Source organism: Theropithecus gelada, chromosome 5, assembly GCF_003255815.1.
Source record: "Theropithecus gelada isolate Dixy chromosome 5, Tgel_1.0, whole genome shotgun sequence".
Lineage (NCBI taxonomy): Eukaryota > Metazoa > Chordata > Mammalia > Primates > Cercopithecidae > Theropithecus > Theropithecus gelada.
Window position 1 is genome coordinate 74,083,256 of NC_037672.1, and position 60,948 is coordinate 74,144,203.

The window sequence follows — 60,948 nt, forward strand, 5'->3', positions numbered from 1 at the left end:
TTGGACCACCCACAATTCTCTGAAAATAAGTATTTTCTAAATTGGCAAATTTTCTGAGTAGTTTATCTTTTAAATAAAGTATAAAAGTTCTTTTTTAAATTATTGATAGGGTTTGGCTCTGTGTCCCCACTCAAATATCATGTTGAATTGTAATCTCCAGTGTTTGGGGAGGGACCTGGTAGGAGGCCATCGGATCATGGGGGTGGTTTCCCCTTGCTGTTCTCATGATAGTGAGTGAGTTCTCACAAGATCTGATGGTTTAAAAGTGTGTGGACATTCCCCTTTGTTCTCTCTGTCTCCTCTCACCTTGGGAAGAAGGTACTTGCTTCCTCTTCACCTTTTGCCATGATCGTAAGTTCCCTCAGGCCTCCCAGTCATGCTCCCTGTTAAGCCTGCAGAACTGTGAATCAACAAAACCTCTTTTCTTCATACATTACCCAGTCTCACGTAGTTCTTTATAGCAGTGTGAGAACAGACTAATGTAATTATATTTTTACAAAATCTTTCTCAAATTTACCACTGACTTTTCTGACATCACTAAGGGTATATAGTGGATATTGTGGTGACCTTCAGGCATTTTGGAAAATGTACAGTTATTGCCACCTTCACCAAGTGACCCCAATATTGGGTTTTTGAGTTCTCATATTTATTCTTTATATTTTATTTATTTGTCATTCCTCAATATCAATCAGTTCAGTGTTCCTTTCTATGGTCTTTCTTCTATCTTCTTCTAGTTCATGTTAAGTATTTTGCAGTAATTTATATATCTATATTAGAAAAACTGGCTGGGTGCAGTGGCTCACGCCTGCAATCCCAATATTTTGAAAGGCTAAAGTTGGAGGGTCACTTGAAGCTAGGAGTTTAAAACCAGCCTAGGCAACAAAGTGAGACCCAATCTCTACAAAAAATAAAAATAAAAATTAGTCAGGTAGAGTGGCACGCACCTGTAGTCTTAACTACTCAGGAGGCTGAGGGAGGAGGATTGCTGGAGCCCAGGAGTTGAGGACTTCAGTGAGGTATAATCACGACATTGCACTCCAGCCTGAGCAACAGAGTGAGACACTGTCTCGTAAAATTAAAAAATTAAAAAATACATTGGAAAAATAAATAGCCTTTGAATGAGAGTATGTTGGGCCTTCTTAGTTAATTATGTAAGTTTCAGTGTATTGATTATATATATATATCTTTTATATATATCTTTTGGCTCCACAGACACCCTTGTTTCCTGATTCTTGGCTTTATTCTCAGAGAAAGAATATTCATAGAGAAAGTGTTGCCAAGTCTCCTGAAAGATGTGGAGAACTGTACCTATTGGTATTTCAAAATGTTTTTCTATAAAACCAGGAATATACTAAAAGAATTTTTTAAAGCATTTTTCAAATTCAGTCTTGTGCTTAAAGTTTGCAACTTTTATTATTAAATAATACAACTATATATTAGACACTGTCTGGATACTTTATGAGAGTTTAATTATTGGTAAATTAAAGAAATCCACTACCAGTAAGGCACATGAGATAAACTTCCACAAAAATATCCATGGACTAATTGTTCTTTTTTTCTTTCTTTTTTTTTTTTTTTGAGACAGAGACAGAATCTTACTCTGTAACCCAGGTTAGAGTGCAGTGGTGCAATCTTGGCTCACTGCAACCTCTACCTCCCAAGCTCAACCGATTCTCCTGCCTCAGCCTCCTGAGTAGCTGGGATTACAGGTGTGTGCCACCATGCCTGGCTAATTTTTTGTATTTTTAATAGAGATGGGGTTTCACCATGTTGGCTATGCTGGCTTTGAACTCTTGACCTCAAGTAATCTGCCTGCCTCGGCCTCCCAGCGTGCTGGGATTACAGGCATGAGCCACCTGCCCAGCCTAATTGTTCTTATGTTCTAATCTCTGTCAGAGGAAAAATCATTATAATTTTTGAATAGTTATTTTTTATAGTTGGGCACTAATTTTAAATGATTAATGCTAAAACATTCCATCTTGTTGGCCAATGCAGTTAATAGCCTGGACTACTTGGGGAGTCCATCAGGATTGATTCAGTTCTAGACACAGAAAATCTTTTTGAAACTTCAGATCAAAGTAGGCAGGCTATTAGTACACTAGACCCAAATAGACTTTATTTATTGTAGTTCTAAATTCATGTTGCCAATTTAGATCAAATATACCCAGGATGAGTCCTGAACTTCAGCCGTGTGCTCTCTGCATCACATCCTTTCTTTGACACTACTTGAATGAATTCCCAATCAGCTTCTCCACTTTAGATAGCTTTGTACAACTATTTCTACTTTAGCTAATTTGTAGTTTTGCATTCTCATCCTCTGCTAAAATGGAAGCTCTTCATAGAAACAGCCCTTTTGACTGGGCTACCAATAACTAAACTAGTTCTTGACACCTCCTCCATTAAATGGTTGGGGTCTTTAGCCCATGGGATTGAGCAGCTGGAATCAATCACTACTGTGTTGATTGATGACCAGTTCTGAGGTTGGTATACACCTGTGTGATGGTTAATTTCATGCATCAACTTGCCTGCCCATGGAACGAATGCCCAGATATCTTGTTAAACATAATTTCTGGGTATATGTGTAAAGCTGCTTCAAAAGAGATTAACATTTGAACTGGTGGACTCGGTAAAGCTGATTGTCCTTCCCAACATAGTTATGTGTCATCCAATCTATTGAGGACCTGAGTAGAACAAAAGAGCCAAAGAAGGTTAAATTATCTCTCTGCCTGACTGTTTGGGTTCGGACATTGCTTTTCTTCTGCCCCCAGGCTGGGACTTACACCATCACCTCTCCTGTTCTCAAGTCTTTGCACTCAGGCTGGAACTACACTAGGTCTCCAGATTGCAGGTGGCAGATCAGCAAATCACAGGACTTCTCAGCCTCCATAATCCTGTGAGCAAATTCCTTATAATAAATATATATTTTACACTTTGGGAGACCGGGACAGGTGGATTACTTGAGGCCAGGAGTTTGAGATCAGCAGGGACAACATGAAAAAACCCTGTCTTCACCTTTAAAAAATGCAAAAATTAGCCAGGTGTGGTGGTGGGTGCCTACAGTCCCAGCTACTCAGAAGGCTGAGGCACAAGAATCACTTGAACCGCGGGAGGTAGAGGTTGCAGTGAGCAAAGATTGTGCCACTGTACTTCCGCCTGGTGCCAGAGCGAGACTCTGTCTCAAAATAAATACATATGTATGTATAAATATATATATATTTCACATATATTTATACATATGCACATACACTATTGACTTTGTTTCTTTTTTCTTTTTTTTTTTTTTTCTTGAGACGGCGTCTTGCTCTGTTGCCCAAACTGAGTGCAGTGGTGCAATCATGGTTCACTGAAGCCTCAATCTACCTCCCAGGCTCCAGTGATCCTCCTGTCTCAGCCTCCTGAGTAGCTAGGACTACATGTGCCAGCACACCTGGCTTATTTTTTATTTTTTGTAGAGATGGGGTCTCACTGTGTTGCCCAGGCTGGTCTGGAACTCCTGGATGCAAATAACCCTCCCACCTCAGCCTCCCAAAGTGCTGGAATCACAGGCATGAGACACTACGCCCTGGCTGGTTCTATTTCTCTAGGGAACACTAATTAATACAAACTGCTGAAGTGGACTGCCAGTAACCACCAAGCCCAAATTTGCTATGGCCTTTCAGAAACTCCATTTGCCTCACATATTCCTAGGAGGCCAATTGCACATACAACTAGACCAATTCTATCTCCTTTCAAATGTGTCTCAGCTTCCTTTCATTTCCCAGGACCCTGAGGCCCTGAAGCCACAGTATTACTCATTCCGGGCTTGAGTGAGTTATAATCAAAATTAAGAGTGAAAAGCTTTGGGTTAAACAGTTTGTACTTTGGTAGTATAAAGGGTCTATATGAGAGACATATAATCATAGTTTTGTTTTCTAAAATTTATCTGATAATACTGTGTAAAATGCACCAGACGGAGGAGAGTCTTCAGGTAGAGGAATCAGTTAGGAAACAATTACAATGGTCCAAGTGTGAGGAACAGAAAACCTGCACTGTCATAAAGAAAATAACACTAGAAAGAGTGGACATATGTCAGAGATTATATTTATAGAATTGACAGAACTTATCTACTTGGATGTGAATCACAACTGTGAGAGGAATCAAATACAACATCCAACGCTGAGTAACTAGAGGTATGATAACCTCGTAAAGAAAAGGAGACAATGCAGAAGGTGTATAAGACAGGAGATGATTGTTTAGCAAGCACTGAGAAATAAAGAATTGGTCATCTGGAGAAAGCTCACATCTAAAACCCCAAATACAGCCTTCCCAAAGGCTGATAATGAAATCCTGAAAAAGGATAGGATTACAAAGAATACATGAAAATCAGAAGAGAGAGGGTCGAAGGTAGAATGTCAGGGAATATTTCACTTATTAAAAAGAAAAAGGAGTCAGAATGTCAGATGATAAAACAAAAAAAAGATAAATAAAAATAGTTTGATAAACATTCAGTAAGGAAGCATGATTTCTCATTCCAGGAAAATGGGATAAATGTGTTTAAGCTTATTCCTCCCACTAAATACAACTAAGAACTCTAGCCATTAATTACAAAACAAACAGAAGCAGCCAGACCGGCTAGTGACTTCAGAGTTTAATAACATAATAGTGAGTTCCATGAGTTTTCTTTTTGCTTCATATATCCCAAAATCGGAGCTAAAGAAGCCAGCACCCCCAAAACTCCCAAGGGTACAGGAAGAAAAAAGAAGCCCCAGAAAAAGCCCGCTCTTTCTGGCCAAAAGACCAGAAAAAGGATCAGCCTAGCAAGATAAAATTCTTTTTTGTTTTTTTTTTTTTTTTGAGACAGAGTCTGGCTCTGTCGCCCAGGCTGGAGTGCAGTGGTGCCACCTTGGCTCGCTGCAAGCTCCGCCTCCTGGGTTCACGCCTTTCTCCTGCCTCAGCCTAACAAGTAGCTGGGACTACAGGCGCCCGCCACGCCCTAATTTTTTTGTATTTTTAGTAGAGACGGAGTTTCACCGTGTTAGCCAGGATGGTCTCGATCTCCTGACCTCGTGATCCGCCCGCCTCGGCCTCCCAAAGTGCTGGGATTACAGGCGTGAGCCACCGCGCCCGGCGATAAAATTCTTTTAGACAATACTGGCTCTACTCCAGCCAAAACACCATAGAAAAACTATTGCCTCACCGGCACCCATGCTGGCAAAGGCTGAATTGGAACCCTTTATTTTCACACTTTCTAGCCTCTAACAAATTATGTACAGGATGTGTATGCTGAAAACTGCGCAACACTTATACTTCAACAAAATTTAAAACTTCTGCTCTGTGAAATACCCTGTAAAGAAGATGAAAAGACAAGCCACAGACTAGGGAAAAATATTTGCACATCACATAACAAAGCACTAGGGTCTAGATTATGTAAAGAACTCTTAAAACAGTGGCGCAATCTTGGGTCACTGCAACCTCCGCCTCCTGAGTTCAAGCGATTTTCCTGCCTCAGCCTACCTAGTAGCTGGGATTACAGGCGCCCGCCACCAGGCCGTGCTAAAATTTGTATTTTTAGTGGAGACAGGGTTTCACCATGTTGGCCAGGCTTGTCTCAAACTCTTGACCTTAACTGATCCACCCGCCTTGGCCTTCCAAAGTGCTGAGATTACAAGCGTGAGCCACTGCACCCAGCCTATGAGATTTTATTGTAGCTCATAATGTGGCAAAAAATTAATAAGGAACAGGAAGAGGCATTCAAAATATTAATAACTCTTAAAAAAAAAAAAAAGAGAGATAGTTACCAAGTGTGTCAGTCTCATTTCTATTTAAAATTTAAGCTTAAGGATTTAAAAAAAAATGTTTCAAATCAATTTTTTTTTTCATTTTTGTACTTTCAACATACTTGTCTCTTATGCAGAATTTCTGAAGAAATGGAAGAATGCTACATGTTTTGAGTAAGAAAATAATAGTTACAGTTTGTGTTTAATGACAGCTTAATTATGCAAATTCAAAAACCATGTAATTGCCATATATAAGTGCCATATAAGTGTTGCAGCAAGCAAGTCTATAAATTCTGTCATAAATTCTGTTATTGGGTCTATTAACTACCACCTAAATATTTATTTTTCTATATTTTCCCATCATACACAGTTTCCAGAAGAAATGCTTTTTTAACTATAGGAAAGACATATTTATTGTAAAAAGAAACTTGAAATAAATTCCAGAAGAAAAAAGTGAATTCATTAAGAATGAATGAGTTAATATTATTAGGTTATGGGTAACTTGTATCAGAAACTACTATGTGCAAACTGGCAAGGAAATATGAAGCTAAGTGATAATCTGAAAAGAGGGAGATAAGAAGGAGAGCTTACTGGAAAAGATGCCTCTTAAGATAGGTCTAAAAAAAAGCAGTGGGCATCAACTTGAAGGAACCCACACTCTTCTCTGCTGAATGAAACATCGGAGCTATGCCATCAAAGTGCAGACCCTTAGAAGGTATCTAGGTGCCTGGAAGAACCAAGCTGGAAACTTTCCAAACTGAAAGTGCTAATCCTAAATATTAAATCCCTGTTAGTGTGTGTTTTCAAAAGAGCCCCTTAGAAACACATGGATGGCACATCAAAAACATAAGACTTGTTATAACATACATTATCCATTCCTCACTCTATCAACATGATTGCCTAAATATACGATTTGCTACACATCTTCTTCTGTCTTCATCACAACAGCCTTTTGTACTGTTTCCAAAGCTTAAAATAAAAAAAAGTCTTGTGTTATAGGAGAAGCATATGTAACATCCAAATAAAAAGATAGTCCTGATTTTTCATATTTCTTGAAATCTGTATGAAGGTTTAAAGGAATTGAAGTACAGTTTTACCTTAAAAACTACTACCTGTGTATACAACTCATTATAAATTAACTTTAATTAATTTATAAAGATTTACTTTTATTTAATAAAATCTTTAGCATTATATCTTCAGAGTCAAAATGGTAAACACGAAGATACGTACTGTGAAAAACTAACCTACATGACTTTAAGACATAACATATGATATGTAATATCTAACCACAGAGATAAATTTCAGTCTACTTAGTAACATAAAGAAAAGCATTTTTTTTTTTTTTAGCTCAAATATGCAGCCAGGGACTAATCAAAACCTGCAGTGAGGCCAGGTATGGTGACTCATGCCTGTAATCCCAGCACTGTGGGAGGCCGAGACAGCAAGATCTCTTGAAACCAGGAGTTCAAGACCAGCCAGGGCATCATAGCGAAACCCCATCTCTACAAAAACAAACAAAGAAACAAACAACTTGCAGTAGCAAAGAATTCAAATTTTGTTCAACCACAATCCAGGTATATGCTCTGCTCCTTTATTTTTAATGTAAACTAGTCTTATTAGAGCTTTTTTGGAAAAAGTATTATAAATAAACTTCCATGGTGTCATAAAACAATTTACAGTTGTTACCTTGTTCAGTAAGTCCATGTATGTAAGTTTCAACATTTTCAGAAATCTACCACATGAACATTTTTAATATCTCATAAAGCACATTCCATAAGAGAATACAGCTCAATTCTTCTAAATTTGTGTTGGTAGGCTCAAAGCAAATTTGTGTTGGTAGGCTCAAAGCAAAATGATCTAAATTCATCCACTAATTTAGCATTTGGACCCATGTAAAGTAATGAATTCACCTAAGTAGAGTTAAAGCCTGTGGTCTACGTAGAATTTATAGTGTAAGTTAATCTATAGCTACTGGAAAATCATTCCTTATACTTTAATATTACAGAGTTTAGATTTGATTATCCTTATCTGTTTCTGATTTCTTCTTTTAAGGAAGAAATATTCACTGGAAATCAGACTTTATGAGGAGTCATCCTTCTTAAAAGCACATCCAAAGTTGCATTTTTCACTTCCTAACCTTGGCAAATATGAACAGTGGTCATGAACTTGCTACACTAAAGATCCAAAAGGCCCATTTAGAAAGTATCTAAGATTTTTTTCCAATCTAATGTTCAACAGCCAGTGAATTTTGTCTATTTTACCCCTGAAATAAATCTTGACTCCCTTCCGCCCTTCCGGAAGAATTTTTCTTGTCAGCTGTGCCCATTCCCCTTGTCACTCCTCTATGCTAAGTGACTTTTCTTGGTGTTTTCGATTGTCTGTGCACACTTCTTCCATATTATTGTGAGCCCAAAGTATCTGAAACGGGTCTCAATCAATTCAGAAAGTTAATTTTGCCAAGGTTAAAGACACGCCCGTGACACAGCCTCAGGAGGTCCTGATAACATGTGTTCAAGGTGGTCAGAGTAGTTTGCTTTTATACATTTTAGGAAGACATAATACATCGATCAGTACGTGTAAGAGTTACAATAGTTTGATCTGGAAGGGCAGGACAACTTGAAGCAGGGCTTCCAAGTCACAGGTAGATTTAAAATGTTTCCAATTGGCAATTGGTTTAAAGAGTTATTATCAGTAGAAAGGAATACCTGGGTTACGATAAGGGGAAACCAAGGTGTTATCATGCAGTTGAAGCCTCCAAACAATAAGATTGTTTCTTATTAGACTTAAGGTCTGTGTTGATCCTAATGCTGGCTGGCTTTTCTGGAATTCCAAAAGGGAGGAGGGTACAATGAGACATCTGACCCCCACTTCCAATCATGGCCTTGAACTAGATTTTCAGGTTAATTTTTGAATGATCTCGCCTGAGAGGAGGCGTCCATTCAGATGGCTGGGGGGACTTAGAATTTTATTTTTAGTTTACAGCACTTTCACATTGATTTTAACTTATATGCCTTTTTGTGTTTTTTTTTGTTTGTTTTTTTTTGTGTGTTTTTTTTTTTAATCTCTTCCACTAGACTCCAAGTTTACTAAGGGCTGGGTCCACCAATGGTCCATGAAGAATATCTATTATTTGATTTCTGCCTGACAGGAGAAGACCAATGCACATTTGCTGAGCTATTTTTCAAAACTGCTTTGCCTTATTATCCTTTGATGGAATTTCCTCTTGGCAGGCATGTGCCATTGTTTTTTGTCATTTCCTTTATATGGGACATTGCAAACAGAGTGTCTTAGGCTACAATGTTGACTCCTTAACTCAGAGGCAAATCTGCAGGAATATCCAGATTCTCAGGGTGTGCCAAGGGGCTTAAAAGGAAGGAAACAAAAACAGCCACAGCAGTGACTTAGCCAAAAGGGGTGATGGCTTAAGTCACTTCCCTGCTCATTTTAACCTGTCTTTCACCCAACCAAGGGATAGTTATTCTATTAAGTTCTGGGATAATACAACTATTAAAAGTAAATTATGGCCGGGTGTGGTGGCTCACGCCTATAATCCCAGCACTTTGGGAGGCCAAGGTGGGTGGATCACGAGGTCAGGAGTTCAAGACCAGCCTGGCAAACCCTATCTCTACTAAAAATGCAAAAAGTAGGCAAACGTGGTGACACGCACCTGTAATCCCAGCTCCTCAGGAGACTGAGGCGGGAGAATCGCTTGAACCCAGGAGGCAGAGGTTGCAGTGAGCAGAGATTGCACCATTACACTCCAGCCTGGGTGACAGAGCGAGACTCCATCTCAAAAAAAAAAAAAAGAAAAAGTAAATTATAAGTCAAAAACATTTCTTCTCTTTAGCAAGACACACATCAATAAAGAAAATCTCAAAGTAAGAAGAAATTTCCATGAACATTATAAGGTTTCTAAATAATTAGTTCCGAAGCTATTGGAATTAACATTTTTTCCAGTCCAGATAAAAGTTTAATTATTCCTAACTGATCTTAATATGGTTTGATATATTTACCAAGCCACAAAACTAAAAACTGAGCCCTAGAAGTATCATGTCAAATAAAAAACAGCCTTTGGAAGGCACCTGTGAAAGATTACATGAAAAGATGCCAGCTTTCAATTTAAGTAGGCGTGGCTCATATCAACTCACAACCCTGATGACTATTTAGCCCTCACTGCTAAATTACTTTGGCTTTTTTGTTCAGACAAGTCGACTTTCTGGTAAATGGTTCTTTTGTCTCCCTGATTTGAAGTGCAACCTAATAATAAGAGTGTGTTATTGTAACTGGCATGTAGAACAGAATATTCTTTTCTTTCTTGAATTTATAGAAATCCAGGAACCTAATAAAAATGAACCTACAGTGACATAATATTTAATTCATGCAATAGCTGGTGATTTATTTTTGAAGAGAAACTCTTTAAGTAGATACGGTAAGTAGGTTTATGGTCCTCTGGATTTGAAATTTGAAGCATCACTCATTTGTTCACCCTCTCCTCACACATTTATCACATGAAATGGACAGGTTTGCAATTCTGCAGATTCTACTAATCCCTGATATGGGGTCAGAACAGGTTTGAAATTCTACAGAGATATGGATCTAATAATTTGTCTATCAGGGATCCACTAATTTAAATTTAATTCAGTAATGAAGCAAACTTTAACATTGTCTACTAATCCCTGGATAGACAAATTATTTAAGGAGTATTACAGAATGGAATTATTTACTGGAGTAACTATTTCCTGAAATAATTTGTCTATCCAGGGATTAGTAGACAATGTTAAAGTTTCCTTCATTACTGAATATTACTGAATTAAATTTCTTTTGACCCAAAATGAATGGAAAATGGGATGACATGCTTAACCAAATGTTTTGAGTAACTGAAACTTAACACACAAAGAGTATAAATTTTGAAAGAGTTAAAATATTGTAAAATGCACTTGACACAATAAAATACATTAAATACAACAATATATGTACTCTCTCCTCGTTATTAATGTTATTTGTTAAGATACATAATTATTTGAGTGTCTTAGCTTGGTTTCTCAAAAAGCAGATCTTGAAACAAAAGCTTGCATGCAGTAGTTGACTTGAGAGTGAGTTGGCCATCACTAGGGGCAACTCCAGCTCCATCCTCTGGGACCTAATTAGTTGTATTTCAGAACTGTACCCCCGGTGACTAAAGAGGGAAGCTTTTGTCCATCAGCTCCCACTTTACATTCGTCAGTGGCTATCCTGGCATTAACTCCTGCGTTTCCAAATTGTCCATCTGGGAGTGTCCAGCAGGTTTCTTCTGGCTGAAAGTCAGAAGTCTGGTCAGGCCCGGTGGCTCATGCCTGTAATCCCATCACTTTGGAAGGCCGAGGCGGGTGAATCACGAGGTCAGGAGATCGAGACTATCCTGGCTAACATGGTGAAACCCCGTTTCTACTAAAAATACAAAAAAAAAAAAAATTAGCCAGACGTGGTGGCGGGCCCCTGTAGTCCCAGCTACTCAGGACACTGAGGCAGGAGAATGGCGTGAACCTGGGAGGCGGAGCTTGCAGTGAGTGGAGACGGTGCCACTGCACTCCAGCCTCGGTGACAGAGCGAGACTCCGTCTCAAAAAAAAAAAAAAAAAAGAAAGAAAGAAAGTGAGAAGTCTTCGGTGCTGACTTTAGCAGGGCACCTATCAAGTTACCCTTGAGCAAAGCAGATCCAAATCTATGTGGTCACCACAACTGCAGTTGAAATAAGAGATAAGAGCTGGACGCAGTGGCTCACGCCTGTAATCCCAACACTTTGGGAGGCCGAAGTAGGCGGATCACCTGAGGTCGGGGGTTCGAGACCAGCCTGGCCAACAGGGCAAAAACCCCGTTTCTACCAAAAATACAAAATTAGCCAGGCTTGGTGGTGCATGCCTGTAATCTCAGCTACTTGGGAGGCTGAGGCAAGAGAATCGCTTGAACCTAGGAGGCAGAGGTTGAGGTGAGCCAATATCACACCATTGCACTCCAGCTTGGGCAACAAAAGCGCAACTCCTTCTCAAAAAATAAGAAAAAAATAAATAAAAATTAAAAATAAAGGAATCAGAGATAAGTCAAAAGAATTTAAAGTGGTCCATAAAAGGTGTCAAATACATTCAGTTTTCTGGTGTTGTCGATTCAGAATATGATAGAAGATCATAATTTTTCATATATTTTAGTACTTTCCAGGATACAGAACTCTTTTTCAGATAACTTATAATGAAGAACTTGAGAGTCTCTTTAGAAAGTGAAGAATGAATGCAAAGATGTTATTACTTGCTATACTAACTTATGAACATAGAAATTATATAGTCAAGATTGAATAAGATGATTATGCCTACAGAATAATGTGTTTCCAAAAAGAAAACAATTAACATTAATATGAAAATAAAATGTGTTCATAAGTGTAAATATTTTCATTTTCTTTTCCCTTGACTTTTAGACATTGCAATGCTGGCAGCAGAAAATCTTCTCAAGTTAGTTCATCAATAATAAGTTGCTTTCAAGGGAAAATTAATTCTTTGGATGCCAAAAGAGACCTCTCCTTGAGAGTCATCGTGATATCTATAAATGTGTAATAATAGAAAAGTTGCTTTCAGAAACTTGCATAAAGGTTACCGAGTTGGCCTTAAATTGACTGATATCATTGAATAAAATGAGGAATACATTATCACGTACCATATGGCAGAGGGGATATAGGGATATAGGGGATATAGGGACAAGCAATGATAATTAAGAACTTAGAATCAGCTACATATGAATTTTGAGTCCCAGTTCTGTCACTTACTAACTAGATGAATTTTTACAGTTATTTAACTTATCAATGCCCCAGTTCCAAATTATTTTGAAGATAAAAAAGGTAACACAAGTAAAGTACTTATCAGAGTACATGGCTCATATTATGAACTCAGTACATTTCATCTATTAGTACTTTCTATTTTGCTTATGAAAACTCCAGGCCTAGAAACCCACTGGGGAATTCTGATCCTAGAACCCAAATTTAGTGTGCAAAGAGTAAGCTGCCTTACATACAAGCAGCTTCTTCCTGGCTGGCCAAGGCATTCTGCTTCCATTCTTCCACTACCTGCCTAGGAAATATGATCTTCTGGGTTGCTGGAACCTAGAGCAGGCTGTCAGTTGAGGCACTGCTGTTATCTGGGGCCTGAGACTGACTGAGACAGCTGGATTAGAGGACTTACCCTCTGGAACCAGGTGACACTGACCCTGACTGCTCTTACTATCCCTCAGTCACAGCATAGCTATTTCTGAGAAACCTGGGCAAAACTTAAATGGAAACCTGTACTGGATTATTTTTCTCTCTTATAGTTTGAGCAAACAATCCTCAAGAAACTAAATAAGATATCTTACAGTCAATTATTCTAATGAAAAACTTCAGTGCCAATATGATCAAAATCCACAACTGAGATTTGTCAGGTTCACAGAAGAGAGATAGTCAAGACAGGAATAAAAGCAGTGGTAAGAAAGAGATCTGCCCATTGTCTATCCAGCTGGAATACTAAACAACCATCCATAACAGTATTCTGAATTTGACTTGGCCTCTTTAGCTTCTTTATACTTTAGAAAGGAGGGGTAGGAAAAAAAAATCAAACAGCATTAAAAAATAGAGCCTTGATATGCAACATAGAGTGTATTAAAATGCAGTAATAGACAATGGAGTAGAAGTTACCAGAGTTGGAAGGCTGTACGAACTCAGCAGATTTGCCTATGTTTCTGAAAGTATCAGTCAGCAATTTTCATTATAGTCCTTAAATCCTTGAAATTTTTCATATGATCTCTTTTGACATAACAAAGCTATAAGATGACATGTAAGACTCAGCAGAGGTAATAAGATAATAACTGCAGAGGTGGCAGCTGAAAGCCTAACAGATGTAGTTATATGATTAAATGAGAATTTAGAATGAGAGTTAATGCATGAATACAAATGGGATTAGAGTTCTGAGTAAGAGGAGAAACATGGAAGCAGAGTCACAGAGGGCAGGTTCTCCTCACCCACAGAGAAGCATCTTTGTTTTTATATTTATCTGAAGGAAGCTGAGTAAAAGCCAACTTCCTGTAGGAGTTGTCCAGACAGAAGAAAGGATAGGAAGAAACCATTATACCTCTGGTCGTCCATGATAAGGGACAACCATTATATCATGGTTGTCTATGATAAGGGAGTGGAAAGAAAAGGAAAAGGGAGTTACATTCAGTAAGTTAGTGTGAATGCTGGCTCATTCAGAAAAAGCAACCACAAAGGCCACAGTTTAGCCAAGTGAGTTTTATGAAAAGGATGCCTTCACAACATGAAGCTTGGTTTGCAACAAGAGATAACCTAGAATTAGAAGCAATATACAAACTCAAGGACTTCAGAGGACCAGTTGCCTTTTTTAAAGTTTACATGAAAAAAGTTTTAATAAAAAAATTATAAAAATATACATGATTCTCCTTTATCTTCTAATGCCCTTTCACCCTCAGGAAAGAGTACCTCAGTGTACATCTAGTCACATATAATTAACATCTCTATGAAGCAATTGACCATCTAACCTTTCCAATTTATTTAAATATTCTCATTCTCAGTAATAAGTACTTTTACCTAACCCACCGTTTCTCAACATTAACACTGTTGACATGTGGGGCCAGATAATTGTTTCAGAGCCTGTCCTGTGTATTACAAAATACTTAACAGTATCCCTGGTCTTTACCCACTAGATACCAGTAGGCTCTTCACTCCACAATTGTGACAGTCAAAAATGTCTCCAAGTGTTACTAGTGACCAATCTGTATGGGTCGGCAGCAACCTCAGTTCTTGCCTCCTCAGAAAAAAGAATTCAGCCGAAGGGGCATAAGGCAGAATGAGGGACCGAAGCAAGTTTTAGAGCTGAAGTGAAAGTTTATTAAAAAATTTTAGAGCAGGAACAGAAGGAAGTAAAGTACACTTGGAAGGGGGCTAAGCAAGTGACTTGAGAGATCAAGTGCACAGTTTGACATTTGACTTGGGATTTTACATGTTGATATGCTTCTGGGCTCTGCTTTACTTATCCCCTGATTCTTCCCTTGGGGTGAGCTGTCCCCTGATTCTTCCCTTGAGGTGAGCTGTCCACAGGCACAGTGGCCTGCCAGCACTTGGGACGGGCTGCATGCACAGTGTGTTTACAAAAGTTGTATGCGTGCTCATTTGAGGCGTTTTTCTTTTACCAATTGAGATTTCCTAAAGGAAGGTCATATACCAGTTAAATTCCACCATTTTCCCTCTTAGTGCTCACGCTTGAGTCCACTTGCCCAACTCCTAAGATCTCATTGGGAAGCTGCTGATCACCCACTTTAGGTGTCTTCTACCCATTGGGTGACTGCCTTTCCCTGGCACTGGCTGTGACCAATTATTACTTTAGAGAGACTGTTTAACAACCACCTCACCATCACCTGATGGTCACCTGACGTTCCTGGTTGCGGGAATGCTCTCCTGCTCTGTTCATGTCTACCTAACTACTTGCTCTAACACAGGAATAGCCAAATACATCTCTCCTGGAGAGGTGGTGTACAATATTGTCCTGATTGAAAGTCACTGCATTAATCTATGCCCATGCATTGATTATGGCAAGTATTTTCATTATACAAATGCTTTGGAATATGCCCATTACAGAAAAGGGCTTTGTAATCAAGTATCATTTTTATTTCAAAATATCCTCCTGAGACAGGTCCCTTCTTAAAGAAATACACAAACAAAAGCTATCTCATGGATAATACAATATGGACTTCATTTCATTTTTCTTTTTCTTTTTCTCTTTCTTTCTTTCTTTTTTTTTTTTTTTTTGAGACGGAGTCTTGCTCTGTCACCAGGCTGGAGTGCAGTGGTGCAATCTCAGATCACCGCAACTTCCGACTCCCTGGTTCAAGTGATTCTCTTGCCTCAGTCTCCCGAGTAGCTGGGATTACAGGCATACGCCACCAAGCCAAGCTAATTTTTGTATTTTTAGTAGAGACTGGGTTTCACCATGTTGACCAGGATGGTCTCAATCTCCTGACCTTGTGATCCACCCGCCTTGGCCTCCCAAAATGCTGGGATTACACAGGCATGAGCCACCGTGCCTGGCCCAGTATGGACTTCGTTTCTACAAATATTTCTTGAGTTCCTTTTATGGGATAGATTCTCTGTGATAGGTTCTACTATACCAATATACACGCATAAGCAGAACTGTATTTTGAGCAGATTGTGGACAATGCACAACAACTCCCTCTGGCAACAAAATAGCAGAGGGTCCGGATGCTGAGAAAGGAGAATGGCCCTGGCAAGTTAGCCTTCCACAGAACAATGTCTACCGACGTGGAGTCCTGTGGCTTCGTAAAGCTAGTTTATCACTACTGCTCACTGCTTCATAAAGTAAGGCCTCAAAGCCACTCAAGTCCTTAAAAGCCTACTGTCTTTCAATAATACACCCACACAACTACACGTCCAACTGTCTAATACTGTTACGTATAGTCTCAGAATTACTCAGTTAATTATCAATGTAATGACAGACATAGGCTGAAGCAGGATTTGTCAAAAATGGCACTATAGACAGTTTGGATTGTATAAGTAATTCTTTGTTATGGAAAGTTGTCCTGTGCACTGGAAGGTATTTAGTGGCATACCTGACTCCTAACCATTAGTAGCACCCCTCAGTATTGACAACCAAAATGTCTCCAGACATTGCTAAATGTGGGGGATGAAATTGTCCCCTGTCGAGAACCACTACACTACAGTCACTGTACTTCATCTTTATAAAGAAACTATAAATCCCCAATTGAACTTGGATCTTATTTCTTTCTCATCATTATTGCATTTGGTTTAAAGTATTTAGTCATAGGTTTTGAATTCATTCTACATCTTTCCATATTTGTACAGCCCTATCTGAAATGATGATATATTTAAAGGGTATATTATTGTACTAATAGTTTGCCCTTTTTAACTAAGACATATTTACCCTTTTGTTTGATGATACTTTTAATTAACTTACATTGGTATTTTATAGCACTCATTGCGTCTTTTTTAAGCAAAAAAATCTCTCCCAAACCTGCTCAGCTCTCTTCAAAATCATGCTTGCTTCTTACGTTGCTTTAGTAGAGAGTTTGAAAATGTGAAAATGTTTCAGCAGCACTATTTTTCAGCACTTAATATACAAATCCTGGATTAACGAATAATAAGTCAGAAATACATTTCTATTTGTAGACTTTATATAGATTTTAATGGTCAAAAAGAGGATTTAGACTATTTCCATAATTTCCCTTAGTTCACTTTCCCATACCCTTGCCCATTTTTAATTTAATCTTATTATCCTATATTGTCATTATTTATTTTTCTAAATCCCCTTCAGTCTTTTCTGTACAGAATAAGAAATAAAATGTAGTTTTCATGGGTTATCTTCTAAAAATAATATTGCATTATTCAAAATCTGCTCATGTTATCATTATTTTTATTTTTCTCTTATACACAACTTTATTTTTGTATGCTTATAAGCATTATGGGAATTCAAAACAGACCTAATTGTTTTTAAAATTGTAAGACATTAATTCCTACAAGTCCAATATATAGGATTTTTAATTAATAAATCTGTTTTTTTAGGGTCCATGATCCCAAAGAATGGAATGTTAGTTTTTGTCTTATTTTAAGTCATCCACAAACACAGTGAAATATCAAGAATGTTATAATTCAAGAAAACTGCTATTACCCTGCACACGATAATGACATTGCTGTTGTGTATCTATCTTTACCAGTGTTATATACAAGCAACCTCCAAAAAGCATGTCTTCTAGATGTTAATTATATATTCCTATACAATTCAGAAGCAGTGGTCACTGGACGGGAAACATTTAAAGTCTGATGGTGAGTTCCTCATCTGACTCCATTATATGGTTTGAATTTTAGGAGGTTAAAAAGAAAAATACTCAGAATTACACCTAAACCGAAAAATACTTTCTCTGGATCATTGTTAATAGTGCAACGTGGAATGGGTTGAAAATTATCCTCAACAACATTCATGCAGAAACTATAACTTCATAGAGCTATTTACTATAATTCCTCTTAAGATGGCAGTTTTTCAAGAAATATATTATTTGAATAAGTAATTCATTTCCTTCATTCATTTAATAATGAAAAATAATTACCACCTTTGTTCCAGGGATTGTTTTAGGTGGTTTGGATACATTAATGAATGAAATGGGCAGATATTCCTGCCTATTTTCTTAGCAAAAAAAAAAAAAAAAAGGAAAAAGCTTTCATCCTTAACAAAGGAAAACGGACAATTTCATGAAATGAAGGATATAAGTAGATGAAAGGAAATAAGTAAGTTATAGCAAATTTTATACAGTTAACTGCCATAGAAAAAAATACGAACTACAGGGGATTCAGCATTTTTAATAAGGTGACAAGGTGATACTTGAGCAAAGATTTAAATATGTGCATCCCCATGACCCTAATAATGTGAACATTTAGTGACTATTCATGGTTATTAATGCAGTTTGAAAGCAGAAAAATAAAACTAAAATTAATTTCAAGGTTCAGAATTACAGTAAAAAATGTAGCCAAAAAAATTTTAAATAATCATAAAACGTATGCTCCTGCAACATGAGTTTTTCATTTTGTTTTCTTTTGTTTGTTTGGTTGGTTGGTTTTTTGTTTTGTTTTTTTCTTTTTTTTTGAGACAGAGTCTCGCTCTGTTGCCCAGACTGAAGTGCGGTGGCATGATCTCGGCTCACTGCAATCTCCGCCTCTCATGTTCAAGCGATTCTCCTGCCTCAGCCTACTGAGTAGCTGGAACTACAGGCAGGAACCACAACAGTTGGCTAATTTTTGTGTTTTTAATAGAGATGGGATTTCACCATGTTGGCCAGGCTGATCTCGAACTCCTGACCTCTGGTGATCCGCCCACCTCGGCCTCCCAAAGTGCTGGGATTACAGGCGTGAGCCACCGCACCTGATTCATTTTGTTTTCTAAGACAATCTTTTCTGTACAGAATAAGAAACAAGATGTGGTTTCCATGAGTTATCTTCTAAAACATAGCTTATTGAGTTATTGAAAATATGCTCATGCTATTATTTTTATTTTTTGCTCATATACAACATATTAATACATTAATAAACATATTATTACCTATTAATACATGTAATAAATATAAAATTTCAAAACAATTCAAAAGAAAAAATCTTTTTACATATAGATGTACACACTAAATATTTCTAAAAATGGTCATTTTTCAGCAATAGCTTGGTATGTTTATAAACATTACTTGCTTTTTTTGTTACTAAGAAAATAGCTAAAAAATTAATTATACTTAACACTGATTTGATTTAGAAATTGTACATAGTGTTAAAGTTAGATACTAATAGCCTAGCAAGAAAGATTAATAGTGACATCAACAAAAATTATATAATTTTCTTCCTTTGGGAACTACTCTTAATGTACTCCAAAAGGGATTAGTGAAGATTATAGATAATAGGTCCTGAAACAATGGAGAGGCAGATGGTAGAGTCATCACTTCTGGAATGCTGTGTGCCGGGTTCCTGGAGCCACGTGTGGATGCCTGCCAGGTAAGTCTGTGTATTCTAATTTCAAGAACTTTATTCTTGTAGGTTTAAATTTCCAAATAATCAGTTCAGTTTTCTCAAGGGATTGACAATTTTTAAAGGCTTAAGTATGTTTCCTAGCCAAAGTATCTAATTAGAATTACAATGATATTAAATAGGTCTCATTAAAGTCCTAAAGTGCTAAATCACCTTACTGCATAAAGCTGTGAGCAGGAGTGGGAAAGAGACTCAATTTAGAATAAGCAATGAAGAGATGAGATGGTTTGCTGGTGACTCTAGTGTGATTGTCATTTCACTGGGAAACATTCAACTGGGTCTAATAGCAAAATTAACAATCATGGAGCTGTCACAGGTGTTTCCAACATCCTAAATATTTTATTTGTTTAACAACTCTTACATAGTATTCCCATGTGCCAAGACTGTTTTAAGCTCTTTACAAATATTAATGTATTATAGCGACCTCGGTCCTCTGCAGTATATTTGTGCTATTGTAAGCCCTGTTTCTAGATGAGGAAATTGAGATCTAGAACTTATAACTGAAAGTTTGTACTCTTTGATCAACATCTCTTTATTTTCCCCAACCACTCCCCAACGCCCCATCCATGGCAACTATTGTTATACTATGCTTCAATGAGTTTGATTTTTTTAGATTCTAGGTATGAGCGAATTTATGGATTATTTTTCTTTCTGTGTCTGGCATATTTTACTTAGCATAGTGTCCTCTAAGTTTATCATTGTTGTTGAAAATCACAGGATTTTTTTTCTTTTACATGGCTGAATAATGCTACTGTGTGTGCATGTGCATGTGTGTGTGTGTGTATCACAAATTTTTAATCTACTCATTCACTGATGGACACTTAGATGGTTTCCATATCTTGGCTATTGTGAATAAAGCTGGAATGAACATAGAAGTGTAAATATTTCTTTAAAATCGTGTTTACAATTCTTTTGGATGAATACTTCAAAGTGTGATTGCTGGATACCATAAATAAAAGTTTCTAAAAAATACTTCATTGTTAAAAAAAAAAATGCTAACAATCATCTGAAACAAAGAAGAAAAGAAGCTGGCTAAAGACACGTAAATATTGCTTAGAGGTGTTGGTTTAAGGCTGTAAATTTGTAACATGGCTTCACAGTGTCTGGTTTGTCCCATGTTATGATGGGGAGAAAGGTAAGGAGCTGAGAAGCTGTTGACAGAATAGTGGTATGGTGCGTTATGAAATATAGCAGGAGGACATGAGCTAATACATTCATAGAGGAGTCCAAGGATTCACATTATTCGACTGAAGAGCAGACACAGAGTAAAAAGTGGAATAAGTGGAACAAAAAAACTTAAGGGGTAGATGCACTCAATCGTAATACTGAATAATGATGTTTTAGAGGTGGAGCAGTTCCAGTTGATAACAAGGAGTGACAGGGAAATGTTCAATAAAATGATCAGAGTCAAGGAAGCCAAGAGACCGTGAGCTGAAGTATTACATGTATCACCAATAGATGTTGAAAATTATCCAGGATTATGGGAAGAATCACAGCAAAGAGAAATGCAGATGCTGAGGTGTTCCATCATTCTGGGAAAATGGCCTAAAGATTAGTAGATGAAAATTACAAGTGTAGAGAGGGTATATATATAATTATATATATAATATATATATATATCACTTTGCTCTCTAGGGTGACTCTGGTGGACCACTGGTTGCTACAGATTCTAAAGGCATCCTTGCTAAAGGTTCCCTGCTGGTATTGAAAGTTGGAGAAATGAATGTGTTCTTCCGATCAAGCCTAGTGTCTACAATCAAGTGACATACTATTGAGACTTGATCATATCCAAAACTGGTCTTTAGTGCAGAATTTCTCTGTAGATTAAAGCTCAAATGCTATATGCTTGTTACATGTTTGTAATTCCCAAACCATATTTAACTTAGATGTCACCTCTCCTTATGCACATTTAATGTTGCTTTTAAACACATACTATTTTAGAACTATGAAACCTTCCTGTTTATTATAATTTGACAAAAGTTTAATGAGACTAATGGACTAGGACATACAATTTTCCCTTTTACCTTTTCAGATTGATGGTAATTATATGAGTAAACATGGATTAATTACAGTTTATTAAGGAAGTTTTCTTTACTAATTTGCAGATCCAGGACTCTTGGAGAATCATAGAGTAGGTATTCGCAACATACTCCCTTCTGAGTCATTGCCGGCTGACAAGCACATGGATTTCACAGGATCAACATATTAGTAGGCTGTAGTCTAGGGAGTTGCAATAATACTGCCTATAAAAGTTACCCAGGAAAATGTATCTACCTGTTTTCTTTCTGGTTCTTGTGCCAACTCTAATCCCTTATCTATTTATGACTTCCTGACCTTGAGTGACACAAACAACATGATAATCCCCTGAGGTACACTGAACAGGTCACAATGCTTGCTGACTTGTTCTCATTCTCCTTCAAGCATGAAAGTGAAGCCAGAAAACGGTTCTCAAATATACACACACTTAACAGTAAAATAATCCTCAGACACATGGGCTGTGTTTCAATAAGTGCCTTGAATAGACCATGCAAATACTACTGTACTGTATTTCTCCAAACTAAAATTTCTCAGTCATGCAAATTATCAAGCAGAATAAATAATAGAAAATTTTGCTTCCACTTCACTCGCTTTTTTCCCCATACAGAAACCCTAGCTGATGGTACAGATGTTTATAAAGGCACTGTTATGCCAAATTAGCAAGTCAGTTGGCATTTACCTGAAAATTATCTCATCAGAGTCCTTTCCCAGATTGTAGTCCACCAGTGTCTCTTCAGTAGTTTATCCTCCTCTTCTTCATTGCTGACAATCCCACAGCTACCACTAATTGCCTTCATTTTGATGTAATTTTTTTCATAAACCCCCTCAAAATTGCATTAATAGCAGATAATATTTGCGGATTCCTTACTATGTGCCGGGCACACTTTACATGTATTATTACACTGAACTCTCCCCACAACGCTGTGATGATGATCACCTTGGGGAAACTGAGGTAGAGAAGTCAAGTAACTTGCCAAAAACAGAAAATTTATAATGAACTGAACTGGGATTCAAAATCAGACAATTGGATTCCAGAGCTCACAGTTTTAGTATCTATACTATGTGTTTTTGTTTGTTTGTTTGTTTGTTTTTGAGACGGAGTCTCGCTCTGTCACCCAGGCTGGAGTGCAGTGGCCGGATCTCAGCTCACTGCAAGCTCCGCCTCCCGGATTCACGCCATTCTCCTGCCTCAGCCTCCCGAGTAGCTGGGACGACAGGCGCCTGCCACCTCGCCCGGCTAAGTTTTTGTATTTTTAGTAGAGACGGGGTTTCACTGTGTTAGCCAGGATGGTCTCGATCTCCTGACCTCGTGATCCGCCCGTCTCGGCCTCCCAAAGTGCTGGGATTACAGGCTTGAGCCACCGCGCCCGGCCTTATCTATACTATGTTATGTGGCATGATTATAACCAAAGCTCTACCTTCCATAGTCTTCTAAAATGTAACATTTATCATAAATTTTATGGATGACTCATTACAGTAGCTTTATTATTTAATTGCTTTTTAAATATTTGGCATATCATTACACAGTTGTAAGATATTTTTTGATGTTTAACTTTTTACTTTTTGATGTTTTAGAAATTAAGCATAAACAAAATAAAACTATAGGCATAATGTTCAGGATTCTTTGGTTGCAAGTGACAGAAATTCAATCAACACTAGCCTAAGTAAAAAGAAGACATTTATTGGCTCATCTAACTAAAAATTTTAGAGATCTACATCCTTTGACATAGCTGAGACTGGATCCAGGAGCTCAAACAGTGTATCTCTCTTTCTCTCTAGTCACATCTCAACTCTCCTCTCCTTAGTCTTCATTCATAAGCAAACACTTCCCTATGAGGTGGTGAAGACATGTTCACTGATTCTAGACTTAGATTGTTGTTAGTGCTAAGCTACCAGTCTCAGACAAAAATACAGTAATCTTGCCCACTGGCTACAGTAAAAATAAAAATTAAAAAGTCCTAAGGACGCCTCTGATTACAAGTTTGGATCATGGTGTCACTCCTGTGATGGACTTTTGATTGACAGCTCCTCTGATAAAGGAGGAACAGTTCCAGGAAAAAAAAAAAATACTTATTTTTCCTGTAGGAATTGTATATGGTTTACATACACACAAAAACATAGGTAAAGAGGAGTACTGGTAGCTTAAATCACTAGGCTATGTTGCTTTTTTCCAAGATAACACAATATGCATAGTATGCAAAATCTGTGACTTACAAGTTAAAAACACATGCAAATATAAAATCTTTGTTTGTTGTGACATTATATTATTTTGAGTAACAGTGTATTGATTGAGAATGTAGCATATTTTGCATTGGGTAATAGGTAAGTATTATTTTTATCTAATTAGCATACAAAATATTTTATTTTTAATTTAGAAAATAATTTAACACAAAGACAGGTATGTTAATACATTTTAAGAATGTACCTCCAAATAAGTTGGCTGTAAGTGACCTGCATGATGACATGCTGTATAATAATGGATTCCCTTTTCCTCTCTACAAGCCAACATAGTAACAATGAGGAGACACCATTATTACTATTAATAGTGTCTCCCCACCTGGGCACCTGCATCATAAAGCTTCAGATTTCAGCATTTATGCTATAAAAAGTATCTGGCAAGAATTCATGATGAAAACACACACAAAAGAATTGACATTGGATCCTGATCTTATATCATATGCAAAAACTAACTCAAAATGGATTAAAGACTTAAATGTAAAATCTGAAACCGTAAAACTCTTAGAAGAAAATGTAAGGTGGAAAGCTCCTTAACATTGATTTTGGTGATGATTTTTTGCATACGACACCAAAAGAATAGGCAACAAAAGCAAAAACAAATAAACAAACAAAAACAACTGGTACTGCATCAAACTAAAAAACTGCTGCACAGCAAAAGAAACAATGAACAAATGAAAGGGCAACCTATGAAATGGGAGAAAATATTGCCAAACCATATACCTATTAAGGATATTATAATCATATATCCAAAACATATATGGAACTCACACAATTTAATACCAAAAAACCCCAATAATCCAATTTAACTATTGGCAGATGACCTGAATAGATGTTTTTCCAAAGAAGACATGGAAACAGCCAACAAGTACATGAAAAGATGCTCGACATCACTAATCACCAGAGAGTGCAAATTAAAACCACAATTAAATAACACCTCAATGAGCTAATACCTTACACCTCTTAGGATGGCCTTTATCAAAAAGACAAGTATTGGTGAGGGTGTGGAGAAAAGGGAACCCTTGTACACTGTTGGTAGGAAGGTAAATTGGTACAGTCATTATGGAAAACAATATGAAGATTTCTCAAAAAATTAAAAACAGACCTACTATAAGATCTAGCAATCCTACTTCTGGGTATATATCCAAGGGAGTGAAACCAGTATCTCACGAGATATCTCCATCCCAGTGTTGATTACAGCATTTATTCACAATAATTAAAACATGGAAACAACCTAAGTGTCCATTAATGGATGAATGAATTTCTTTAAAGATGATACACACATACACACACACACACACACACACACACACACACACACACAGACAAAGCATTATTCAGCCATAGAAAAGAAGTAAATCCTACCATTTGTGACAACATTGATGAACCTGGAGGGCATTATGCTAAGTAAAATAACCTAGACAAAGAATGACAAATACTTCATGATTGAAAAAAAGTCAGCCTCATTCTAAAAATATAACAGGGGGTGCCAGGGGCTGGGGTTGGGGGAAATAGGGAGATGTTAATCAAAGAGTACCGTTATAAGATGAACTAGTTCTGGGGATCTAATGTACAGCACAAGTTATGTTGAATGTGTTAATTAGATTGTAATCATTACACAATGTATAGGTATATCAAATCATCATGTTGTAAACTTAGAATACATAAAATCCTATTTGTCAATTAAATATTTTAAAATTTAAAAACCTTAAAATAATAGTAAAAACTCAATATGCCGAATACAAATTAATTACTACCAAGTTTATTAAATAGGTCCATTAAATAGAATACAAATATCACTACAGGTGCTGCATCTTGAAACAATATAGACAATATAGTTTCTCTATGAATACATCCTAACAATATGCTAGTAAAACTTTAATAAACTTCAGTTTCACTTCTCAGCTGGTTCTTTTCGCCTTTTAAACCCCATGCATTTGTGACTACTAACATGAACTATCTGGCATCTCTTTCGGCATCTTTGTGATTGTACTCAGCTGTGGCTTATAGACTCCCTCTTCGGGTAATTCAATATCTAGTAAGAGATTTGCTACCTTTACTAACATTTTCACTTCGACCTCTGAGTTCTCTCCCTTTTACTCAGACTGCTGCTTTGGCTGCTTTTCAGGGTTCTTTTGCTGAGCAGACTGCCTTTGTTCATGCTGCTAGAAAATGCACTTAAGATTGCTCAGAATCTTTTTGGCATATTTGTTTACTTCTTCCCAGATGTCACAGTTTAAGTGGAAGAGAATGGCTTCTTTAATAATTTTAACCAACAAGAATTTTCAACAAGTAAACAATATGAGACCAAAAAAACTTTTCTAAAGAGTTTATTCTTTATTTTCAAGAATCCTCTTACTTTAAGAAAAATAAATAACCATACTACATACATTTTCAAATGTCAGAAAAAAGGATATCCTTATTATATTCCCTTTAACTCTTTGCTGTGTAGAGATTTTAATATAAATTGAAATTAATTATTTTTCTAAGATGGAAACGTCTTACCTTCCCATATATTTTAAACAACATTTCTTAAAATTTGCATATTAATAAAACATAAATTTCATGAGAGTATGAGCTCTGTCTTATTCTATTTCTCATTGCCTAAAACTCTAATAAATATTTGTTAAATAAATGAATGAAATTTGAAATAATTCAATAAATCCAATACAGTAAACCCAGTTGAATCATTATTGTTCCAGAATATCTTGTCTAAAGTTCATCTTTCCAAACAGGAAGTTTCCTTGTATCGTATGGTAAAGTTAAATGCAGGTAGTTTAAGCATTTAAATGTAACTATACTAATTTTAGGACATATTCTTACATTTGACAAAACACTTGTTACCACATTTTTTTTTTTCCTTTTTCTTTATCTCTTTCTCACGGGAGTGGAATGCAAGTGCATTTTCAGGTAACTAACCATAACCCTGGTTAGCAGAATGCCAGTTAATCAAGTTTAACTATTCAAAGACTCTTGCTTTAAAAGATTTTTCTTTGTTTTTATGGATGCTTTGGCGATCTAGTAAAGAAAAAATTCTATACAAGTAATACTATATCATAGACATATACTCCATCTATGAAATTATACCTTAAAACAAAGGCCTTGTATGTGTGATATCTGCATCACAAACAAGGAGAAATAAGCAGAGGGAAAGGGGTTTTTATTCTTCCCATTCCTATGATCATTTCTACCTTTGAAAAATAGTGCTAATAAATTTCCAAATTATACATTGTAGCAAATCAATTAGTGGAAAAATTTCAGATAAAAGTAACTATAAAGGAAGTGAGTGATTTACCTGAATAAAAGTACTTTTCAAAGACTTTATTAAATAACTACAGCATCTCTGGGCTTCAACAGTGTTTTTTTGTTTTGTGAGACAGGATCTCGCTCTATCACCCAGACTGGAGTGGCTCAATCTCAGCTCACTGCAATATTCACCTCCCGGGCTCAAGGGATCCTCCTACCTTAGCCTCCAGAATACCTGGGACTATAGGTGGGTGCCACCATGCTTGACTAATTTGTTTTAAATTCTTTGTAGAGATAGGTTCTCCCTATATTGCCTAGGCTTCATCTTTGTTTTAATCTTATTTCTTAAATATTTTAAAAATACAATATTTATTTTTACAAAATTTCATTTTTAAAAAACTATTTTATGGCCGGGCGCGGTGGCTCAAGCCTGTAATCCCAGCACTTTGGGAGGCCGAGACGGGCGGATCACGAGGTCAGAAGATCGAGACCATCCTGGCTAACACGGTGAAACCCCGTCTCTACTAAAAAATACAAAAAACTAGCCGGGCAAGGTGGCGGGCGCCTGTAGTCCCAGCTACTCGGGAGGCTGAGGCAGGAGAATGGCGTAAAACCCGGGAGGCGGAGCTTGCAGTGAGCTGAGATCCGGCCACTGCACTCCAGCCCGGGCGACAGAGCCAGACTCCGTCTCAAAAAAAAAAAAAAAAAAACAAAACTATTTTATTTTAAAAGTCCTAAAATAAGAAAAGAGGAAATAATAATAAAATAGAAATGAATATGTTATATAGAAATTAACAGGATGTCAATTTCATTTGTGCCTAGTCTTACTAAAACTTAAAGAGAAACAGATAATACTAATAATAGTATTTTTCTAAATTGTATTTTAAAATCTTATTTATATTATTATACATTTGCATTGTAAATTCTTTTTTTTTTTTTTTTGAGACAGAGTCTTTTACTGTCAGCCAGCCTGGAGTGCAATGGTGTGATCTCAACTCACTGCAACCTCTGCTCCGGGGTTCAAGTGATTCTCCTGCCTCAGCCTCCTGAGTAGCTGGAATTACAGGCACACACCACCACACATGGCTAATTTTTATATTTTTAGTAGAGATGGGGTTTCACCATGTTAGGCAGGCTGGTCTCGAACTGCTGACCTCGTGATCCACCAGCCTTGGCCTCGCAAAGTGCTGGGATTACAGGCGTGAACCACTGCACCCGGCATAAATTCTTAATTAATATAACTATTGGGGATCTAGCTTTCAAATTTCCAATTCTGAACAAGGTGGAAATAAGAAATGTTGTATTTGAAAATTGAATTGCATCATGAAATAGAAATGCTGTGTGCCAACAGATTATCGGCAAAAGAACAAAATTAAAAGTATACTCTTTTTACTATAAGCAAACTACATAAAGTTTATGTAAATAAAAATATCTTGGCCAGGCGCGGTGGCTCATGCCTGTAATCCCAGCACTTTGGGAGGCCATGGCGGGTGGATCACAAGGTCAGGAGTTTGAGACCAGCCTGGGAAATATGATGAAACCCCGTCTCTACTAAAAATACAAAAATTAGCCACACATAGTGGCGTGCACCTATAGTCCCAGCTACTTGGGATGCTGAGGCAGAAGAATCGCTTGAACCCAGGAGGCAGAGGTTGTAGTGAGCCAAGATCATGCCACTGCACTCCAGCCTAGGTGACAGAGCAAGACTCCATCTCAAAAATAAATAAATAAAATAAATAAAATCTTATAAAAATACAATATAATTATAAAATATGTTTGGAAATATCAAATATGAGCTTTGGCTAGCCTTATTTTTGGTATCCACAAGTACAGTGTATAGTACATAATGCTTAATAGATGGTTAATTGAATTGTTGAAATAAATATAATTCTTACATTGCTGGTTTAAATCTTTTTATATATTTCTAATTACACTTAAAAGTAAAAGATTACTACTTTTAGTATTTAGTGAATATACATTTTGAAAAATAAACATACTTATTATGCTCCTGCTTTTTTGTTCATTTCATATGTTGATGATTCATATTATATATGCATTTCCTTAATCTGTTCTCCAAAATCTCACATAAATTTTCAACCATAATTTCCCATCATTTACCTGTAACACATCTATACTGAAATAAAAATTGCAACAATGTTTTACAGTGTGATTCTCCAAATAATATGCACTCTTGGAATAATGAAAGTGAATCTGCCATGTTAAATGCTGTGCATAATTTAGAAAAATTTGTATGACTTTTAGAATTTGTTGCTCTCCTTCACAGCAATTTTGTGTAAATATTTCCTCATACTACTTCATCCACAGTCCTTCCTCAAATGCTTCCATTTAAACTTAAATTTTAAAAGTTCCCCTTTTACTCATTTCACAGGTGTCATAGACACTATCATTCTTGGCTCAATAAAGTAAGTCATGTTTTCAAAAACTAAAAAAAAAAAAAATTCTTTTTTTTCTGATATTGTGCTACTTCCATCTTCTCTCCTTACCGAAAACAAATTTTTTTTCCCAAACACATTTTCATGCCCATTCTTCTTATTTGAAAGAGCTGCCTTCCTCTATTATTTCATTCTCATGAGTAAAGGTATGAAAAATATTTCTTGCTCCCTGGGTGACTTCTAAACTATCATCACTCTTTCCCTTCAGAAGTTGGACTTTTAATAAAACAACAAACAAACAAACAAACAAAAAACTGGCTAGTTAGTTTCAAGAAGATGATGGGAAAAATAATACGAAGGAAAAAAAGTTACTATAATTGAAAATCAACTCAGGTGATAATCAGCAGGAGTTGCTCATCCTTAGAGCTGCCTGGGCTCCTGTTGGCTTTCTAGGTCTTGTGTATCATGAAAGAGACCTTCATTATCTAAGACAGTCTCCCTTTCTTGCAACCAAAAGGGCCTGTTAACATGGCCCTTCATTTGCTAAGGACTATGGCACCTGGCTCATAGACCTTTCCACCCCAACTGCTACCAGAAAGGTAGCATTACATGGTAGTTAAAGACAGGAGCTCTGAAGGCAGACTGCATGAGACGTAAGTACAATTCTGTGGTATCCTAATTAGGGAAAAGGAGTCAGGCTAGTGGGAGCAGGGGAAAGCAAAAAGAAAAAGCAGATAAGCTACAAGGACACATAGCCCTCCTGCACAAATAACTCTCAATCTTCCTGTGCCCAACTATCACCAGACACCTGCAAGTTAGCGCACTGTAACCTTGGCATTATCAGTACTGCACAAAGCCCTCTTCAGCATACAGCATAAACACCATCCTATAAAATCTCCAGCAAGCCCTTGTTTCTTTGAAGTCAGCTTCCCTTCCACTGATCCTGCCCATTGTCTCCCTGGCAACATATTTTCCTACTTTCTCTAGCAAATTTGCCTTTCTTTTGCCTACAACGGTAAACTCTTTTGCCCCTGCACCACCGGCCTAGATAGCCACCGCTCCCCCATGACAAACTCTAATATGGATCAGGTATGTAAACCTCTCTGCTTCACTTTCCTTAACCATAAAATGAAAATAATAGTACTGACTTCTAGGGTTGTGGTAAAGTCTAAATGTGTTAATATGTGTAACATGCTTAGAAAAGTGCCTGACACAGAGTAAGTACCCAATAAATGTTAACTATTAGTAGTAGTATCAATATGGACAACACTTCAAAATCTATGTAGTTGACTCATCCAACAACTTAGATTCAACAACTTAGAGCTCCTCAAATGTGTCAAACATCATTCACCCTCTACTTCCTCTACCAACTTTCATAGCCACACCCTGCACTTTAGGGCTTTATACCTTTCATGTTGTGTAGTTAGCAAGGGTTTTCCAAATAGACTAAGTCACCTGAATTTTGATTGCCCACTATTCACCAAATCCCTTCAAGGCATTCTCTGTATGCTACACAGTAAGCTTTGTGAAGCATAAATCTGGCCATACCTACCCTATATTACTCCATTCTTTATATAGGTAAAGCCTAAACTCTTTTTCTTGGAATATAGGCTCTCCAGATTTGAAGACTGCCTCATTATCTACACTTTTGCTCTCACATAGCCTTTGAACTTTCTCACATTATCTTCATATTTAAGTGTGCTGCTCCAGCTTCTAAGCATGCCCTCCCTGTCCTCATACCCCATTCCCCAGTCACTTATTACCCTATATGCTGTAGACCCATTCAGCTCCATTGCAGCCTCTTCCCTATTCAATCAGTCCATCACTAACAAAGAAAGGGAGGGAGGAAGACAGGAAGAAAAGGAGGAAAAGGGAAGGAAGGGGAAGGGAAGGGGAGGGGAAGGAATGGGAGGGAACGGGACAAATAATGAAGCTTTTATGCTCTAATCTTTCTCCCCTAGATATACAAGACAAAGAGCAAAATATACTTCACTAAAATCGAATTTTTACATGAATGTTCTTTCCTTTGTTCTTTTGGTTGCTGGTTCGCTTACAAAAACTTTTCATATTCGTATGTCTTTCCAATGGTTACTCTGTTTTATTCATTTCAGGCATGTGGCCCTGATCAGATTAACTGACATGATGTATATGCAAAGCCTTTTGAGTTCTTCAGAAAAATAAATTATCTTAGTCAAGACTGGTTATAAGGAACTTATTATAACTAACGTAGTACACACAATTTGTTTTTTTGTAATTCTCCTAGATGAGTCAGAACTTAGTTTTGACATAGGTAAAAATTTTATGGTCACAAATCTCAGGTGTGAGAAAATCTCTTTCTTTCATATGCTGTATAAATAGAGGATATAAATATTTCAAGCCTGGAAGTAGTGAGAGAAGCTGGTAATTCTGGACATATAGTGACAGTCAAAAAGGAGCTCAGGTCCAGGACTGGTCTAAGCTGCTCAAGGTTCAGGAGACAGCCAGTACACAGGGAAGCTGAGGAGATACGTAAGATATGTCTAAAACATTTATCTAACCTTCTGTGGTAACAAGCTCTTTAAAGGGGCTGGATGATGTTGTGTTCACTTTTTATCACCAGCAAAGGCTAAGATAATGTATATAGCAAATATTTAGTAACTATTTATTAAATAAATAAATATTTAAGACAGAATAAACAAATATAATAAATGAACCAATAAGAATGCACCACCTAAGTCAAAATAGTCACTTTTATCCTTAACATTGTACCTGCTTTGGCTGCCGCAGAAGCAAACTTGTTGGCATTAGACAAATCAAGCTGGTGATTTAATAAATTCCAATGTAAGTCTTACAAGTATTAATAAATAACTGTCCAGCACTCACCATGAAAGTTAAAAAAGCAACACAGAAAAAGTTCCTAAGTGGTCCCAATTTGAAATGATCAGATAACCTATAAAGGAACATATTCATATTACACTAATATAAACACATATAAATGCACTTACAGCAGTTACACAGTCTTCTCTTCAATAGCTAGTTCCCCTATGCATTAATGTGTAAGAACAGCAAGTACAATATTTAGATAATTATAAAAACCAAGGCAATAATTTAAAAACTGATTAACCGTTTTACTCTAACTTAAGCATGAATCTGAGCAGTAAGATTGATTAATAAATTTGAATGCAGCCAATTGGATTGATTCTAATGTAAAGTTTTAATTTGTTGTAGAATAATTTTAAATGAGTGTATTTGTCCAGTGTTGGAGTGCTCAACAGTGTGTTTGAAAAGGAAAACCAAGAAATGTTTTTGAGAAATGTGTTTTTAAGACAATGGATTTTAATTGGATCAAGTTGTTTGCATTTTTCTTCATTATCATTCTACATCTGTATATTGGACAGAACACTAACGCTAAATAGTTCTTAGAAAAAAATTTTAAAGTCATTTAAATCATAATATCATGACTGTCTTTTAAATTCAAAATTAGGCTGTGAGTATCCTTCTTCACTTAGGAAGAGTGTTATGAAAGCCAGGCCATCTGCTGAGGTGCTACAGTTACATGTGGCCCTCAAAATGCATTTGGCCTGCTCTGTTTTAGCCCTCTGTTGGATTACCAATACACAAAACAAGTTAACCTTGATCTTTCTCATTAAGTATCTCAGGGACAAAATTTGACATATGTCTAAACCTGTGACGTTTCCATCTAAAGAAGGTAGAAATAAAACAGGACTTTAGATTCGGTTACAATAAAATATCAGATGCGCCACAGACACAGGTCTTGAAGCTCTGTCCTGGGAAAATATGGCAAACAGTGCCTCTCCTGAACAGAATCAAAATCACTGTTCAGTCATCAACAACAGCATCCCACTGATGCAGGGCAACCTCCCCACTCTGACCTTGTCTGGAAAGATCCGAGTGATGGTTACTTTCTTCCTTTTTCTACTCTCTGCGACCTTTAATGCTTCTTTCCTGTTGAAACTTCAGAAGTGGACACAGAAGAAAGAGAAAGGGAAAAAGCTGTCAAGAATGAAGCTGCTCTTGAAACATCTGACCTTAGCCAACCTGTTGGAGACTCTGATTGTCATGCCACTGGATGGGATGTGGAACATTACAGTCCAATGGTATGCTGGAGAGTTCCTCTGCAAAGTTCTCAGTTATCTAAAGCTTTTCTCCATGTATGTCCCAGCTTTCATGATGGTGGTGATCAGCCTGGACCGCTCCCTGGCTATCACGAGGCCCCTAGCTTTGAAAAGCAGCAGCAAGCTCGGACAGTCCATGGTTGGCCTGGCCTGGATCCTCAGTAGTGTCTTTGCAGGACCACAGGTAAGCCATTATACATAAACTTATTTGGATATGGTGATCATAGATTTCCTATCTAAATTTGATATAAGGTCTTATCAAAGGAAGTACTGTATTACCTTTAAGAGCTTGGGCTCTGGAAGTCAGAGAGCGAAGTTTAATTCTGGCTCTGTTCTGTTACCTTGGGCAAATTTCTTAACCTCTCTGGTTTCAGTTCCTTTACTGATAAAATGTAACATGGGGGTTAATGCTTACTTAATACTGCTTTTGTGATGAATAAATAAATAAAGTGGATCACATAATACCTATTACGTAGCAAATGCTTCCCCCCAAAAATTGCGATTCTCAAACTTGACCTTATCTCCATTCTATTCTTCTATTTTTCTTTTTGTTCTGGTTGACATGGCTTTAATGTTTAGTTGAGATAATTTTTAGGAATTATGAAATTTGCCTAGATAGAAAATATGTATAATGTTTCTTATTTAAGGTTTCTTGAGTGAAAATTTTAAGAATTCTGTCACTGCAGCTTAGACAGAATTATTCTTGATTAGTATGTTGCTCTGCAGTTTGCAGCTAAATGGTACTGAATATAGAAGAAAAGTAAGACATCTTGGATGTATGGAAATCCAAATATTTCCCTAAAGTTAACTTGAGTTTTGCTGGAGGCAGCTTATTGAGAAAGCCATATGGCTGACAGAGTAGGCACAGGCCCTCCCCACAGAGGGCAGTATCTTCCCAGGTTGCCTTCATCAGAGGCAGCCCGGTTAACTGACCTGCTGAACCTACCATTTTAACAATCAGATCCCCGAAAAAAGGGACAAATTCTTGAAATTAACAAAGAACATTAATAGCAGATGAACAAGTTTTCTCTTGCATGTAAATGTACTACATGATAAACCCAGGATACAAGGATGTGTCAAGAAATAAATCAGAATTAACTAGGATCCTCCAAAACTTGCCTCTGAAAATGGAAATTTATCTAGACTTTTTAAATGGACCAGATGGTCAAAACAACAACAACAACAAAAAACTGCCATGCAGAATTCACTATATAGCACAAGACACTAGAAAGCTGGATAACTGTTTTATCCCATCAATTTCTCACTTTAATATTTCTTTTGAAAATGTGTGTGTGTCATGATAAGAATAATGGGAAAAACTAAAATGCTTTCATTTTCTGAAGAAAAATTTATGATTTCTTTCACAGTGATGCAATATATAAGAATAACTTTAGCAAACATATCACCTGAAATGAGGTGATTTAGCTAAGGCTTATGCTCTTAAAATTTTCCACATTCTTTCTTTACACTTTTGCACCTGTGCTCCCAGCTACTCGGGAGGTTGGGAGGGAGGTTGAGGTGGGAGGATCACTTGAGCCCAGGAGTTCAAGATCAGACTGGGCAATATAGGGAGGCCCCATATCAACAAATTATAAAACAAAACAAAACAAAACAAAATTAATGCTGGTCATAATGGCATGTACCTGTGGTCTCAGCTACTCGGGAGGCTGAGGTGGGAGAATCGCTTGAGCCTGGGAAGCAGAGGTGGCAGAGAGCCGTGATGCACCACTGCAACTGCACTCTAATCTCAGTGACAGAATGAGACCCTGTCTCAAAAAAGAAAAAAAAAAGTTTTTGGGAAAATTTATGTAGGCTCAAATGGCCCAAATGGAGTGGAGTAAAACAAAGACTTTTTAAAAATCTGGCAATGAGGTGATCAGGGGGCTAGGGTGGTATCAAAGATAATTGATAGTAAAAGAGACATTTTAAACAAAATACAAAACTTGACAACAAATTGGATTGAGAGAGTTAATAATAGAGCAGGGGGAAATAAAGTTCCAGTTTTCTTAGCCAAGGAGTTTAAATAGTAAAACCATTGAAATTATCCGGTTGAGAAGGGGAGTGTTTGTTTGTCTGCCTATTTGTTTGCAGAAGGGAGAGGGAAGGCAGGCTATGAGAAGTAAAATCATTTGCTTTAGGACATGACTGGTAGCAATATAAGATCTGTGTAAGTACAAGTGTGTGGAAAGTAGTTGGTAATTTGAGATGCTGATGTAGCTTAAAATCCAAACCAAAGTGGAAATAATTCTATTTGCAATAACTGAAGGGCAAACTCACGATTTGATTCTTCTTAGAAGTCTCCTAGAAGCTATAAATGAAATACTACTTTATCAATCCAATTCTTTTCATCTAAGTATTAACAGCAATAATAGAAAGATAATGCCAAATATTTATCTAACTTGATGTAGCAAAAAGAAAATAGGAACTTAACTTTGAATTGTTTAGGAATTTCATGTAATAATCTGACCTCAAATACATTACTAGAGAGATTTATGTGAATATGAGCCACAGAAAATGTTATTTTATTTTGTAAAACACATGACTCATCCTTATTTTCAACAACACTTTAAAGTACTTTGCTGAAGCTTCCTGAATAACTTCACATAAGTAATGTTGTTTGATATTTACATTAACTCTATGAAGTAAATAGGAGCTGTGTTATTATACCTACATCACATAAGGGAGCTAAGGTCTAAACCTTTGAAGACAATGGTGTTAAAATCCTTTTCCAATAATTCAAAGTAAGAAACACACACTACATTGAAAATGTGTGTCTCTGTCTCTCTTTCTCTCACACATATAACTGAGAAACAATTTTGATGAAATAAATATTCTATTCTGTTATATTTCCTTTTTTACTGCTGATTGAAACTCACTACTGAGCATATCTTGCAGTTCAAAAAGCACTGATTTGAAAGGATCCATTGGCATTCCCAGTGTCACGTGCTCTGTTGGACTCATGTCTCATTCTTTTCTTTTATTATGGCTCTCTGCAATCTCTCTGAATGAAAGAGATTTCAATCCCATAACCAATGTTACATATATTTGATGAAGAATATGAGAGAGAAAGAGGGCTTTTTATATCTAGACTGTGACACATGAGTGTGTCTCATGCTTCACCATGGTCTGTGGATAAGTCCATTGACAAAGGCACATCCTGTTGTACCTAATTTGTATGAAAAGGGTAACTTTAATTTTCATCCTTTGGTGGACATACTGATTTTCTATTACTTGAGTAATTCATACCTCAGTTGAAAAAAAAATCTTAACAAACATGTTGTCACCACTCAGGCCTGGAGATCTGGGAATTTATGACATTTTTGCCTCAGCTCAGAATGACCAAATTTCAAATTGACCTTCCAGATTTTCCACTTTCCTCATTATTAACCTCGGAAGCTATGTTCTGTGATAATTTGGCAGTGCATTCTCAGAAGTTTTAGCATAGTGTGGCATAGAAATTTTCAAATTTTATGCTAGTAATAGAATTCTTTTTAATAAATTCTATATCACAATGTACCCCATAAATATGTACAATTATTATGTGTCTATTTAAAATCTTTAAAATAAAATACAGTAAAAAAATCCTGTATATAAAAAAGTCCTATACAAAAAGTCCCGCACAAAAAACCATAATGAATGACACAGAAATAAGTGGAGCTGCTCTCGTTAAAATAGAGGTAAAGGAGGACCAGTCCTCCACTTGACTATTCACTAGCTCCCAGTCACAGTTGCTAAAGACCTCGTATCTCCTTGCAACAGTTCAAAAGGCAATGGAGATAGTAAAAGTGGCATGAGTGTGAGATTCAAATGGAGTTGGGCTCAAATCTCAGTAATACCGCCTACCAGCTATGTGACTTTGAGCAAATTACTTACATTTAAAAGAGTAATTATAAAGAATAAGTCATACAATTTATAAAATCACCTAAGACTTTACACCTTAATTTTAATTACTAATTTAATGTTTATTTTTCTTCTTTTCCTTTCTTCCTAAGCCCATTTTTTTCTTTTTGCCTTCATAAAAGAGTTTTTGAAGTCAGGAAAGAAAAAGTACAGAAATATGAGTATGGAATTGTTGGTTCTTTAAGAAACTGCAAAAAGAAATACTTATATAAAAGTGGATTATTTCAAATATTTCAAAATTATAGCATGCATTCTGAGTGATTACTAAATTTGGCCAAACTACTCCCTGGTCACAAAGCTATCATACTCACTCTGCAAAACTATACATGCCAGAGCACAGTAATTCAAGTCTTGGAGGTATCGTACATAAAAGTGGGGAAAGAGGGAAAGAAAGAAGGGAAAGGAAGGGAAGGCAAAGGAAGGGAAGGGAAGGGAAGGGAAGGGAAGGGAAGGGAAGGGAAGGGAAGGGAAGGGAGAGAAGGGAAGGGAGGGAGAGAAGGGAAGGGGAGGAAAAAGGAGGAAAGGCAAAAAAGAAAAACAAAGGAGGGAAGGAGGAAATGAAAAAGCAACAAACACCCTGGGATAGCTTTGGTTTAAGACCATCTGTGGTTAGGGTGGTAAATATAAATGGAAGAGAAGACATTTCCTAAATTAGATGTGCCCATATCTACTTATAAATCACATGGTTTCTAATAAGAGTCATTTAATACCACAAGAATTCCAGAGTAGCAGGTTATTTGCAGAAAGAGTTCATAGCTTATCTGTGTTAAGCTTAACACTAGTTTATCTGTGCTAATATAGAGCATCACATATTGACAGCTTTTAAATTATATGGTTAACCCAGGCCTGCGGGCAAGAAATGTGGGCCTCTCCTTCATCCTTAGTGTAAAGATATGCTGTCTGAAGATGTGTGGAGGCTTGCCTTAACACATAGAGAATTTACTGGTGTAGAATGCACTACTGACATTGGCAAACAGTTTAAATTCAATAAATATTATCACACAGGTACAATATGCCAAACATTGTGCTACAACATAGTATCGTCCTACTAGCAGAAAAAACAACAGCAATAATGTTGATGATGATAAATAATGCTTGAGGACATAAATATGTGCCAGGAATTTGGCTAAAAGCTTCTACTTGCTAGGTTCATAGAACAGGCAGTGAATAAATCCATAAATAAGCTTTTACATGCAATATTTCATATGACGCTTCCAACAATCACATAAATTATGTACAATCATTATCTTTATTTTACACATGAAGAAACTAAACCTCCAATATTATATAACATGGCCAAGATTACTGTTTAATAAGTGGACATCTCAGTGTATCAGTATATCTAGTTATCTATATATGGCCATATCCATAGCCAGCTCTTTTAACTGCTACGCTCTACCCACCTCTGCCCACTGAACACTGTAATATTGTCTATTTCCTTTTTACCCATAGGAGGCTGGGGAAGAAAAAGGCAGAAAAAGCTTGAAGTGAAAACTGATGCTTAAAAGACATCAAGAAAAAAATATATGATACACATGTATACATATATAAATGCATGTGGATACATATAAAAATTGTGTACTTCAAGTTTTAATTATGATAATGGTTAAGATTTATACAGTGCTGTGTTCCAGGCACTATTCCAGGTGCTTTGCATGTATTAACTCATTTATTGTCATGATAGGCCTTAGAGGTAGATATTACTATTTTCTCCATATATAGATGAGGAAACTGAAGCACACATCAGAAGATAATTACCTTTGGATAACACTAGGTAAGGGTGTAATTAGTGTGGGTAAGGTGAGTGTTAAAGATAATATTCCAAGAAGAAATGAACAACTGCAATTGCCTGTGAAAAAAAATGAAAACAGAATATTCTTGTTTATGGCAAAATAAAACAAACACTGATGAGAACCAGGGTCAGGGACAAGAGAGGAGAAACATACCAAAATTAAAGAAATAAAATCCAAGGACAAATGAACAACTAAAAGCAAAGTGGATCTGTATATTAATCATTCAAATGAACATGGTCTTGGAGCACAAAATAAATGGAACTAAGACAGTAGCAAGTTAATTTATGGGCAAGTAAGATTCTGAATTTTTGTATACTTTATTATACCTTTCTTAAAATTTATCGGTCTATCTTGTATTACCTGGATCACATACATTTTATATCTCCACTACCAAATATTAAATTCCTTGATCGAAGGCTATAACTGCTTTATCTTTTATGACAGAGAATGCCAGCTATAGTTAGTTTTACCAAAGAGTTGCTTAAAAAATAAGCATGTGTTAAATAAGATAGCCATTAACTCAATCATAGTACTATGTTTCAAAGTCATTGCTAATTGAAAGTTTCATCATGGCTTTTTTTAAAAACATATTTTTTAAACTATAAATTTTTTTCCAGTTACAAATGAACCAATTTGGACCACACACAACCCATCTTTTTAGAATCTTATAGCAGAACTCACCAAGTTGGTGTGAAAACAGAAAGAACAAGTAATGCCCGAGAGGCCTGAGCAAGAAATATGGACAAACGCAGAAAAAAAACACTGTTTTTCAAATGTGTTAATCTCTCCTCAAAACTAGCATGCAACAACATTATACTTGTGACAAGAACTACTATCAAACTCCACTCATTGGGCCAGAGACTTTTGTGGTGCTAGCGAAAAACTTGCTCCTCATGTAGCATACTACCTACGCTTGTGATTTCATCAGCCAGTCAGTGATATCATTATGCCTTTAAAACATGAAATATTAAGATGAAAATGTGGCCCAGAGCAGAGAAAAAGTAAAATTCAGGTCATCCGGTTCCAAGTCCAACTGGGATGGTACAGAGAGAAGTAGCTAAAACCTTAAAGAAATATAAGATTCTCGGGTTCTACGTGAAGTAACCATTCCAAAGACTTTAACTGACAGCCTCTGTTGGATCTAATTCAAAGCTGAACTTTAAATAAGGTCAGCTTGCAAAGAATTACAGAAAACTGAAAGGTTCACTTTGTAATGTGGGAAAAAAACGTCTGAATCATAAGATAAACTTAGCTGAATGCACTTGTTGGGGTTTCTTGACTGCAGAGTGATTGTAAAATTATTAGACGCCCTCTAGTGGGTTAATTTAAAATCATTTTTTCCCCTTGAAGATTAAAAAAGACCTGAAACTAAAAATCAACTTTTCAACTTATTTAACAGGGCCAAGGTTTCTTTCCCTTTTGAGGTGATGGGAATGGGAACGGAGTATGTCTTTTTTTTAGAAAATAAAGTATCTTTAAAATATTTTATAGTGTTTTTTGTTGGTAGCGTAGAAAAGAATCATGTTTCTTAATACTGTAATTAAAATTAAAATTTTCTAATTCAATCAAAAACTTAAAAAATAACAGAATCCCTCATTTGCTTAAAATAAAAAAAATTGTAACATTTTTGTTTGAATTTACTTTCTGTCATTTTAAAAATGCTTACACTCTCTTTTCATTTCATTTTAATAGTGTTTCACAGTAAAATGAAAGTTCTTAGGGAAAAAGCTTATAAATAACTAGGTAAGAAGTGTTTACTGAATAGAGAAATAATGAGTAAATGTCCACTAGAATTTATTTTTGAAAACTACTTGTGTAACATTTTCTTAATTGTTAATTCAGTTTGTGTTTTTAAAAGTTGTAGGATAAAGGCTTTTTAAAAATAATTTGACACTCAAAGAAAGGTTACGAGAATCATACAGATTTCTCAGATACCTTCACCCAAATTTTCTCAAATATTAACATTTTACATTTGCTTATTTATTTTATCTTATCTACATTTTCCCAATTGCTTAAAAATAAGTTGTAGACATGATTTTTCTTTACCCCTGAATACTTCGAAGTGTGTTTAAGGCCTCTCACACACAGCCAAAGTAATGATTGTCAAAATAAAAAATAAATTTAACATTGATATATTACCACTATTTAATTTATATGTTCTATTCAGAGCCCATAAGTTGTCCCAGTTTAATTTTTGCCCTTTTAACAAAAGAAAATCCAAGATTATGTGGTGGATTTAGTTGCATACCTCTTTAGTATTCTTATAGCTGGAACCATTTCTCAGTCTTTCTTTGTGTTTCGTGATATTGACATTTTTGGAGAGTGCAAACCAGTCATTTTGTAAAATGTCTCTCAGTTGGGATTTGTCCTCTGAAGGTTAGATTCAGGTTATATACTTTAAGCAAAAATACCAAATTAGTGATGCTCAGTTCTCAATGCATTACATAAGGAGACAGACATTGTCAATGGGTCCTATTATTGGCAATGTTAACATACTTATCTAGATATTTCTCTTCTGTAGAGTGAGTATTTTATTCCTTATAATGAATAAGTATCCTGCAGACTGATACTTTGAGATTTTGTAAATATCCTGTTCTCCTCAAAGTTCCACCCACTATTTTTACCAGCTATTGATGACTCTTGCTGTAATCACTTATTATAGTGATTACCAAATGTTAATCACTAATTCTGTTTATTCCTTTTCATTTATTAGTTGGCATTCTACATTATGGAAGAGGTTTTTTTCCCCCATTTATTTGTTGTTTTTGTTATTTTGTAATTTTTACAAGTATGGGCTCATGGATCCTTACTTTATTCAATAGTTTATCATTCTTTTAGATCAGTTTCTTTTTTGTATTTTAATGCTTAAACTGCCCCAGATTTGGCAAGTGGAAGCTCTTTTCAGCTGGTTCCTCGGTTGTTTTTTTGTTTGCTTTTTGTTTTGACATGTTCCAGCTTTCTTTGAGCAACTGTCTCTTCATGTCTTGTGACCATTTCTTAAAATGTCATTTTAATAGGGTTTCTGTCTCTAAAATAAAATTTAAATATGTATTTTGGGGGGTACATTCTAAGTGCCAGACACAGTTATAGTTACTGCAGATATAACTTATGAGCAAAATCACTTGCGAAAAGTTTACTCAGCACAATTGTACTGGAAACTGAAATACAAACAACATTTAAATCCTTGAAAGATGATTATTCTTCAAGGTTGAAATAATTGTTAAAAATCCAAAATCTTGTAGATCTATTGACACTTACCCAAACATATTTTAAGTAAATAGTCACATGACTTTTCATAGAAACATCAGAAATATAATACTAAGGAACTTAGAAATTGCTTTAGGTAACATGCTAGAAGGCTAGCGGAGTACCAAAGAGAAAACTTTCAAATACCATTTGGTAAAAAGTAACATAGCTTTTTATTGTCTCATACAGTTATACATCTTCAGGATGATTCATCTAGCAGACAGCTCCGGACAGACAACAGTTTTCTCTCAATGTGTAACACATTGCAGTTTTCCACAATGGTGGCATCAAGCATTTTATAATTTTTTCACCTTCAGCTGCCTCTTCATCATCCCTCTTCTCATCATGCTGATCTGCAATGCAAAAATCATCTTCACCCTGACACGGGTCCTTCATCAGGATCCCCACAGTATGTATTCCTTAGATTTAGTGTCATTTGTGGGCAGTTTTTAAACAGTGATACTCAACACAGAGTGGCATGAACTATGTGCCAGATACTGTTCTAAGCAGTTTGTATATACTAGCTCATTTAATATTCACAATCACCCCATAAGGTAACATTTTTATTATGCTTTTATCATCCTCAATTTACAGATAAGGTAACTTAGTATCTTCTGCTGTTCTACATTTGCATCATGAAATTAAAGAAGAATTAATGATTATTCCATTAAGACCCAGGATAAGCATTGGCAAATGGTTTCTGCTGGGTAGCAAGTACAAATTGTGATATCTAGACTATAGAAAAGTACAACCTGTTAAATGCTATCCAATAAACTAGCTAAAGTAAGCTGTTTCATTTTATATTCAAATCCCCTATATTTATACAATGTAAACTATGCACATTTGTGTGTATGTTAACATGCGAAATATTATTGACTATGTAATTGATGATTTCATTCAAAACTTCACACGTGTTTGTACCTTTTTTGCTTTAGTAAAATGGTGCATTCCCAAAAATAAAGTATATATTTATGAAATAAACATTGTTATGTTGGCATGACATCCAAAAGACATGTTATCAATGACATAGTACATAAGTTATATCTGGTACAACTTAACAGGGAAATCATCTTAACTATTACAGCATGAATAGTCTCAGTAGGTATTTTCAAAAGAAAATATTCATGGTGATGCTTTCTAATAGGGAATTGGGCAGTTTTCACCTGCCAGCACAAAATGGTATTTAATATTTCCAAAAAAGTATACTGCAAAAACAATTTGCCTTCAAAATCTTATCTTGAGAGATTCCATTTTATAAGTGATATCTAAGAAGGGTAGAGGGAAAATAAGAAGGTGAATCTCAAATAGGAGTTAATCTGAAGAAATATTAGCAGTACATAAGCAGAAAAACAAAAAAAGCAGAGGCAGGAAGCCATAACTATTATGAACACATTTATTTATTATTTTATTTATTTGATTAATACATACTGACTACTCAGCGTTGCTCAAAACTGTGCTAGGTGGGGATACCATGGTGAGTAAGAAAAATCTAGTAAGTATCCTGCTTTCATGGAGACTACAGTCTAGCAGAAAAGTCATAAACAATAAACCAATTATCGACTGTGATGATGTTTCAAAAGAAGAAAAAGCATGACATGTTGTGGTTGTCTTGATATTTTTTCATTTTCAGTCACTTGCTAAGCCAAGATGATTTTCTGAATTTTAAATGGATGTGTCACCAAAGTTTACAGATATTGAGGATTAAATGAATAGTGTGTGAAGGTCAGGTGCGGTGGCTCATGCCTGTAATCCCAGTACTTTGGGAGGCCGAGGCGGATGGATCGCCTGAGGTCAGGAGTTCGAGGCCAGCCTGACCAATACGATGAAACCTGTCTCTACCAAAAACACAAAAATTAGCCGAGTGTGGTGGCACATGCCTGTAGTCCCAGCTACTCAGGAGGTTGAGGCAGGAGAATCGCTTGAACCCGGGAGGCAAAGGTTGCAGTGAGCCGAGATTGCATCATTGCACTCCAGCCTGGGCAGCAAGAGCAAAACTCTGTCTGAAAAAAAAAATAGAATAGTATGTGAAAAGAGCAAAGCCTCTAGCAAGGCACAGAGTAAATAGTAATTAGTTTTGTCTCCCAAAAATCCATAATCAGTCTGTATTTAATAAATTACTTTAATATTTCTAGACAAAAAATTATTTCATAATTAAAACACCATGCAGGTAAATGTTTTCCTCTATATGTCCACTCTTTGGTGACCAATTAATAAGAAATTTCAAAATGACTATTTCTGAATAGCATTATCTGTTTCCCTCAAAAAAAAATATAGTATGTGAAGAGTATTTCTTACTTAACACAGAAGTTCTCTATTATGAAATACAAGAACAGATTTTGAGCACTTCAGAATTGCACCTTTTTACCTTTAAGAACTAAGTTCAAAATTTCAGGTAGGCAGCCTGACTGTAAAAAGTCACTAATTCCATTAATTTCCAGCAAATTTCTTCACAAGTGTAACCTATGAACTTTAAAGGCTCTATTAATATGAAAAGTGAAATTATTTCAGCTATCATAGAAAGAAGCACACAGTTGAGATAGATAATTTGGGGTAGTACACTTTCATCCACACATGATACTTACTATCCTTAGTATCAAAGATACTCAGTGAACATAATTTTGTTTTGAAGTCAGAATTCACAAAGCAAACAAAAATATAGAGTGAGGAAAGGACATCCTATTCAACAAATGGTGCTGGGATAATTGGCTAGCCATGTGTAGAAGAATGAAACTGGATCCTCATCTCTCACCTTATACAAAAATCAACTCAAGATGAATCAAAGACTGAAATCTAAGACCTGAAACCATAAAGATTCTAGAAGATAACATTGGAAACCCTTCGAGACGTTGGCTTAGGCAAAGAGTTCATGACTAACAGCCCAAAAGCAAATGCAACAAAAACAAAGATACATAGATGGTACTTAATTAAACTAAAAAGCTTCTGCACAGCAAAAGAAATAATCAGCAAGTTAACAGACGACCCACAGAGTGGGAGAAAATCTTCACAATCTGTACTTCTGACAAAGGACTAATCCCAGAATCTACAGAGAACTCAAACAAATCAGCAAGAAGAAAACAAACAATACTATCGAATAGACATGAATAGACAATTCTCAGAAGAAGATATACAAATTGCCAAGAAGCATAGGGGAAAATGCTCAATCTCACTAATGATCAGGGAAATGCAAATCAAAACCACAGTGTGATACCACCTCACTCCTGCAAGAATGGCCATAATCAAAAAATCAAAAAATAATAGATGTTTGCAGGGATGCAGTGAAAAGGGAACACTTCTACACTGTTGGTGGGAATGTTAACTAGTGCAACCACCATGGAAAACAGTGTGGAGATTCCTTAAAGAACTAAAAGTAGAACCATTGTTTGATACAGCAATCCCACTACTAGGTATCTACCCGGGGAGGAAAATGGCATTATATGAAAAAGATACTTGCATAGGAATGTTTCCAGCAGCACAGTTTGCAATTGCAAAAATATAGAACCAGCCCAAATGCCCATCAATCAATGAGTGGATAAAAATATGTGGTATATATGTACTATGGAATACTGCTCAGTGATAAAAAAGGAATGAAATAATGGCATTTGCAGCAACCTGGATGGAATTGGAGACTATTATTCTAAGTGAAGTAACTCAGGAATAGAAAACCAAACATCATATGTTCTCATTCATATGTGGAAGCCAAGCTATGATGATGCAAAGGCATAACGATGATACACTGAACTTTGGAAACTAAGGGGGGATGGCAAGGGATAAAAGACTAGACATTTGGTACAGCATACACAGAGATCTCAGAACTCACCACCGAAGAACTTTTCATGTAGCCAAACACCATCAGCCCACCAAAAAAACCTATTAAAATAAAAAAAATATATTTTTTTTAAAAAAGAATTCAACTGAGCTCAACCTCACCTACTCTCTTAAATTTATATGTTAAGAGTTTGAGTATCCCATACTTCAAATTCAGATTAGTTTGGCAGAAATAGGAGCACTATCGTCTTCAATATTTTCTATTCATTATGTGACATAGTGGAAAACTCTCATTAAAACATGCTTTTCAAACAAATTATTATTATTTAAAATACTGAAAATTTTCTCCCATTGATTAAATTGAATTAGTGATGCTGTTTTCCTTTTTGTCCACTTTGGTTTCGTGAGAAAACTGATCTTTAAACACCTGCTCTTTTCTCTATCCAACAGAACTACAACTGAATCAGTCCAAGAACAATATACCAAGAGCACGGCTGAAGACTCTAAAAATGACAGTTGCATTTGCCACTTCATTCACTGTCTGCTGGACTCCCTACTATGTCCTAGGAATTTGGTATTGGTTTGATCCTGAAATGTTAAATAGGGTGTCAGACCCAGTAAATCACTTCTTCTTTCTCTTTGCCTTTTTAAACCCATGCTTTGATCCACTTATCTATGGATATTTTTCTCTGTGATTGATAGACTACACAAGAAGTCATATGAAGAAGGGTAAGGTCATGAATCTCTCCATCTGGGAATATCAACACAAATGTTAGAGCATGTTTACATACAAACAAAGCAGGATTTACACTTAAGTTGTCATTCTTTTAGAACCTCCATTTTCAGAGCCTCAATTATTAAGGAAAAATCTTCAGGAAAAATGCTAAAATATTTTCTTGTCATCATCAACTTCTAAATTAATCTCTGCCTTTTCTGACCTCATATAACACATTATGTAGGTTTCTTATCACTTTCTCTTCACATAATAATGTACAAATATTTAAAATACCTGCAGCCTAAGGCACAAGAATGCCAAAAAATCAAAGGCGAGAAACCACAACACAGGTCTAAACTCAGCATGCTTTGGTGAGTTTTTCTCCAAAAGGGGCATATTAGCAATTAGAGTTTTATGCTATATAGTACATAGAGCACAGAGCCCCTTGCCCATAAGATCAACTTTCCCTCCTGTAGTTAAAACGAAAAAAAAAAAAAAAAATGGATCTGTTTTTCTCTTTGGCTTCAAAAGCATTCCGGCATTTGGAGGAGTCAGTCACCAACCCCACCAACCACTCCACCAACCTGATAAGACCATGAGTAGTTCTCCTTCATCCTATTTATGTGGTACAGGTTGTGAAGTGCCTCTATATAAAGGGAAATTTTAGAGGGGTTAGGATTTGGACAGGGGTTTAGAACATTCCTCTCTAGGCTGTATAGTCTATGGAGTTTGTGGCAATTAACTGCCGTAAAATAACAATGTTTCCAAATTCAACTAAGAAAATACTCATACTGAGTATGCGCTATGCATAATACGTCCTCTATTTTAATAATGTGAAGAATTTTTTGTCTATCCCTTCATCTCACTAAATCCATATTTTGTAAATAACTGAGAAAAATGAAAACAAAATTAAGCAAATGCACAAGCAAAAAGATGCTTGATACATAAAAGGAACTCTGGAGAGAAAACTACAGCTTCAGTCTGTACAGATCAAAGAAGACAGAGCGTGTTGGGGGAAGGAGGGAAAGATCTTGATGCAGGGTTTCTTAACCTGCAGTCTATACACAACACTATATTTCCATGTAATATTTTTATTTCCGTCCTTTTGTATTATTTTGTGCATTTAAAAAACACAATTTAAGGGGATAGACTAGACTGCCACAGCAGCCCATGGCACAACTAACACCTACTGATATTCACATTGAATAGTATGGTTTCCAAAATATGTCTGCACAACAAGACCTCTTTATATAATTCAGGCTTGTGTCTATTTCTTCTATGAAAAATGGGAAGGGATGAAAATAATGGGAGTATAATACCCATTTAATGTGAAAAGCATGATAAGAGTCTTAAAAGAAATTAAGCTATTCAACATTTTTTAAATAGGTAAGATACTATCATATTTACATGAGCTATGTAGTGCCACACAAAAGATGAAATGTAATTTCTAATTACTCCAGGTGTGTGGTATTGTGGAAAGTAAATTGCCAACTAATGGTAAGTCCTTTCTTTCTTTGATTTTCTCCTCTCATACTTCAGTTTTACAGTGTTGAGTTGTTGTTTGTTTCACATCCTACCTTATTTTCCAATTCTGTCTCAATTGAACTCCCTCTGCATACTCACTCTTTCATTCATAGCTTCTTTTTCATTAAACTCGTACCTTTAATTAACCAATTCATGGTCCAGTTCTACAGTTGAATTGGACAAGGCTAAAATTCTGTAGTGTGCTAAAATGCTCAAAGTTGGCATGTATACTCATTCTAAGATTTTATAGTTCTCGTAGATAACACAGGGATGTAGATAAGTTGAAACAAAACCAATGTTCTCTAAGTCTCTATCATATACGTTTTCCTTAACTGATAATTCTTACTTCTGGGATTTAAAAGCAAAAATAACACACTTGTACAGATACAGTCTAAGGGCTTTATCACACACAAGTTTAATGAATGTATCTCAGCTTGGTTCTTCTTGTGTGCTCATTATGGATCTCTCTTAGGAATTGCCTCGAGCATATTTTTTTACACATTAACTGAAGGGCTATTCAAAAGCTTGACTCAGGGGTTCTTAACCTACATTCCATGCAAAAAAATATATATATATACACACACACATATATATATATATATATAGAGAGAGAGAGTTGTATTTTTTAATTTTAGTCCTATTTGTATTATTTTGTGCATTTAAAAACACAATCCTGAGAGGGATGGACCAGACTGCCACAGCAGCTCATAGCACAAAAAAAGGTTAAGAAGTCCTAGTTGACTTTGCATATACATAAAAAAGTCTATTACAATAAAAATATAACAGAATCTATTCATCAGTTTATATGCAAACATAAAAATGTAAATATTGAAACAAGATTGCTTCAATATGCTTATTGTTTTCAAACCAAGAAACTCTCTTAAGGTTCAATATGTAATAAAAAACATAACAGAAATAATTATTCTATATGAATTTTGTGGTCCATAAATTATAATGTATAATTATATATTATAATGTAATGTATAAACTAAAATTTATAACACAAAAGAAAAATATGGCTTTGAAATTACAGATAATCCACTCAACAGACAATATTTCATATTTGATACTACAATCATTTATTTTATGTCCTATTATAATAAAAGGTGAGGACTCCTTGTAAAAAAGGAAGTGTTCTACAGAGTCAGTCTAATATATCAGATATTTGAGATTCTATCTTTGTTTCTCTTCCTTAGCTTATAAAACTAGTTAAAAATGGAATTTCTTTTAGCAATTCAGTTTAGTACAGGAGTGACATTAATGACAGTAAATTTAACAAAGTCAACATTAGTTCAATTTAAGCCTATTCAACAGAAATATAGTAGCTAAAAAAATACTCTGGGGAAGGTACCACAAACATTATCTACCAGGGAACATAGCATAAGTGACTTTGAAATTTCCTGAGAGTGACCTTGTCTTAGAACTTAGGTGGTAGTCATAAACAGATAATATTTTTAGACAGTTAAAATACTTCTAGAACTCCATCTATTTTACCTGTGGTCCACTTTCCTACATTGAACCAATGCCTTGGGCTTTTCTAATTACTATACATTGTGCTTATATGAATAAAAGAAATTTTAAAAGAAAAAACCAGATTCAATCTAATCTTGCTTATTTTTATGATTATTAGGAATCAAGTTTAAAACAATTAGTCTAACTTTAAAAGTTATATAAAATGTATGCATAGTAGCAATAGATAAATATATACAAAAACTGTTAATATAATTATCTACGTGATTTCTTAAAAATCTCTTCCTTGTGAATTCCTGTAATTCCAAATTACCAAAATAAACTCATATTGTGCGTGTATTAAGACAAAACAGAATAAAGGTTATATGTGTGTGTGTTTGTCTGACTTTTATTTTATACATCATTGTTTCTATTAGGAGGGGTTCTGTTGTAAGGAATAAAAATGTCAAACTAGAAGTGGCATTTTCCCATCTCATGTTATAGGATGTCCAGAGGTAGGCATGCAGAATCAGTTAAGTCAGAGCTTCGATTCAGCTTCTCTGATTATACTAGGCTTTCTTTTTTCTGACTAGAAGTTGGCTGTCACCATTCTAGGGGTCAAAGGCAGAAGGAAAGGGTCACTTCTCATTATGAATCTCTCTTTCCCATAACTCTCAGTACTTCCCCTTAAATTGGCTAGAACTGGGACACATGACTGACCCTAAACAAATCACTAGCAAAGAAGATTACCCTGAACACTTTAAGGGAATAATTTGTCTTGTGGGACAGGGCTCAATTTCTGTGAACACTTAGCAATCTGATAACTAAAAAAAATTGAAGGCTTTTTCTATTTTTTTATTTTTGGGATAGGGAGGAAGAAGAAAGGAAAAGAGACCTTTTTCTGACCTTTTTGGTCAGAAAACTGCAGTACCTGCCACAATCACCAATTAACTTTTCAAAACAAAATTTAGACTATATGTGCCACAAATTTAAGTAGCACATAACTTAAATACAATGCAAAAAACTAAAAGAAGCTCTGAAACACAATGATTGCACAATAAATGCTGCTCTAAGGGAAAGGAATGGATTTTCATTGTTTTTCATAAATTAAATCCACATATGTTAAACTCTAGTGGTTAGAATCTTTATCTGATGTATAGTGGGTAGGCTCTGCCTGATTACTTAGTTTCTTGGGAACTCTTGGCTCCTGTTTTTTTCTTCATTTATTTATAACTAGTTCATTGGATAAGAATGTTCACATGTTTTAAAATCCTGGCCATCACTTCAGATTCAGAGAACAATTATCAAGTAAGTTAATAAATAAATGCCAACTTGAAATGGATTTCCTATAAAGCTCATGAAACTTAATTTCCAAATTCCTCACTTATTTCAGTCCACTCTTGGGGCCCTGGAAAATATGTTTTCACGTGGTCACATGTTTTTATAAAATCCACAACAAAAAAAAAATTTTAGTTGCAATTGGTTAAGACTATCTCTTTCCACTCTTACTTTCCCTCTGTCACCCTTCCCCTCAAATGAAGTGGTATTGAGATGGCCATGTGTGTTTTTGGGACCCAGCCAAGGGGAATTTGAATTAAGAATATCTTTAGATTGACTTTAGAGGGATAGTGAGTGATTCCTGGTCGCTTTCATGTTATGCTAGGTCATTGCTAACCATTGCAAGAAACTTCCAAGTATAACACTAGAAAAAATACCTACTATAGTGACTTACCTGGCATAGTGACAGGAAAGTGTAGGGCTAGAGGTCATATCATGATATGAATGTGTCTAGACATATGGCAACAGAACTATGTAAGTGGTGAGAAGAAAACAAAATGTACAGAAGCTTCTCCGTGGAAAATTATTGTACATGTACACCCAAAGGTGATTCCCAATAAGGTATACTCTTATATAATCCCCTTTCTTGGAGCATGATTGGAACCTGTGACTTGCTTTCCATCATATTTTGCCTACGGCAAATTAATAAGATGTCATTCCTTGATCAGGTTACGTTAGCAAGCAAAGGTGCTAGAATATCAGTATTGTGATTACATTACGTTATATAAGACTATCTTAGCAAACTGAAGTGAGAAATTCGCCCTTAAGCAAACAGCCATATTGTAAAATGCCTTTGCAGAGAGCTATGTGGCAGAGAACTGTGGACAGCCTCTAGGACCTGAGGGCAGCCCCCAATTGACAGCTAGTAACAAGCTAGGGCCTTCAGTCAGACAGAGAAATGAATTCTTCCAGCATCCTGAAAAAGCCTACAAGTGGATTCTTCCTTAGTCAAACCTCCAGATAAGCATACAGTCTGGCAAGCACCTTGATTATAATCCAGTGAAACCCTGAGCAAAAGACTCAGTTTGTAGCTGGACTCCTCACTCATACAAGCTGTGAGATAAACATGATGCATTGTTTTAAGACTCGAAGTTTGTGGTGATCTGTTATGCAACAATAGCAAACTAATATACTTAGTAGGAAAAGCATAAAGCATAAGGAAAAGATTTGATCCTTATCAAATCCTAGTCAAAATGGAAATTCTCTCTTTTCAGAAGTATACTGAACAATGCAGCAGCATATACAACTATAAACCTCTCTACATTTTTTTCTTTTGATTGGAAATGTACAAGATTTATGAGAATTCCTGTGCTTCCAGGGCACAAAACCATGGCAGTACTAAAAACAGCAAGTACATCTTTTTTATGCATTGCAATGTGTCAGATTTCATGCTAGGATGTCATTAGTAATAAATACTTGTAAAACTGAAAGAAAACTTTCAAAGCTATCAATATATAAAAAAAGTATTATAAAATATTGCTATACTAAAATATAATCAAGTAGCATGCAGCCAAAATATTTTAGAAGAAAAAAGCACTTTAGAGTTATGTCAAGCAGTTAATAATAAAATATAACATTATTGTTATAGGTTTAATGATGTTTGTGGTATTTGTCAGTAAAACGTTTTAGTTTTTTGTTGTTGTCAGAGATAGGGTCTCGCTCTTTCACCAGGTTGGAGTGGTGTGATAATAGCTCACTGCAACCTCCAACTCCTGAGCTCAAGCAATCCTCTTGCCTTAGCCTCCTAAGTAGCTGGGACTGCATGTGTGAATTCCTATGCCTGGCTAATTTTTAAATTTTTATTCTTGTAGAGAAAGGGTCTCACTATGTTGCCCAGGCTGGTCTCAAAACTCCTGGCCTCAAGCGATCCTCCCACTTCAGCCTCCCAAACTACTGGGATTACCGGCATGGGCCACCTCCTCTAGCAAAATACTTCCTTTTATACCCACTTATAGAAACCCTACCCATACGTAAAAACTTCAGACCTCAGAAAACATGGATCCTTATAATAGGAACTAAACCCCTGCATTATTTGTAAGACCACTTCCCAAATTAACACGCCAGTCCTGGTTAACTGATTCACATCTTATTTTCTATGCTGAACTTACTATCTCAGTGATCTCCCCAGAAAGCTAGGATAAGGTCCTGCCTTACTCTTGCAATTCTAATGCCTTTAATGCCTTCTCTCTAAAATTCTTGGAACTGAAGTCTGGTTTTTTGTTGTTGTTGTTTTGTTTATTTGAGATGGAATTTCGCTCTTGTCTCCCAGGCTGGAGTGCAATGGCCACTATCTCGGCTCACCACAACCTCCATCTCCCAGGTGCAAGTGATTCTCCTGCCTCAGCTTCCCTAGTAGCTGGAATTACAGGTGCCCACCACCAAGCCCAACCAATTTTTGTATTTTTAATAGAGATGGGGTTTCACCATGTTGTCCAGGATGGTCTCGAACATTTGACCTCCACCAGCTTCGGCCTCCCAAAGTGCTGGGATTACAGGTGTGAGCCACTGTCCCTGGCCTGAAGTGTGCTCTTAAACCAATATTAATTGGGGAAACACAGGCTAATTGATGGCAGGCTTTCCTGCTACAAACTATATGCCAGTCTATGTACCAAAGTTGCTAATTATAGATTGCTAATTACTATGTTCAACCTACCTGATAGAATGTATCTTGCCATGCTCTAATCCATTTCTTCCTTACTAGTTGCTCTCCTGAACTTTCCATTATCTATCACTAAATATGCCAATTGTGTTCTACTTCCTGGGATGTACCTTCTATCATTATTAACAGCTGGTTCCTCTACAACAGCTGCCTACCCCAATAGATGTAGTTCCTGAAACCAAGTCCCCAAATTCTTCCCAAGTCCATTGCTATCAGATAACTATTTGATGACCAGCTAATTGACAAAATAAAACCATCATCAGATTAGCACCCTCAAATCCAATAGAAAACAGATTCCAAAGAAATAAATACGCAAAAATTGACAGATCCATCAGAGGAGAGCATCTCAAATTCCCACTACTAAGTTTTAAATCTTCCTAAACTACATTTTTTTCTATTTTCATATCATGATGGAAGACTTGTCCCTGCTCCTCTTAAAGCTGAACCCCTCTACTTACGCTGTAGCTATCATACCCTCTTACACTTTGAGGACACAATTTCTTCAACTATTCCCTCTTTTTCTCTCTTACACCATCGATGTCCCACTCTTTACCAAATTATTCTCACTGGCATGTAAAAATGCTTTCTTATCCTGAGTCTTCAAAAAAATCCTTTTCAACCATATATTCAATTTCAGCTTCATGTCCTACCACTTGTAAACTCCCCTTCACAGAAAATTTCTCCAGTTGTTAACACCAGATAACTCCCCTTCTTCATTACTTCCCTTTTAATCTTCAATGCCTGTTAACTTGCCTTTTTTTTTTTTTTTTTTTTTTTTTTTAGACAGAGTCTCACTCTGTTGCCCAGGCAACAAGTGCAATGGCACGATCTTGGCTCACTTCAACCTCTGCCTCCAAGTTCAAGTGATTCTCCTGCCTCAGCCTCCCAAGTGGCTGGGTTTACAGGCATGCATCACCATGCCTGGCTAATTTTTGTATAGACGAGGTTTCACCATGTTGACCAGGCTGGTCTTGAACTCCTGACCACAAATGATCCATCCCGCTGAGCCTCCCAAAGTGCTGGGATTATAGGCATGAGCCATCACGCCTGGTTCAATGCATGTTAACTTGGATCATGCTATGACTACTTGGTTGAAACTTTCCCTAAGTTCACCAAAGATCACCCTACTATCAAAACAAATGGAGATTTATCTCTTCTTTACTTACTTTAATATTCATTAATATTCAAACAATTGTTCATTCCTCTGCAAGGAGCTCAGGTGGAGGAAGACTTGGCCACATATGGGTGAATATTGGAGTACGGGGATATGGGAAGAGGAGAAGGACTGATTTGGGATACACCATGTGACAAGGTAGTGAGTCAGAAGATTGCCAAGCAACAGGGAACTACATGGGAGCTAAATTGAAATCTTAGTCAGGGTGGGCTTCCATAGTAAAATACCATAGGCTGTAGATGCATGGTGTTATTTCTGAGGCCTCTGTTCTGTTCCATTGGTCTATATCTCTGTTTTGGTATGAGTACCATGCTGCTTTGGTTACTGTAGCCTTGTAGTATAGTTTGAAGTCAGGTGGCGTGATGCCTCCAGCTTTGTTCTTTTTGCTTAGGATTGTCTTGACAATGCGGGCTCTTTTTTGGTTCCCTATGAACTTTAAAGCAGTTTTTTCCAATTCTGTGAAGAAAGTCATTGGTAGCTTAATGGGGATGGCATTGAATCTATAAATTATCTTGGGCAGTATGGCCATTTTCACGATATTGATTCTTCTTATCCATAAGCATGGAGTGTTTTTCCATTTGTTTGTGTCCTCTTTTATTTCGTTGAGCAGTGGTCTGTAGTTCTCCTTGAAGAGATCCTTCACATCCCTTGTAAGTTGGATTCCTAGGTATTTTATTCTCTTTGTAGCAATTATGAATGGGAGTTCACTCATGATTTGGTTCTGTTTGTCTGTTATTGGAGTATAAAAATGCTTGTGATTTTTGCACATTCATTTTGTATCCTGAGACTTTGCTGAAGGTGCTTATCAGCTTAAGGCAACCATCTGATCTTTGACAAACCTGACAAAAACAAGAAATGGGGAAAGGATTCCCTATTTAATAAATGGTGCTGGGAAAACTGGCTAGCCATATGTAGAAAGCTATAACTGGATCCCTTCCTTACACCTTACACAAAAATTAATTCTAGATGTATTAAAGACTTACATGTTAGACCTAAAACCATAAAAATCCTAGAAGAAAACCTAGGCAATACCACTCAGGGTATAGGCATGGGCAAGGATTTCATGACTAAAACGCCAAAAGCAATGACAACAAAAGCCAAAATAGACAAATGGGATCTAATTAAACTAAAGAGCTTCTACACAGCAAAATAAACTACCATCAGAGTGAACAGGCAACCTACAGAATGGGAGAAAATTTTTGCAATCTACCCATCTGACAAAGGGCTAATATCCAGAATCTACAAAGAACTTAAATGAATTTAGAAGAAAAAATCAAACAACCCCATCAAAAAGTAGGCAAAGGATATGAACAGACACTTTTCAAAAGAAGACATTTATGCAGTCAACAGACACATGAAAAGATGCTCATCATCACTGGTCATCAGAGAAATGCAAATAAAAACCACAGTGAGATACCATCTCACACTAGTTAGAATAGTGATCATTAAACAGTCAGGAAACAACAGGTGCTGGAGAGGACATGGAGAAATAGGAACGCTTTTACACTATTGATGGGAGTGTAAACTAGTTCAACCATTGTAGAAGACAGTGTGGCAATTCCTCAGGGATCTAGAACTAGAAATACCATTTGACCCAGCCATCCCATTACTGGGTATATCCCAAAGGATTATGAATCATTCTACTGTAAGAAACATTCACATGTATGTTTATTGTGGCACTATTCACAATAGCAAAGACTTGGAACCAACCCAAATGTCCATCAGTGATAGACTGGATTAAGAAAATATGGCACATATACACCATGGAATGCTATGCAACCATAAAAAGGATGAGCTCACATCCTTTGTAGGGACATGAATGAAGCTGGAAACCATCATTCTGAGCAAACTATTGCAAGTACAGAAAACCAAAGACCGCATGTTCTCACTCATAGGTGGGAACTGAACAATGATAACAGGTGGACACAGGGTGGGGAACATCACACACCGGGGCCTGTTGTGGGGTGGAGGGATGGTGGAGCGATAGCATTAGGAGAAATACCTAATGTAAATGATGAGTTAATAGATGCAGCAAAGCAACACAGCACATGTATACATATGTAACAAACCTGCACGTTGTGCACATGTACCCTAGAACTTAAAGTATAATAAAAATAAATAAATGAATAAATAATTAAAATACCATAGGCTAGGTGATTTAAACATAAGATTTAATTCTTACAGTTCTGTTGGCTGTGAAGTCTGAGATCAGGCTGATCATGTGGATGCATTCTGGTGAGGGCCATTGTGGCTTGAAGATTTTTGCCTTTTGACTGTATCTTCACATGGGAAGGGAGGGGGGGGAGAGAGAGAGAGAGAGAGAGAGAGAAAGTGAGAGCACACTCTCATCTCTTTTTATAAGGATGCTAATCCCATCATGAGGGGCCTGCCATCACAACCATATCTGAAACTACCTCCCAAAGGCCCCACCTCCTATAATACCATCACATTAGAGGTTAGGGCTTCAACAGATTAATCTGGGAAGACACAAGCATTCCATCCATACAGTGTCTGAAGGCCATCCCTCCCTCTTCAAGTAAGTAAATCACATCCCTGACTAAGATGCCCCATTGCTGTTTTTCTTCTCACTGTCTAGTGACGTCCTTCCATTTTCAGACATCTGCATATCATCCATTTGTCATTCATGAAAACAGTCATCATCCTAAAACAGTGTTGAGCCCCCATGTGAATGATATCTTGTGTGGAAACCCCTATTTTCATCAGTCTACTCCATGAGGAGTGGTGGTGGTATGGAAAAGGAAGCTCAGCATCAATAATTGAGTGGAACTGGACAGTGACAAATTCCTATACCAGTTCACTCTTAGCTCTGTGAAACCTATACAGACACTCTTATCTCTGTGAAACCATTTCCTCCTGGTCTTCCTCCTACCTCACTAGCAGTTTTTCCTCAGTGTTTTTCCTTTTCCTCTTCTATCTAACATTTATGTGGGCTCATATTTAGGGATTCTTGGTTTGTTTGTTCATTCTCTCCCCCTTGGGAATATCACCCAATTCTATATATGTATGTGTGTTTGTACATACATATTTGTACACAAAAAAGTGCATGCATATGTATATAATTAAATTTATTTATTTATATATAATCTACATTAATATACAAATTTATATATATTAAATATATATAATTAAATTTATATATTTAGCTCAGATGTCTCTCGTGTGCTATGGATTCATAGATCCAAATTCCTACTTAGTTTCTCCAAATGCACAGCCATTAGACATCTTAAACTAAATAAGTCTGTAATGTTATAATGAACTCTCCATATCTCCCCTAAATCACTTTCTCATCTATTCTTCCCATATCAATGAAGGCACCAACACTGCCCATTTTTTTCAAGCCAAAACCTGGGATTCATCCTTTATTCATCTTTCACTGGTGTCTCATATCCAGCCTGTCAACAAGTCTAATTGATTCAGTCTGAAAAATATTTCCCAAATTTCTATCTCCATTTTGCAAATCTCCATTTCACAAATTTATATGTCCATTGTTACTGATCTAGTCCTATCTGTCATCACTTCTATCACCTGATTAGAGCCACATTCTTCTCACCGATTCCCTATTGCTCTCCTATAACCGATTCTCCACTATGCAACTAGAATGCTCTTTTCAAAATATAATCAAAATGTAACTCACCTACATAAAATCCTTAATGACTCCCCATTGCACTTAAAGTAAAATCTGGATTTCCTTCCTTGATGTTCTAAAGAAACTTTGAACAACTGTTCCTGGCTTCAGGCTGAAAGGCTTTGGGACTTCGACAATGTAACATTTTTCCTTCTCCTGGGAAAAGATAGAATTAATAAAATGTCATCATTGTTCCTAAAGAATAACACAGCAAGGCCTACCCTATACTCCAGGGAAATATATATGTGTATACATAATATATATTTTATAGATATATCTATATTTAATTTAATAGATGCATGTGTATCTGTATATACACATATATACACATGAATACATACATGTATATAGACATATATACACATATATACATGTGTAATACATATACAAAATATATATTATATATGCCTGTATAATATATAATTTATATGTAATATAATTATATATAATTATAAATATAATTTATATATCATTTATAATGCATATAGATTATATATATTTGTAATTTTATAAATATATTTATATATACATAGTAAGAGAAATAACATACGCAAAGTTCTGCAAAATTCTTTGTGATACCTTTGTGTGGAAATGATACAAGTTTGCTATCTCAATGTTTTTATTAGATACTAGAGAAAAATACTACCTTTATCAGTTAGAATGCTTTAAGCTACAAGTAACTGAAAACACAACTAAAAATGACTTAAGCAAAAAGACATTTACTATGTCACATAACAATCAATCCCAGGGTGAGTTGATTCAGAACTCCAGTGAATTTGGGACTTTAGCATATTCACTCTGTCAGTTTTTGATCTCAGGCTTCTCCATAATGGTCAGGAGAAATCTCTAACAGCTGCAAGTGTCACTCCCTCATAGAACAAGCCCAAAGACACAAAAAGGAATATTTTCTTAGCGTGTCTATTCTTTTTTTTTTTTTTTTTGAGATGGAGTCTAGCTCTGTCGCCCAGGCTGGAGTGCAGTGGCCAGATCTCAGCTCACTGCAAGCTCCGCCTCCTGGGTTCACGCCATTCTCCTGCCTCAGCCTCCCAAGTAGCTGGGACTACAGGTGCCCGCCACCTCGCCTGGCTAGTTTTTTGTATTTTTTAGTAGAGACAGGGTTTCACCGTGTTAACCAGGATGGTCTCGATCTCCTGACCTCGTGATCTGCCCGTCTCGGCCTCCCAAAGTGCTTAGTGTGTCTATTCTTATCAAAAGGAAGAATCTTCTTTAGTCACCCATCTGTAAGACTATCCCACACTTATCCAGAATTGTCTTACATGCCAATGCCTACGTCAATTCACTTTTGAGTAGACTGGGATTATGATTATTTTAGACCAATTGTTACAGGACCACCAGGTTCATATGCCTGCTGTGGAATAACAGACCAACACACTGAGACAGCAGAGTTAGCAGCAGAGAGTTTAATGATTACAGGGCAGCTGAGCAAGGACATGGAAAAAACCCTCAAATCCATCTCCATGACGAGTTCTGGGCTGAGGTTTTTAAGGGGTTGTGGACAGCTAGGGGTTGGAAAATTGAGGTTGCTGATGGGTCAGAAGAAGAGAGATGAAATCATCAGGATGTGAAAACTGCATTCTTTGGTGAGTCAACACCTCATGGGGTCCTTCAGACCTGCTGGCATCAGTAGTTTCACGTCAGTAGTTTCACCGGTATGCAGGACTTCAAATAATATCTCAAATGCAAAAAAGCTTCACAATGCTTAAGATGTTATCTAGGGGAACTATAATCTTGTGACAGGGTCTATATGATTCTGGGGCAACAGGGAGGAAACAACCATGAGGAAGCAGGTCAGACAGCAAGCTGACTGAACGATTAATGCTGAATGTTCTCCAAGCTTGGTTCATTTTTGTTTCTCTCCTTCCCTTCTTCCCTGGTTAATTTTATGCAGTTGATAGGGACAGTTTCACAGTCATAGCTCAGTGTGAAGCGCTAGGGAAAAACAGCCTGCCATGAAGCTCATGGCAGCACTACATCTGAACAAAATTGGGGTCCTGTTAGCAGGAAGAAAGGAGATCTCTTAAGAAATAAGGTATATGGTGTCTGTCACACTTTCAGCAACTAAATAGAATTTGCAATTAGGTGTCATCAATGTCCATCATTTCTGTCCAGTGGAAGTAATAAAAGTAATGGGACCATCTGGCACTTAAAGCATTCATCAGATTTATCCATAAAACTTTAAGGTGTAAAATCTATTTCTTACCTATTTCCTTCATCTTCAACTTCCCAAGACATAGAAATAACTATGGAATCTCACCAGCAGAGGGCTAAGAATTTATGCAGGTAATTTTATTATTATTATTATTATTACTATATTATCTTTATTTGATAATAAAGAAC

The 60,948-nt window shown here is 36.3% G+C and overlaps 1 protein-coding gene and 1 non-coding gene across 3 annotated transcripts; one reads left to right on the forward strand and one right to left on the reverse strand.

Moving 5' to 3' along the window:
- The first annotated feature begins 33,002 nt into the window (after nt 1-33,002).
- On the forward strand, nt 33,003-47,943 carry GNRHR (gonadotropin releasing hormone receptor). 2 transcript variants are annotated; one of them, XM_025386237.1, is made up of 3 exons: nt 33,003-33,565; nt 42,510-42,729; nt 46,536-47,943. In XM_025386237.1, the coding sequence occupies exons 1-3, from the start codon at nt 33,044-33,046 to the stop codon at nt 46,778-46,780; spliced, it is 987 nt and encodes a 328-aa protein (XP_025242022.1). In that variant the 5' UTR covers nt 33,003-33,043; the 3' UTR covers nt 46,781-47,943. The 2 variants fall into 2 exon arrangements, with proteins under 2 accessions (XP_025242022.1, XP_025242023.1); XM_025386238.1 differs by having other exon boundaries at nt 33,044-33,565; nt 42,638-42,729; nt 46,536-46,780.
- LOC112625601 lies at nt 39,890-40,040 on the reverse strand. Its single transcript, XR_003119684.1, has one exon. It is a non-coding gene; the product is annotated as a small nucleolar RNA SNORA62/SNORA6 family (small nucleolar RNA).
- Nucleotides 47,944-60,948: the final 13,005 nt, after the last annotated feature.

Bases quoted from the DNA above. Each gene is read 5' to 3' on its own strand.
- GNRHR (XM_025386237.1), top strand. From the start codon at position 33,044: ATGGCAAACAGTGCCTCTCCTGAACAGAATCAAAATCACTGTTCAGTC. The intron at 33,566-42,509 runs GTAAGCCATTAT...TGTCTCATACAG, and splicing joins GTGTCTTTGCAGGACCACAG to TTATACATCTTCAGGATGAT. The intron at 42,730-46,535 runs GTATGTATTCCT...TCTATCCAACAG, and splicing joins CCTTCATCAGGATCCCCACA to AACTACAACTGAATCAGTCC.